This window comes from Corylus avellana, chromosome 9 (assembly GCF_965113065.1).
Source record: "Corylus avellana chromosome 9, dhCorAvel1.hap1.2, whole genome shotgun sequence".
Lineage (NCBI taxonomy): Eukaryota > Viridiplantae > Streptophyta > Magnoliopsida > Fagales > Betulaceae > Corylus > Corylus avellana.
The window spans coordinates 3,664,230-3,717,326 of record NC_142498.1 but is presented as its reverse complement, the minus strand read 5'-3'; the positions used below and the strand labels follow the sequence as shown (position 1 = coordinate 3,717,326).

Below are 53,097 nucleotides of genomic sequence, written 5' to 3'. Positions count from 1 at the left end.
TTTTTTTTGCTTTTTTTTTTTTTAAAAAAAGAAAATTATGGGTATTTTAGTTTTTTAAGGGTTTGTAGTTAAAAGTTAACTGTTAAATTGGAGGGGTCCAAATTGAGAGTAATTGAAAGTTTAAGGGACTAAATTAAGAGATTTTGAAGTTTAAGAAGAATATTTTAAAACGGGTGGAAGTTCGGGAATTTTTAGTAAAGTTTTAAAAAAAAAATAATAATAATAATAATAATGGTTTTCTTTTGCTTCTGCTCGAGATTACAAAGAGTTTTAATTTGGTAGTGGCAGTTGGATTTGGACGGCATCTATTGTTGCAAGTTAGGATGCAAAATTTTAAAATATTAATTGAACTCGAGAGTTTTCTTCATGAAGAGTGCTTGCTGGCTAGAAGAAGATTGTCTTCTCGTATTTTCCTTTGATTGAGAAGCAGAAATTTTTTTGTAAGCTCTTTTGAAACCCATTGATGAAAACTAGTCTATTTATTTCGGCGTAAAATTTTTTTTCTTAATTTTTGTATGTTTGGTGCGGCGTAAAAATATTAGTAAACTTGAAAAATATTTTCGGTTGACTAAGGAAAAATGTTGTATTCTCATTTGCGTAAACTATTTTTTATTGTTTTTCCACACCTCAGAGCTAGCTATTGTGAGAGGGACCTTTATGGAGCCGACCTGCTTGAATAGGTGAGCCTCACAAAGGCTCTCTTACAATTAATGGCCTTAATTGCAAGCAATATAAGTAGACAATTGCACTAGATCTCAATAAAACCTTCTATTTTGACACTCTTTTCTTCCACATCTCTTCTTTGTCGTTTCTTTTTCTTCCTTGCAACTCCTTAGAGTACACGAAAATATGAAAAAAATATTTGCTAATTTTTCGTACGACCCAAATGTTCAAAAATATTTGCAATTAACGAAAACGTGTTACATACACCGAAACAAACGAGAACTCAATTCTTCGGTTGTCATTTTATGCCAGAACAAACGCTACTAATTGGTTGCTTTTTTATTACTAATCCAATTGTTTTGTTTTCTTTTCCAAGACTTGGGAGTCATGTTTTAATGTAAAGAACAACCACTGCCTCCATCTCTTCCACTAACCCTCATAAATGGCCACCGAGCATGAATAAGGATTCTCTCTAGTTTATTTGAACTGGAGAATATTCAGTTAGTTATAATAGAAGGGTATTTTTGTCCCATCAAAAAGTAAAAAGATAAAAATATCCTTCCACTATAATTAACTGAATATTTTGAACGGGAGAAAATTCTGTTCCAAAAAGCAACCGATTCAACGCAAGGGGTCATGCAGGCAAACCTCAAATATTATATTAAGGTGTCTTTTTCCCCGAAATTATGTGTTAGAATGCTAAAAAAAAATACTTAAAAAATAGGACAAAAAATGACAACCCAAGAATTGACGACGGTTTTTCCAATGCTTTCGAACTTCGGAAGCATCTACATGCATATATGGTTGGTGTAATTAATGATATATCTGATCATCTGCATATTTGTGAAACCTCCATTAATCTTGCAAGTATACAACAATGTCAGAAGCTCAGCTTCGAGAAACCATTGTTGATTGTGTCTCTGAAGCTCTTTCAGACTCCCATGAATGCAGGCAGAAAGCGCTGCAAATGCTGGATTCCATCACCAAGGTTAGCCCTCAGAACAGAAACTTGCTTGCACAGACAGATGCTGCCATCCCTGTCCTTCTCAGCCTCTCCAAATCTTCCTCCTCCATCATTGAAACTCTCTCACTCTCCATCCTCTTCAACCTCTCTCTAAACCCTGATCTTAAGTGCTCTCTTGCAGATATGGAAACCATTTCCCACCTCAATTCCATGATATTCTCTTCCACTTCTCCAGAATCCATCAGATTGGCTTCCTCTTTGGTTTGCAGTTTGGCCATGTTCAATAAGAACAAGGCCAAGTTCGGTGTAGCAGGTACCGTAAAATCACTTCTTATTCCAAAAACTTAAATAATAAAAGAAAAAGATGAATTTAATCTTTTCATTTATCTATTCAAATTGAAATAGGTGATAAAATGCAGAGTGAGGGTTCTAGAGCTCTAGGTTTGATATTATGATAAACCACTATTTATCTCAAAAATTTGACTGAAATTCACGTCAGCGCCATAGATACCCGCCACGGAAATCGATCAATGTCAAACTTTTCGTCAAATTTTGGACGGAAGTTGGACGAACGTACCATCTTCATCTTTATGTATACCCGAGATAACTCCGGTAATAAAAACTAAACCCTAAGGGGCAAAAAAGAAAGTTGTTAAACCACAAGTAGGGGTGTCAAAAATAACCGGGAAACCGGAACCGGGACCGGAAAACCGGGAAACCGGGAAACCGGAAACCGGAAAACCGGGACCCGGTTCCGGTTCCGGTTCCAAAAAAAAAAAAAACCGGGATCCCGGTTTTTGGCACCCGGTCAAAACCGGGAAAACCGGAACCGGGTATTATTTTATTAAATTATATATATATTAATTCTTCTAGTCTTAGTATTACGCAATACTGCCAATGCGTCTTTTGAAGGTTTTCGCCTTTCGGTGGTTTTCACCTTTCGGTGTTTTAATATATATATATATATATATATATATATATATATATATTATTATTTGAATTCTTTTATTTTTTTGAGTTTTGAATTGTTGTAGTAAGGGGTATTTATTTCTTGTGCATGTTGGTTTGTTTACATACTTGTTTTTACTTTTTATTGTTTTAATGTTTTCTTTATGTATCTAATTTAAAATTATGTTTAGGGTATTTTAAAAAATTTGAATTTTTATTTCTAAGGCTCATATAGGCAAAAACATTGATTATTTAGGATTTTTATGCTTTTTTAGGTTTATTTTTTAATTATTTGAAACAATCACAATCAAGTCTCTTTAATTTAGACAAAAAGATTAATAGTTTTTTTTTTTTTTTTTTTAATTTAATTTAATTTAGGCCCAATACCTAAAATAAGCTCCAAACACTAATTATTTTCAAAAACCGGGTACCGGACCGGGTAAAACCGGAACCGGCCGGGAACCGGGACCCCGGTTAACCGGGGTCCCGGTTCCGGTTCCGGTTTCCCAAAACCAAGAACCGGGGTACCCCGGTTCCGGTTCCGGTTTTGGCCAAAAACCGGGAAACCGAACCGGGTTGACACCCCTAACCACAAGGGATAAAAAAGTATTTAACCATTTATAAAATAACTCATTCATCTTATGTGTGGTGAGTCCCAACATAAAGAAATGTCTCGAACTCAAGACTTTGCTCGATCTGATACACTTTGATACCATGTTATGTGATTACCAGTTATTGTAAAAACTTAAACGAATAGAAACTTGTAAATTTAATCATTTAGTTTATATTTTCTACCAGGTACCATCCAGTTGCTGGTGAAGGCGATTGCTGGATCCCGTGGCCCGGCCACCCATCACCTCCTAAGTTCTTTGGTGGAGCTTGTCCAGTTCCAAGGGAACTGCACCGTAGCTGTGCGTTCAGGAGCTGTTCAGGTACTCATCCAAATAGTAGAGAGCACTGACGGCGAGGATCTCGCCGGAACTTCTCTCGCCGTTCTTTGTCTCCTTGCAAGATTCGACGAGGGGCTGAATGCTTTGAGAAAAACGGAGCAGGTGGTGAGTGTGATAGTGAACGTGTTGAAAAGAAGGTGCATGCTGAGCAAGGAGGGTGCGGCGGAAATCCTCCTCCGCCTTTTTGATGAAAGCGAGGGATGCGTGAGAGATGCTCTGAGAATGCCGGATTTCTCGTCTGTGCTGGCGGATCTTTCTGTGAGAGGATCTGCAAAAGCTCGAGAGAAGGCTGCTTTGCTAATGAGAAAAATCATGATGGAGGCAAGCTTGGATTCTTATTCGTTTCAGTGAATGTTTCCCATGCATGCAACTGCAGGGGATCAGTGTTAAAAACTCTATTATGGTAATATTATTGAGTCTTTAATTTATAGTGATTTTTTTTTTTAATATATATAGAAACAATTATATGCATGAATTTGGGCTCCTAGCTCCAAAGATGTTTAAGAAACTGAACTCCTTTATGATCAACAATGAATAATGGATTTTCTCATTAGCATTGGGCATATATATTTAAGGGACGGAGGGAGGGGGGATTGGTATTGGCATGCCCCTTCCAATTCCTAACAACAACAAAATTTTAAGGCAAAAGATATATATATTATAAGGTAGAAAAAAAAAAAAAACAAACAAACAAAATTCAGCCAACCTGCCCCTAACAATAAATTTTTTTTCACTCCTTACCCCTACCCATAATAGTTTCGGGCTCCATCCCTATATACACAAATGAGATCAGACGTGTCTCTATCATTTGCTTCCCCATAATTCTTCCAAGGCATCTTCCTAAAATGGATCATCCATCCTCCTCCATTCGAGTCATAAAGCTACGAATCCTTCTTTTTTTTTGTTTTTTTTGAAGAAATATTGAAATGTTATTCATTCGTCAAAGAATTAACAACACCAAGAGCTTAAAAGCTCTTAAGAGTAAAGAGCCAATTTCTCTAAAAGTACAACATCTTGGATAACGTTTGGGATTTCCTCCATCCAGATTCTATCCCACCCTTCATTAACTGCCGCCTTAGCAAGTCCATGGGTTGCACCGTTCGCATCACATCTGATAAAGCTAGCCTCCCACTTTCTAAAGGACCGAAGCACCACTTTAATTCCTCCATGATTTGCCCATAACTACAAAACTCAGAACTCATAGAATTTATCCCTTGAATTACCAGCTTCAAATCCCCTTCTAAATATAGCTCTTGGATTCCAAGGTCTTTGCTAAATTTTACCTCACACAGAACCCCCATTGCTTCAGCAGTCGTGGGTTCTTGGGTAGCCACTAATACTCTGCTAAGAGTTGCAATGACAGCTCCCGTGGCATCTCTTATTATCACACAGATCCCACCCTTCTCAAAGAGGGATCCATAGCAATGTCCTAGTTTGTCTTAAAACCACTAATACTTTGCCCGTATAGCTACAAATCTTAAACCATATACTATCGTCATATAACTATTTCATACAATTTTAAAAAAAATAATAATTGTAGATTTTTAAATTACGTGAATTTATGTAATTTCTTGCATCGAATGGCTTAAAGAATGCTACATATTAAAAATGTGCATGTTACAAATAAAAACTAAGTATATTTTTATCAAGTTCTTGCTTTTAATGTTTTAGAAAAAATTTGAGCTAAAAGCTGTCTTTTGGTTTTCTAAAGAATAAGCGTATCTTTAAAAGTGAAGATAAAGCATTTTAGGAATAAATTTTTTTTTGTTGTCTCCCTAACATGCCACTCTTTTTTAATAGGTGACATTTTTTAAACCGTTCAAAACAAAAAATTGTCATGAATTCACGTAATTTTAAAATTTTAATTTTAATTTTTTTTTTTTTTTAAAAAAAAATATAAGGAATCTAATCCACTATCGTCCTTTAGATTTTGGTGAGACAGAAATATTCCATTGCGATCGTTGAACTTGAACGAGTTTGTTTTCATTACTCATTGACTTCGCCGTAAAGGGTGCCACATCGGCCCCCACACAACGTTGTGGGCTCGAGGTGTCATCTTGCATGCCTCCATATACAACCATAAAAAAAAAAATAATAATAATAATAAAGATTACGTGGATAGGATTTAGGGTATGCCACTTAGAATTTGTTTAGGATTGTGTTTTTAATAAGTGCAATTTTAAAAATTATATTTTTGAAATCGTTACTTTTTAAAATCGCAAAGGCGTTTGGTAAAACATGTTAACAAATATTTTTTTTATCAAATATTTGTTATACGAAATCGTGATTTTAGTTTAAATTCTCACATTTTCAAATAAGCACCCCTAGCCTCCTTTTTTAAATTGCATTTTTTTTTTCCTATTTTAAATAAGCGCTTTTTAAATTGCAATGTCAAACGCCTTACGTTTTGCAATATCTTTTAAAAACACGGATTATTCTTACGAAATCGCAATCCCAAACGTACCTTTAGACTTACAAATTAATGTGACAGTTTACAAAAAATGATCATATTAGGACAATTAAATTTAATTGTTTGGTGACTAATATGATAAGAATAAACCATCTCATCAATTTGTAAAAAATTTATAGAGGAAACTTCATAAAACTCCATAAACTTTTATACGTTTTGAAATTACCCCATGAAGTTCAAAAACTCTCAATTTATTGTATAAAACTTTCAATTTTTTTGCAATTTCCTTCTCGGTTAGGATTTCCCGTTAAATATTTTCAAAATTCCCACAATACCCATTTTTCATAAAATAAATAAATAAATAAAAAATTGCAAAGATTTAGGTGTAAGTATTATTGCAAATTCCATTTGCAAATTTTTTTTTAAATGGGTATTTTGAGAATTCTAAAAATTATTAATGGAAAATTCTAATGGGGGATACATTGCAAAAAATTAAAAGTTCGATATCATACATTAAAAGTTTTGAAAGCAAAAAATTAAAAAAGTAATTTTAAAATGCGTAAAAGTTCAGAATAATTTTATAAAATTCTCTCAAAAATTTATATTAAAAGATGTGGTGTGGATTCAATTATAGCATTATTCATATATAGATTAAACTGATCGATGATTAATTTTGCACGTGATAGATGCATGCATGTGAGGACTGGGCATCTCCACATGAGCTGTATGATTCTGTCAAAATACTAATAATTCTCTCAAGGCATTTGTCTCTCCCCTCCCTCCTCTCCCCTCCCTTTCATCTCAATTCTCATATTATGATTCCATCTTTCACTATTGACTAAATTGTCATGCTTTTGAAATTATACCATTCTTTTCTTCTTCTTTTTAATTGGTCACCACCTACATTTTCGATTCCTTCTTGTTTTTTTAAATCATTTAAAAACAGACAAGACTTTGAAAGATACATCTTTGTGTCATTCAATCAGAATATATTCATATGTGTGGGGGTCGGACTAATCGAGGCAATCTTCATTATGCCACCTTGATGGATGAATCTTCATCAAACTTCGAAAAAGTTCTAATTAAATTTACTAAAACCCTATTTATCATTCTCCCATACATTCTTAATAGGGAACACTTCACAAAATCTCATAAAATTTTACACGTTTTGAATGTATTTTTTTAAGTTAAAAACTGTCAATTAAGGATATCGAACTTTCATTTTCTTTTAATTACTCTATTTTGTTAAAATTTTTCATTAAATCTTGTCAAAATTCTCAAAATATCAACGTTTTTTTATAAGAAAAATAAAATAAAAATTGTAAAGATTTAAGTGTTTATTTTTTTACTAAAAAAAATAGGGGTATTTCGAGAATTTTGACAAAATTTAACGGAATGGGATAATTGAAAGAAATTGAAAATTTGATACCCTTAATTGAAAGTTTTTAAATTTTAGAGATAGAGTCCAAACGAGTGAAAATTCATGGGAGTTTTGTGACGTTTTCCCTTTTTAGTATGATGAATATGTGAGGGTCACATGATCTAAAAGACAAATATTGTCAAGTTTTGTGTCCGACCCAATTTAAAAGAAAATTTTATCCTTATCTATACAACATCAATTTAAAAATATATGTTTGGTTGGTGTATTTTTTGTGCCAAGAATCAAAATAATAAAACATCAATTAAATTTGGTTTTATCAAGATTACTACATAAGCTAAAAAGTGAAGAGGCAAAATCGATTGGGGACATTGACTTTAGGAGGGTGGATTTGGATTTAGGCCCCCCCTTTGGATCCACAAGTAAAGGAATGGGATTTTAATTTGGGAAAAAATCCAGTCCAGATTTGAAAAGCCCAAAATCTCTAGTGATATCAAACCTAATCATAGTGTTTGCAGAACATGTTGTGGACTTTGTTTCAAGAATTTAGATATTATCATCATTTTGTCTCCCTCTCTCTTCCTTGGCTTGATACAAAGCAAATGCTACAATGGAGAAGAGACAAAAATCACTACATCTTGTTAATATCTCATTTGGGAAGAGTCTCTATCACTTCACATCCAACAATTCAAATTACCTAAAATGTTAATTTGACTACCCATATAATAAAAAAGTGGGATAAAAAGGTATTTGGATTATCTCCAGTTGATTTCAACTAAAAAGGAGTCGGTCATCTTTAGGTAGAGGGTAAAATTGTCAAAAACATGTAAAAAGACAATTTTACCCTCTACCTAAAGAGAACCGACTCCTTTCTAATTCAAATAAATTCGAGAGAATCCATTTATGATATAATACTCAACAAAGGAAAAAAAAAAAAAAAAAACTCATTCTCTCTCCTCTCAAATGAATTTAAAGTGGTTTTTGTAAAGAAATAATAAAATAAGAAAGAGGAAGAATATTTAAATAATAATAAAAAATAAAATAAAATAAAGAATGGAATGTGGGGGATGTTTTTGAAAAATGGGTAAATAAAAAAAAAAAAAAAAAAAAAGATTGTTTTAATTAAAATTAAGAGAGTGGGACGCATGTGGAATGTCGCAATAATTAAAAATTCCTACAAATAATGTGGAGCCTTTTTGCTAATCTTCATTCTGAGCCATTAGCTTTGGCCAAAAAATACCTAATTTCTTAATGATGTTGGACTCTTAGACCAAATTAGTGGCATCAGCATATGTTGTTGGTGAATAAAATAGAGACAGAAAAGTCTGTTTTAATTAGTTAATCTCATGATTATTCCAAACGCAAAGACTATAAATGATTTTGTTATTAAGTTTATGTGATTCTCCTTCCACTACTTGTGGGGAATGGAAAGAGTTGACAACTTAAAAGGGTAATCTTTAACTCTTAAGTTACGAGAAATTTTAGACGTTCATTTTGTGTTCCTTCAAAAATAATGTGACTTTTAAAATTATCATTAAGCTTATGATTGATTATTATTAAATTTTGATCAAATGGTAACTGTAAAAATTACCTCATTTTTTAAGAGATACAAGGGATTCTTATAGAATTACTCTTAAATTATATATTTTTCTAACCTTAATTATATGCATGCCCTATGTCTCTATATTATTATTATTGTATGAAGTAATTTTTTTTTGGAACTAGGTTTATTAGTTGTTACTAATAAGGAAGAATTTATGTATGAAAAATGTTTAGAGTACTACAATTTTTATTATAATTTTCTTGTAAAACTCTTAATGTAACACTTATCACATCAACTAAGTGTCACTTACCAAAAACTAGCGTGACTAATGTAATAAGTGTCATGTTAACGAGTAATCGACGTGATAAGTACCGCGTGCACTTACCAAAAGTGGGTCTTTATTTTTTCGTCCAAACATAACTCTCTTTGAACTTTTCAAACTCCCTTTCTAAGTTTATACCAAATATGATACCTAATAAATTTCTAGTAATTTCCTCTAATTAAGTTCAAAGAAATTTCATTTATATATATATATATAAAACATTAAGAAATTAAGGAAGCCTTAATTGTTAAATATATTTTGCCAAGTTATAGTGGAGAAATTGCTGTGCAATGCCGAGTGGAGTGGGGTTCCTTGTGTGAAGTGGTTGTCAGATAGATGCGCGTTAATGCGTCAATAGCATCCAGTTGTGACGTATGAGCTTCGACGCCACTCGTTGGGGTCCCACGAAAACACACCTTTACAGTTCATAATAATGCATCGAAGGAATGAAACATCCGTTTGAAAGAGACAGCCTCAATGCCTCGTGACATATTTGATGATTCTCCAAACTGTGAATGCCTCACTCGACACCACCACAACAACACTCATCACCATTTTTCTTTTCTCAATTATGGGTCCCTTTGATAACTAAGGAAAATCTTAGTTTTTTTTTTTTTTTTTTTTTTTTTTTTTTTTTTTTAATAAAATTAGGTGGGAAAAATAGGGGTTAGTTTCTTTTTAATTTTTTTTTACAATAATATTCACTTAAGACGGAGAAAACACTAGAAAAACACATAACATTTTTCATGTGATGATGTTTTTTTAGAGGGTATTTATTGATTGTTTGAAAAAAATGTTATGACAAAGTAATAGTATTTTGTATTTGTCTTCAAGAGTTAGTTCAATCAGTTAGAACTATGCCTAATAAAGCGGATGTCACTGGCCCTCTCATTTTTTGTGTGGACATGTTAAAAAAAAAAAAAAATAGTATTTTTATGTTTTGAATTGTCTATTAACATATTTATTTTGAAAAGGGAATTATTATCAAACAAATAACCATCTTTAGATATTGATTTAAACTTTTGTCTATTAAGCTTATATTTATCTTTTAGAACAATTGATTATCATTTTCACTTGAATTTCTAGGAGCATATGTCAATTTAATTGTTTAAATAAAATAATTTTTTTCAGCTGAATTTAGAACAAAACTTTTGTGTTTTCAAGATATGCTTCCTTTATTTATGTGTTTTTTTTTTTTTTTACTTTTATTATAAAAGAATTATTAAAAAAAAAAAGGGTTTTAGATTGAAGCTCGCTTGCCCTAGTGGAAGGTTTAAGATTGGTGCCCCTATTCACTTTAGGTGAGAAAAAGGTAGCAAATGTGAACGTACCTGAAGGGCAGTTTAGTCATGTGAATAGCATTTCGAATAAAATTGAAGGGCAGTTTAAGAAAATGACCAGTTTTTGGACTTTCTGGCTTCTGTGTGTGTAATGTGTTTGCAGGGTTTATGTCTGAACTGTGAAGTATGAACAAAGAAAAGAAAAGGAGGTGAGAGAAAGTTTGTGTGAAGCAAAGAAAGGCAAATCAAAGAGGAAAAGGAAAAGCCCATATGCTTTTGGGTTTGTTCCACACCAGGTTGGTGCAAAAAGCTTAAACCCCACTTTACCTTTTAACCTCTATATTCAATAGTATTTCCTTTTTTTTTTTTTTTTTTTTTTTTAAATCAGATCTTTTATACGCTAGCAAGTTCGCCACTTTCATTGCCTCATTGACCCTGTGGATATTTGAATTTCTGGCTTTGTGAGTCAATGGTTATCTGCCATTCATAAAAAAGAAAGAAAGTATATAATAAATTTAAATGCTTTGTGTGTTTGAGCTGTGGGAGCCTGGGAGGGGATAAATTTTTTTATTTTTTTAAAATTTTTTTTAATATGGGGTTAATAGTCTTGGGTTGCTGTAGTTGAAGTGCTTTACTTTACAAACTGTCCACAACGATAGATTCCCTTACTGTTTGCATTGCAAACTGAAAACTCTGTAAGCTCATTTTATGCATTGATGTGCTTTGATATGTTTGTGGATTCTTTTATCATAAAGAGTTCCTGCTTTTTTGCCCCCATTCTTTTTATCTCTTTTCTTTTTCTGGGTGCCTTTCACTTTCTGAGTTTATATTTTTTTAATGAATTTTCAGACTCTGTAACTGGTGTAAGCCGGAATAGCTGATGCAAATTCATGGGTTTTATTTCCCTTTTCACCCTCCCATATGGCTATAAGTAGAGTTGGTCAATGCTGATTTTCTTCATTGCAGGAGCTCAACTTAACCATTGCAACAAGTGGCCTGTACTGCAGCAAACATTTGGCTGAGAAAGAATGAGCTACGGCAGCTCCAATATAGGTTCTGGTTAGTTTTTATCCCTGCCAATGTCTCTGTCAGCTGTGTATGTATAAAAGCTCATATGTTTGTTAGTAAAGACTAATGCTGTTGCTTCTAGCCATATAATTCATCTTTATGCCTTCGGGGTCTTGTGGTTTTAACTTTGTTGCTCCAATGTTTCAGGCAGTGGAACTGCTACAAGGACATTTGAGTTCGGGAGGACTCATGTGGTGAGGCCCAAAGGGCGGCACCAAGCCACTATAGTTTGGCTACATGGCCTTGGTGATAAGGGCTCAAGGTATTAATGCTAGTTCTTTACTGAATCTACCCTTGCTGACGGTGGCAATTCTGCTATAATTGTTTCAAGATGGTTCTTCTCTTTACTGCTCTCCATTTTATTTATTTATTTATTTTGTATAGGAAATACTATAGTGTTTTATAAGTTGGTTAGTAAGTGGATTTGGAAATTGTACATGTACTTGAGTTATAGCTTGTCATCTCAACATTATGATGTGGTATAACTATCAAGCTTTTGCTCAATAATGGTTATGTCAACGTGCATGGATCAATGATTATGAAATTGAAGATTTTGAGATTTAATAAACATCCAAATAAACCTATTCCATACTTTTTTAGCAGAATATGGGTTGAGTCGTCCCTTTCTCTTTTCCTTGAGCATATGCCTTCTTTGTTAGTGGTGAGCTTCTTTTGTATCCAAAAAAATCAAAAGGGAGTAAGAAAATGTCAATGTCTTGTCTTGTTCTGCTGAAGAAGTTTGTTGTTTATTTAAGTTCTTGACCTCTATATCCCTTTCTAGAAGATTCTTATTCTGATTGATTTGATGGGGAAGGGCAATGGTGAAGTCAACTAAAAAACAAATTTCTATTTGTCATATTCTTCCGTCCTCTCTTCTTGATTCTAAGCTATGCTGGGAAGCCTTGAATCCAAAAACTTCATATGCCAATGCCTAGAAATGGGGGACCACTTTTTCACTAGCTTGGTCTTCCTTTAAACTTGGCAAACTGAAATATATTATTCATTAATGGCATATATAATACTAATGCTTAAGTAATTAATTATCATTTTTTTTTTTAAATATGACAATACCATATTGAGTTGAGACATTTATAGCGGCATAACATTTTTGTTAAGGCTTGTTCTCAACTTTGCAAGTGGTCCCAAGTTTAGATAGTTAATATTTTTACCTTCAGTGTTTATTAAATGGTTGTATGGCTTCCAAGCTTCTGCAGCAATTCAATTCTATCATTTGTTTATACTAGCAAGTGTGGTTCTCAGTTGAAATGAAGGTAGCCAATAGTGACTAAGGTGAAATCTTACATTTATCCTTTGTTTTGCAGCTGGTCACAGCTCTTGGAAACCCTTCCTCTACCAAATGTAAGAATAAGCATGCCTTTTTTCAAGATTCTTAATAGCTTCTCAAAGTATGTACATATAACATGCATCACAGCAGCCCTAATTCTTTGGATATCTAGTAGAGTGTATTTATCATCTGTTTCTACTGAAATTAATATTTCAGATCAAATGGATTTGCCCCACTGCTCCCACTCGGCCAGTGAAACTATTTGGTGGATTTCCCTGCACTGCTTGTAAGATTTGCTGCTTTAAAAATTCTTCCTTTTTTCTATTCTCGTCAAAGACCATTAAATCTTGCTGACTGTAAGTTTTGATATTCCGGCAGTGCATGCTCAAAATATATCCAGTAATTTACTGTAGGTTCTATCGCATGAGTTTAATCACTGTTTCATTTACTTTTTCTGCTTGGAACTCTGAATAACATAGTTTAAATTGCTTTGGTGATTTATATCAGGGTTTGACGTTGGAGATTTTTCAGAAGATGCACCTGATGACTTGGAGGGATTAGATTCTTCAGCAGCACATGTTGCTAACCTACTGTCGACAGAACCTGCTAACAGTATGTTCTCCTTTGAATCCTTGATAGCTTTGAACACTTTTTTTTAGTTATATGCAATAGACATATCAGTTTTGAAGTTTAAGGTAAAGGGGACATATATACTTGTATAGGGTTAGATTCAAGCTACGCTTGGTGCAACTTTAACAAAAAATTTAACATTAAATGACTTTTTATTACAAGAATATTTTGTCCCGCCATTAGGTTAAATGTCTTTCCTATAACTGTCATGCTTATATCAAGGTGATTGACCATTAAAACCATCTTATCTATTAAGTCTTAAAATTTATAGTTTTTTGTATTCTTAAATATACTAAACAAATAAGTTTCAAAGTTTGATAGTAAATGATGTTGAATTATTGTGAAATTTGGTGTGCATAATAAGCCTACAGGGAAACATGTTCTAATTGTAGTTTCAGCAGAATATTGATTTAATAGAAAATTGTTGAGTAATGTGGCTTAACTTGAACCCAACTCATTTATATATATATTAAGTAAATTGAGAAGCCAAGAGAGTTTTGAAATTTTGGGAAAACTATGGGAAAGAGTTGTTAAAGAACCAAGGTCGAATTATATTATCTCTTTATCACTTCATCCTGTTGTCCATCAGTTTATGAATTTTTTTTGGCTTTTTGTCCATTAGTTCATGCATGATTCCCCCCTCCTTTCAGGTTTTAATCTTGGTAGTCCCATTGATTAGTTCATGCCTTTTTAGAGTGGCTTTTAACATAAGTTTGCTAACATGGATGAGTCTTTTTGTACCTCGGGGCACTCTTGTTTTTTGTTTCTTGTAAACAACCATGGATGGAGCGTTGGGAGTTATATGACACCCACCCCCTGCGGCCCCCTTGATGATATCTTTGTATGATTTTTTTTTTTTTTTTTTTGCAGTTGGTATTTATTAAGCTTTCCTTGGAATCTTTCTGTGACTTGATCCATCATTTACTAAACTCGTTTTGACAAAATAATACTAATGCTCCTTACGATTTTAATGCTATTTCGATTACTTATAAAAAAATAATAATTTAGAAACTTATGGATTTGGTGATTGAGGAAAAGAAACTCAGAAATTCCTTGTTTGTGAATCATGTGTAATGTACTGCTTCAAATATACTCTTGTCTTTTCCCCCCAAATGGTTTTCTCTTCCAAAATTTATAACTGGCCCAAAATTAGGTTTTAGCGAATACAAGATACTTCTCCACCTGTATCCCTATTTTTTTTTTTCCTTAGTTCTTCAATGTTTTTGTATTCTAACCTAATCCTCTGTGATTTCCAAGAGTCTCATGAAAATGTCACTTACCTTGTTGTCTATTGAGGTTGTTCAGATTAGCTGAAAGCTGCAGGATCACTGCTGTATCCTTTAATCTGTTAATTTTAATAAAATAATTAAGCTAGGAGCAAAATAGTTGTTTAATTAAAGGGTAACTTCACTTTACACTCCTGAATTACCACGCGATTAGAGAAACCCCACAAACTTCAAAACCTCTCAATTTGGATCCTTTAACTTTCAATTGCAATAAATTTGAACCCCTCTGTTAGGTTTTAAACGTTAAAAGTATTTATCAAAAAGATTTTAAACATTAAAAGTGAGATAATGACGTTTATAGTCCTGATTTTTTTTATAAATTCCAAATTTACCCTTAATTCCAAATAAAAAAATAAAGTTAAAAAAAAAATTAGGGATATTTTGGTCTTTTTAGGGGTAAATCAGGGAAGTTAATGGCTAAATATGACGGAGGGGTTCAAATTGACTGCAATTGAAAGTTCATGAGTCCAAATTGAGAGGTTTTAAAGTTTGGTGGGCTTCTCAAATCGCTTGGTAATTCAGGGGTCTAAAGTGAAGTTACCCTTTCCCAGTCTTGGGAGTTTAATCTTTTGCAGCAACTTTCATGTGGGTAGGAGGATGGAAGAACAGAAACATGGGGCGGGGGGTTTAGTTTGTTTGTACTCTTCCGAGAAGCATTTACAGTGCATCTGAGTATTGTCATTTAATCCTTGTGAGCATATAAATATGTGAAAGTGCTATATATCCAAGGCACATATTATATTATGTTTTATGGAGCATTACCACTACTGCATAGCTTATGTAATTTTAATTTTACCATTACTGTGCAGTCAAACTTGGTATTGGGGGCTTCAGTATGGGTGCTGCAACCGCGCTCTACTCTGCCATGTGCCTTGTTTCAGGAAACTATGGGAATGGCAACCTTTACCGAGTCAACTTAAGCGCAATTGTTGGTCTTAGTGGCTGGCTTCCGTGTTCAAGGTTTGACTTCTATCATATATATGTATACATAAAAATGCGTAATACACCAATAAGCCACCTTGTAATCAATAATCCGCATACTCTTTGTCATTAAGCAACATGTTCAGCATATCAGCTAATGTTTATAGGACCTTGAGGAATCGAGTGGAAGGGTCGCATGAGGCAGCAAGACGTGCAGCATTATTACCCATTTTTCTCTGCCATGGTCTAGGTATCCATATTCATCTATCAGTTTTTATGATGTGGTTTCAGTTAATTTTTAACTGGATTTTTCCCCCTATTTTTGTTAATTTATGCTAATGGGAGCATTTCAAGTCATCTCTCTTTACTGTTTAAGTCATATCAGGAAGCCACCAAGCTGCTGAAACACTTCTAGTGATATGAAGTTGAATATAACATGTCCTTTTTAATTTTTTTAAAGTTCTACTTTGTCAACATGCTTAAGGTCAATCTCAGATTCAAAATAGTGAAAAATTGCTTTTAACGATAAGTATTTCTAGATCTTCCATAATCTGCTTATCATAATAGAACTGTTTCTGTAGGAGGAAAACCATGCTTTCGTGCTTTCTACTTCTCTCGCACAAGTACTCACACAGACTATATATATCCTTGTTGGAGCTTTCATTGGAAACTCATATGTTGTCACTACCAGTGTTCTCATTGCTAGTTTTGTCACTGAGTTACCATCTCAACATTTCCATCTAGCTAGGTTTCTTGATATATCTTGATTGTGTAAAATTGTGTTCCGTGTGTTTTAGTTTTCATCTAAGTTTCGTGATATAGCTTGATTGTCCAGTTCAAACATCTGTTTTGTGTACCATTGTGTTTTCCTCTTCAAAGCATGTAAAGAGACGAATCCAAAAAAAAAGTCCTAATCACAGTGCTTTCATCTATTTAAGTCTACCCAGTATGAAATAGCAAATTATTACTTGCATATACATGAAAACTCAGTTACCTTGGCTTTACTGCTCCCATACATTTAGAGCACGTGCGTGCATAGACAAATGTAGCATTTTCACTCTAGAGAGTTTCTGCAGTACTGCTTTTCTTACACAACCTGTGGGGTTTAAATAGATTGTCTAGGTTATTTGGTAAAGACAAGTCTTTTTAGTAGACGTCTAATTCTCTTTATCTTCTGCACCATGATTGAATAAGTTGATTGATACAAGATGCTTATGTATTCTATGAACCATGATTGGATAAGTTGATTGGTTCAAGATGCTTGTTGGGTTGAACAATGTTTCAAAGTATTAAATCACTGTTTATCTCAAAAGATTCGAACTTAAGACCTTTGCTTTGATATATGTTCAATCACCAGTTATCTTAAAAGGTTAAGCTGGATAGAAAAATGATAAATTTGATCATTTAATTAATATTATAACACAAAGGACTCTTGACAATAAAAATTATGATAGGATTCAAGCAAAGATCCCTGTTGGAGAAAGAACCCACGAAAATAAAAAAACGCTCTCTATAATGGAGATATAATTCAATTTCATGTTGCAGGTGACGATGTGGTTGCATATGAACACGGAAAGAGATCAGCGCAGACCTTAAGCTCTGCTGGATTTCGAAATCTTACATTTAGATCTTATAATGGGTATTTAACTACCTTCACTAAGGACTCTGATATGCTTCTTCTTCTTCTCAATAGTTAGTCTGTAAGGTGCAATGTTGTTATGATGCAGGTTAGGTCACTATACAATCCCGGAGGAGACGGATGAAGTTTGTAATTGGCTGACTGCAACTTTGGAGCTGGAGGGATCCTGATCATACTAGTGGGTCATATTGGAAGTTAAGCATATAAAATAAGGGTTCCAAGGGGCACTCTAGAGTAGAAGATGGAGTTGGTTATATGGTTTAGCTGCATGGTTCAGTTCCTATTCACCTATCATCTCTCTTTTCCTAAATAAACTTGTTAACCGAGGCTCTCTTGTATTTGGCGTTTGCTGCTCACTAAGGGATTTGTGTTTTTCTTTTTCTTTTTTTTTTTTTTTTGTTGAGGGTGGGGGTTCACTAGTAGGAAACAAGGAGAAGAAGAAAAAAGGGGGTGAATTTTTCAGAAATGGAAATTTTGTTTTTATCTTTTTTTCTTTTGTGATACTGATGAAACTCATAATATCTTTGAGACATCGGAGGTATTTGAAATGCGGAATAAATGCTTGAAATTATGGGAATGCTGAACTTCTTGTTGATCTTGCTCAAGCTCAGTTTGATTGTTTATTGGCTATGTCAACTGTTACGGCTGTTTATCAGGGATTTATAGTAAAAGTTGTATCCCGAGCATCACTCTTTTTTATAACTATTTCTGTATTTATTTATTTTTAGCTTAAATTTGCTCAAGCTTAAAGTAAAGGTGAATGAGATAAACACTTTCCTTGTGTGTACAAGATATTCGCCAAACAACTTAGGGATTGAGAAAGGATTCACACTGCATCTAGCTATCTTTTATCTTCTTGATTATTGTTAGTGATAGGGTTGTAATTATGCTGAGCCGAGTCGAGTTTTAAGATTTTAAGACTGGCTCGTTTACAAAAATGCTTATTCAAGCTGAGTTATAAAATGTGTGTTCAAGACTAGCTCATTGGAAGATTGGGCGAGCTCGAGCTTGGCAATTAAATATTAACTAGATAAGTAACCTGTATAACATATATTACTTAATTACTAGTATGCATATTTAAATTTATATAACTAATTTTTAGTAATATATATCTTGTATATATATAAAAAGATATATGAACGAGTTAACGAGACAAACAAATGATCTAGTCCAGTTTTAAACGAGTTGAGCTCACGAGTCTCTTTCGAGTTTTCTTGAAAAAGTCAAGTATGTATCATTTACTAATTGAATAAGTTTCTACAGTAATAAATGGATTTGTATAGTATTGAGCTCGAGTTCAAGTTGAGTTAAACCAAGCGAATATCGAACGAATTATCAAACAAACTAGTTTATTTGTAACCCTAATTAATGAGAAGTGTTACACATTCTCTCCTCATTATTCCTCAATTCTCCCACTTTTCAAAATTACCATTAAATTTGTAGTCTTGATCCAATGGTGATTTAAAAAGTGAAGATAAAAAAACCAAAAGAAGAAAAGAAACATTTTCCATTGTTAGTGTATTGTTTCACTTCTAGCCGTAGTAAAACCCATATACCTGTATTTACTCAAGGACCGTTGACATCTACCAAGCATAGCACTTTCACAAGAGACCATTTGAAAAGAAGGGAAAGTGCAAATATACTACATCAAAACATAAAATGGAAAAACATCCAAACACACTGATTCAACTGTGTTCAGAAAATGGAAAAATAAAATTTATTTTTGCCGAGTTGAATTGGGACACCTACTTTAGTTCTTACTCAAAGATTCAAACCCATTTGAACAATAATTTCAAACATTCGATTGAACAAAGAAAAGCTACAAATTAGGAACATGATAACTACGACAAGATAAAGAAGACTAGAGATGAGAGTGCAGCCGGCAGTGATCCTTAAAATTTTGTGCATTAGTTCTCGAAACATGAGGCCAGTGGCCCACTTGTAGACCTGTTTAGTGCAGTAGTAAATGACTGAGCCAATTATAAATTGATATGTTAGAAAATATTTAGGGCTCAGGAGGCGTTTCCACATGGTAAGGTCTGCTGTTTTCCAACCCATGGGACTTTCTGCAATGTTCTTCTGTGATCATGTAAAAAGCCCAACAGCATATGCCCTTTTGGAGTGTGCTGAAGCAAGAAAGAGATAAAGATTAGCGTACAGATCAGTAATACAGCTCAAAAACCATATTAGAAATGGCAGGTGGAAAATGATGACTCACCAAAATCTCCAGACATGTCCCTCATTTGCTGCTACTATCATCTTGAATGTTGTTAGCTTTCGAATTTGTACCGCCTTTGGAATCAATGCAAGGGGTAAGAGGTGGGAAAGAGGGGACAGCCTTCAATATGAACTTGCGGCCACTTCTCAACCCCCCTGAAGAGTTTGACCCAAGCTCATGCAAATGGCTCTTGGGAGGAGAAACTCGCTTCTGATTTGGGGAACTTACTTTAACAGACTTAATTGGTGTAGCACTATCCTTCAATATCTCAGGAGTTTCATCTTCCAGAATGTCACAAAGCCCACCGTCAGGGTCAAGCCCCTGGACTGATTTCATCCCATCCAACCGAGCCATCGGAGTAATTGGTGAACTGCGCCAACGAAGGGGACCGCTTGATGATAGATAGCAAGTTCCAGGAGGGGGTTGAACTTGTGAAATGTTTGTCCAGTCTGTTGTTTTGGATGAACTTGAAGAAGACATGGTCATCAAGGGTGGATCTGATACCGGAGTTTGATGGCACATATTTGCAACTACATTATTACTTGGTGATAACTGATCCATCATTTCCATGTTTTTGTAATCCACTTGCCAATCAAAACAACCAACATTTGGTAATTCGTTATTTGCTTGCAGAAGCATGTCACTGCTACCCAAAGTTCTTGAAGATTTCCTAGGATCCACATAGGATGACAAGATAGCAAGATCAGATTCAGGTGACTGGAGGCATCTTCTTGAAAAAGATTGTGATTTTCGATCAGGCCTTCCATGACTAGCTTGGTTAGGGTTGGGAAAAAATAGCAATTAGCAAATAAGTAGTTAAAATTATGATCTAGCTTAGTTTCAGAATATACTGTGACATCTTTTTTGTATCTTTTTGCTGAGAAAAAATGAGATGTCAATATGAAAGGGATCTTACTCTGAGCACATGAATGTCGGTGTCTGAGGAGTGAGGCTGTGCAGATCATACAACTCAGGACGTAAGAAATCTTTCTTGGTTGCCACCATTTCCAGCCTCTCGTCAAGTGTGCCTTCAAATCTTCTCTCACCAGCTCTGTCACTAATCATCTCTTTATTCACAACATGCTCAGTAGCAACATATTCTGAAAAGCCGGCAACATAAATTTATCGTTAGACACTACTGCAATTGATTTCAGACCATTTTCTTTGGCATGCAAACATGTTACCTGTCATGCTCCTCTTCATATATAAGGTAATGGAACTTGTGGTTAGTTATCATGATTTTTGAAAACAAACATCGGTGGTTATTTATCATGATTTTCTTGTTTTCTTTGCCCTTACTAGTTATATGGCTTCTCTTGTATACTTCCTATGTACATAAGGGTGCCTTACACTTTTAATGATATCTCGATTAATGATCAAAAAATAAGAAAACAAATAGACATTGAAGCCTAAACCTTTATCTTTATTTGCTACCTCATAATACACTTCAACTAAAAGGGGTTTGACGTATGGATGGAATACTCCTCTTTTTTCCTTTTCTTACACAACTATTCATAACAATGCAAACTTGATCATTTTAATGACAATACTACTAAGGATTATTTAGTGATCATATTAAGAAACATCAGTTCTTAACGAATGTTCCTACCTTCCTTCCGGCCATAAACATTTTTGCATCCATCGCACCGGCATCCACTAGAGCATCCTACATTAGCCTTTTGAAAATGAAGCCAATGAAAGTTCAATTAGAGTGATTGGAACACAAAAAAATTGGCAAGCATGATGGCATATTATGCAGTAAAAAAATTCAAACCTGATAGCATTCGCAATATTTCTTGAGACACATTGACTTTTTGCAATTGCAGCCTCTTTTATGCCTCCCCGAGGATGGAGTTGCTCTATTTCCATCTTCCTATGCAGGGAAAATCCAATAATCAAGTTGCTAAATAAGTATGCAAATAAAATTGAACTGAAAGGATTTCATACCCTATTATTGAACTCAGGTACAGGCCGTACAATCTTGGGAGCAAATGCAAGTGGATTACGGGACTCAATTTGTTGTCGGATTTCAAGAACTGTATCTTCATATTCAGGTCTGTTATAGCACTCTTGGCAAGCACAAGGTTCCGCACAGTAGATTCCAGCAGCAAAGCAATCACAATAACTGAAAAGGGAAATAGATTCTATAATATGACCAAACTTATAAACAAGTGTAAACTTTAAAACATGGATTTACTTACAGTTTCAAGCATTTGGTCTTCTTACAGTTGCAACGCTTGCAACCATCATTATCAATGGGGCTCGAAGTTTTCTTCCTGTGGAAGCATACAAAATTTAGTGGTTAACCGAACAATTACATAGGAGAGATGGACTATCATAATAAAAACAAAGAAAACTAGGAACTCACCTTTTCTTTTTGGAACTCAGTTGGCAGTACTCATAACTTTCAACGTATTCAGAGTAAAATTTCCTCTTATCATGCGGAGTTGCATGAAACTCTACAGGCAACAAATTCAAAGGTTCTTTAGAGTTGGGAGACTCAGAAGGGGCAGAACTTGCAGCAACTGAAGACATACTATTGTCCTTCCCATCTTCAGCAACAAATGAAATTGGGCAACTTCTTGTATTCTCGAGTGAATGACAGCTGATGACAGCTGATGACATATGCCGCTCTGCTGGTTTCAAGTCTGCAATGGCACCATGCCCTAATGGCACCGCACTGACAATGCTATTCAAGTGCAGGCCGATACCTGATGGCTTGGGAGCTGTTAAGGGAGAATTTCCTCTATACTGAGGAAGCAAAATTGTCCTGGATTGGGACAATGTAAACGTTTCACCCCTACTAGAAGCTGCATTTATATCTAGAGATTCCAAACCCTCCAATTCTACAGTGGTGGCAGGTGGCCTTGAATTGGTCACTTTATCAGTAATATCCAAGGAACTGGCACTGTTTCCAACAAAATTCGGTGGAGCCTCTTCAAACTGAAGGCAACGTCTACGTATGACACGTTGGTTTTCACTGGCCTACAGTAACTGTTATTGTTAGTCTACTGCAAAAAGAAAGTCCTAGTAGGCTTCAATAACACAAAAATAAAAATAAAAAAACCCAAACATTTGCTTGTGTTAATTCTTTGTATCAAAATGCAAAAAACGTCATAATTTACCAAGTCTCCCACAAGACAATGCTTGCATTACGTTTAACAAATTATATCTGCAGCAAGCACTTTAATTAATGGCACACAAAAACAAAAACAAAAGGAATGAACTTGTGGTGGTATAATATAGAGGCAACATATGTCTCCAAGAAAAGCCAATTTATACTTGAGCCTTAATTTCCCTATGAAATGTCCCAATTAAACTTCAGAAACGCTTTTCTGGAAACCACAAGCATGCGGGGCTAATCCATGACAAAGATCCCCCATGAGTAGTTATACGACATCCAAGGACCAGCACCTTCTGCCACAAGCTATACCTCTTTTCCCTGTATCTTCTACAATGTTTCCATAGGGAATTGAAGTTCAAAACCTCTAAATTTAATCAATGATTTACCTCTCTCCTTGTCTAGTAAGCATCGCTTATTCCAATTTCGAAAGATACAAATTGAACTCACAACACTCACCATCATTTTTTTTTTTATAAGTAATGTTGTATATATTAAAAAGCGTAAAAGGAGGCACAACTCTTGTACTTAGGAAGTATATAAGTGGACGCCTAAGTAGAAGGACAAAAGAGAACAAGAAAGTCAATAAAGCTAATCACTAAGGGAGCTAAACATGCAGCTGTCGAAGAAAAGAGAGAAAAAAAGAAAAATGACTTGAGCTCCTCCAAAGTCCTCATTGGTTTTCGAAATTTCTATCATTTCTTTCCCTCCACATGCTCTACATAAGGCAAAGAAGAACCATCTTTCATAGGAGTGGGTATCGGTTATAATGGTACCAGTAACCGTATTTTCGATAATTAACCAAAATTATCAATTAATTTGGTTAATTAACCGATAACATTTCGATAAGAAATCATTTCGAAAATTTCGGTTAAAAACGGTTTGGATAATCGGTTAATGTCAGACCAACAACACGCAACCCACAAGGCTTTGACGTTGCACCACCGACAATTGGAGTCGAACCACACCGTCACGGACTCACGACAGAAGAGGAACACGACGACGATAGAGCCAGAGAGAGACGACCAGGAGCTGAGAGTGACGAGAGGAGCGTCTTGCGAGAGAGCTGAGACTAAGATTGAGAGGGGCGTGCGAAAGTCAAAGAGTTGAGAGTGAGAGCAATGTGAGAGTCGAGAGAGCAGACGGGGACGGCAAAGGATTTGATTTAGGGTTAGGGGAAAGAAAGAAAGAGATGTATATATAGCATCCCAAAACTACGTAGTTTTGATTTCAATAAATTGTATATTATGAAAAATTAAAAACGAAACGTCGTTTTATACCCCCACTATCGGTTCCTTATCGGTTTGGTTTGGAAACCGATAAGAAAAATGTTTTACCGATTACAGAACTAAATCGAAAATCGGTATAAAAATCTTAACCGATTACCGATTGACTTTTATTAGTTGACGATTAATGTCAGTTCGGTCACAGTCGGTAGACAGTCGATAATCGGTTAATCTGCCCACCCCAATCTTCCACAGCACCCAAGAGCAACCACCCGTCTACCAATAGGCAAACAAATCCATCACATGATTAGACATAACTCAAGACAATCCAAAGCGACTGAAGATGGCATTCCATAAGGCATTGGCGACCTCACAATGGAGGAGAAGATGATTAATGGACTCCCCATTAAGTTTGCACAAGTAACACCTATTAATCACAATGAGAAGTCTCTTCTTAAGGTTGTCCATGGTAAGAATCATCCCTAGAGCCGCCGACCTGGTGAAAAAGCCACTTTTAAGGGAGCCCTAGTCCGCCAAATACTCTTCCAAAAGAAAGGAAGATTGTCTTTACAAGCAAGGATCTTGTAAAAGGATCTAACATCAAACTTCCCTTTGCGAGATGAAGCCCACCAAAGCTTGTCCCCCCTTCCCTTCTCGCTCTATGGGAATACAACAAGGTAAAGAAGGAAGCCAGAACATCCACTTCCCAATCATGAGCCAAACGAATAAAGCTAACATTCCATTGAAAGGAACCATTCAAACAATCCATATTAATTGCAACAAGCGCATCCTTCACACAAGCAAAGTTATATAAAACTAGAAACGCTTCCTTAAGACTTGACTCTCCACACCACACATCATCGATATTGGACCCCATCTCCCAGTTCAAATATGGTATGGCTAGAAAACAACCTCCACCCCCTTCTAATATACTTCCAAAGCCCCACCCCAAGCGACCTTGGGGGATCAATAAAGCACCACCTGCCTCAAACACAACCAAATTTAGCGTCCAAAACAACTTTCCACCAAGCCCCTTTCTCATGCACATAACGTCACAACCACTTCCCTAAAAGGGCTCTGTTGAACAATCTCAAGTTCCAAATCCCTAAGCCTCCCTCAAAAATAAGAGAGCAAACTTTGGGCTAAATGACCAAGTGATATTTAAATTCTTCACCTATCCCACCCCGTAAAAAATCTTGTTGAAGCTTCTCTATACGATTTGCCACAATAGTAAGAATGAGAAAGAGACACAAAATATGTAGGTAAGTTGGAGAGAGTGCTCGTTATGAGGGTAACTCTACTACCCTTGGATAAATGCATAATTTTCTAACTAGCCAACCAACGCTCAATCTTTTCCACTAGGCCATCCCATAAAGACTTGGCCTTAAAGCAAGGCCCTAGAGGAAGACCAAGAGGAGATCAGCTAAAGAAAAAAGTCTAGGGTCCTTTGGCCAAAAGAAGGTGACAAGTGCAAGAGATCATCAGCTAGAGACAAAATAGATTTAAAGGAGATCAGCTGAATACTTTTGTCACCCTCACCTTCTTATTTGAAGTTCCTTTAAATCCTTTTTTTTTTTTTTTTTGATGTGCAAGTTCCTTTAAATCTTTTATGATATTGAGTAAAGTTTTAGCTCATGATGTTTAGATTCAATTATCTAATTCCCAACCTAGGTAGCCTTCGAAGGTGGTTCCGCCCTTAATGTAGGATAGCTAGAGTCACCATACAACAATGTTAGCATTATATCCATTTTACGAACCACAAAGCCATACCATTTTGAAGCACAAGATTATATGCTTCAAGAACAGAAAAGAGGTTCTAAATGTAGAACATGTTAGCATCAATGTCTAGGATAAAATGCATAAGATTCAAGATTTGAACGAATACTCATCTAAGATGACAACTCCTAATCTAATAGAGACTACAACTATACTTGTTAATATATTATGGTAAGTGTTTTTACTTATCAAAAAAAAATTATGGTAAGTGTTTTTGTTTTTGGTTTTGACATAAAGGTGATAAGTGGTTTTAGAAGTATTTTCTAGTGGGGTCCACATTTGAGAAAATGTTTTGATAGGGTACACCTGCTTGTTTAAAGAAAATTTAAACAACTATAGAACTGATTCCTCACTCAGGAAAAAAAAAAGAAAAAGAAAGAAAGAGTGATTGTGTGGCCACCCTCAATGGAGGAGAGGGGTGGCTATGCAACAACTACGATTTGGTTGGGATGGCCACACAGCCATCCTTGGCCGGGTAGCTGTGGACACCCTTGACTAAGACCATGCGACAACTTCTATCTGGTCAAGATGGCAGCCCAGCCACTCCTAGCCTATTGTAATTTGTAGTGGCAGTGTAGTCACCCGTCTCCACTAAAGATGGCATATACATATATAATAAGTTAGCTCCTACCCCTACAAAAGTTAACTACTTGTTTTGTCAAAAAAAAAATTTTAGGAGTATTACTTTATTAGAAGAAAAGGCAAAGCCCTCGTGCACGAAAAGTATACTACAGAGGCAACACCCTAATGATGTTTGAAATCTAAAAAGTTAACAAGATCTACAAGATTTTGAGGAGGGGAAATTAATAACATAAGCTACAACCCAATCTAAGAGAGCTGTGAAAAGTTCTATATGTTTTGAGTTGTTTGTTAACGTATTTGAGAAAAGTGTGTTTCTCAAACAAAAAACACTTAGAGAATAGGATAACAAACATAGCCTATAATATTTTAAGAGCAATAGATGTACGCAGATGAAAGTTGGCAAATGAAAAGAAGATGAGCTAAATTATACTTCAGGCTCATGCAGGGTAATGTTCCCAACAGGTTTATGCAAGATTGCTGCCACATTCTCACCATGATCTTCATATGGCTGAGCAATTTGTAATGTTTCAAACAGTGGTTGAGGAGCACAATTGCAATCATCCTTTCCCCAATAAATATAGAATGCAGAATTCTGTGTTACCTGGGTGCATGAATCTTCACATCGTTGTCCTTTAAAATTATGGTCTACAGACATATCCGACTCCATGGTTAGCAATTCATTCATTGGTTGTTGACCTTTCCTTTGTTCCTCCTCATTTTTGGCTGGCTTAACATAATCTATTAGCTTTCCTTGAAGGTCCTCTGCAGCTTTCTCTGACATAACCAGAGGTGGCTCCACTTCGGTCCCTTCATATTTTTCCATGTCATTTTCATGGTCAAATTTTATGGTTTTCTTTGAGTCGGTTAAGTCACTTAGTGATGATTCAGCCACATCAATAGATTGTTTATGAGATGGATTGGCTGAATCTCCAGAACTCACACTGTCCACGGCTACATGATCAGCCAAATACTCAGTAACACATACAGAGGAACTGCAGGGTTGGGCTGGAGCGTACTTGTTAATATCACAGTCTTTATGAGCATAAGTGATCAATTGCCTGCATGATTGGGTAACTTGTTTTTCAGATTCACAAGGACCATCAGCAGATTTCTTGTCTCTGCCATCATTATGAGATAGTTCTGCACTGGACAATTGAGGGTACTGAGGCCTGTTAAGCATATAACTGTCGTGTAATCAATGTTGATGCCAAAAATAATTAACGTCCATCAATCTTTAAATAAGAGAATACAATATTTATAATTTTTTTTAGAGAGAGAGAGAGAGGTAAAAGAGAGAAGAAGAAAAAAAAAAAAAAATTTCAGACCTTTTCAGAAAACTTGTTTCGTGGTGTGAACTTATACGTGGTGATGTGAATACAAGAGGAGGAGAATTAAGTCCAGAAAACCCTTGAGCTACATGTGCGCCCTTGACAAGCTTAATTGGCGATAAGTTGTTTATATAACTGGTTAAAGGGGAATCCTGAAATCAAAGAAAACAATTATAAGGAAGACATTTGTTGTTACATCATATTGTAAATGAAACCCCATTCATAGGCAGGAGCAGTAACTCCACAATGTAAGGACATGTTCTTCCCAAACCAGAAAATTAGTTCCATGTACGCACCAGTCTTATACATTCCTATTATTTTGTTTTGAAGTAAAAAACGAATCTCATGTTGATTGGTAAATGTACCATTGGTCTGATTTAGTTGACTTGCTGTTTCATTTGCTTATGTAGTAAACAGAATCATAATCAGTTTTCTTGAGAAAACAAGCAAGGAATGAACCAAAAACGGCTCCTTATGATAAACCCTAAGGAACAAAGAACAAACGAAGCCCCTTGCAGAAGATATATCTGCAAAGAAACTAGTTGAAAGTCTAAGCACTGGTAACATACACAGACAGACAACTGATGCAGAACTACCAATTCTCAGACATCCTTCAAAAACCATGACATCAGTTAAAAATCCTCACCGTGTTTACTTCAAATCAAACCAAACAGAGAAAAAACCATAAGGAAATCCATTTCTAATAAAGCAAAATTTTTTACCCATAGAACTCACTGCATTCAAGATTGATCACCGATTGCTTGACAAAAAGCCCAAATTGCCTTGCCCCAATCCAATCCCACCAACAAAACTTAATTGATGAAAAATGCTGATGAACCCTATGATCAAAGATCCCCCAAAGCCTACCACACCGACTAAAAAAAAACTTCCTCGCTCAAAATCACAAGCAAATACAAAACGTAACATAACCACAAAATTAAAGTGAGATCTAAAACACAGTTACGAACGGAACACATCAAGAAATCAAGTCCAAGAAAATCATGAAAGAGAGAGCGAAACAATAGGAACCGGAGAGACTGTATTTACTTGGACTGGAGAGGATTCTGATGAAGTGGATGTGGCGGTGCTGATACTAGGGGGTTCAGGAGAACCCATGACCTGGAAACCTAACCCTAACCCTAGAAAACTCACTCCGCATCTTTCTGTCTTTCTCTCTACGTCTCCCTATCTCTCTCTATCTCTGAGAGTGATAGTCTCTGATTATAGATAATGAGAGAAAATGTGGAAATTTCGTTTGGCTTTTATTATTTTTGATTTATTTCTCAAAGAAAAAGATAAAAGGAGTGGTTTTGAGAGAGAGAAAGAGAGACGTATCAATGCACAAAAACGGCGGGCATTTGAAAAATGAAGCGGGAATTCCACACCAGTAGTGCCTTGTGGATATCTGGGCCAAGCCCAAACTTGCAAATCCGATCTCAGCCGGATTTACAATATAACGGTTTTTTATTTTATTTTTATTTTTATAATTATGTTTTTAAAATAATAAATATTCCAAAATTATTAAAAATAATAGAATATTTCATTCAAATTAATTTCCTTTGAGAGGCAGATGCTAGAATTTTCAAAACCAACGGTAGTGATTTTGTCGATAGGTATTTTGTTATGAAGTGTTTACTTTTTATTGGATGGTGCAAAATACCCGATTTATACCAAAGACTTTATTAAAATTGAATAAATATTTGAATATTCTTAAAATAAAAAATCATTTGGTAAATTTTTATTATTATTATTTAAATTATTTAGGAAAAAAAAAAGGGTTTGAATCTTTAGATTAATCAATATACTCAGAAAAAAAATCTAAAATATAATCCAATCGATAAAAGATCTAAAATATAATCCAATAGATATTATAGATGTATCTAAACCGATTATAGATGTATCTAAACCGATTGGGAGACGCATCCATATTAGCTTCGTATCTAGATATGAAAAAATTTAAAAATTAAATTTCAATTGTTTACCTATAATCATATACATATGATTTACCTATAATTTTGATTGTTTTGTCATTGGGCTTCAACTATGCTTTGGCTAGTTAACACAAAGCCCAAGATTCATCACATTTCTCATTGTGACTTTACAACTACTAGGCCTCGTTTGGTTCGCGGAATGTCTAGTCCATTGAAAAATGATTAGCTACTACTGGGAATAGAAGAGTGTGTAATAGATTAGTTATTCATATTCCTTTGTTTGGTTGTAACGCTGGAATAGACTAGCTAATTATATTCATTCATTTGGTACAATGCAATATGTTGGTGAATTGAATCATATTGTGATCAAATTTCCTAAAATACCCTTATAATACAAATACAATTTATATTATTAAGGACTTTCATTTTTTTTTTTAAAAAAAAAAAAGCATAAACAACTTTACTATAATTTATTTTTCTTTTTTGTTTTTAATTATGTCAGGTATGTGGCCTTTTTTTTTTTTTTTTTTTTTTGGCAATTATGCAACAAAATTATTTATATAAAAAAAAATATATAGTTAGAGAATGTACAGAGAATAAAAACAGATTATATATTTATATTTTATAAAAACCTTGCAGATTCTGTTTCTCGAAAAAAAAAATGAGAAAAAAGAGATACAGAGAAACAGAATAAAAATAAATAAATAAAAGGTACATAAATAAAAAAAAAAAACAGAGAAACGGAGAGAAGAAAATCAGAGAGAAGCGGTATAGAGAATCAAAAGAAATCAAAAATAAAAAAAAATAAATAAATAAACAAAAAAAAATAAAAACTGAGAAACGGTACAGAGAAGGGAGACGACATAGAGAAAAAAAAAATTCCGTTTGCACTTACAGAAAAACTGTACCAGAAGAATCAGAGAGAAAATAGAAAAAGAGAGAACGAAATATAGAGACAGAGAAAAGAGAAATATATATATATATATATATATATATATATATATATATATATATATATATATATATATAGAGAGAGAGAGAGAGAGAGAGAGAGAGAGAGAGAAATATAGAAGAATCAGAAAGAGAGAATGAAATATAATCCCACACGGGTTTTTTTGGTGGCAATTTACACAATTAATTTAATCTCACAAGAAAGGATTAGCTAAGCCACTCATTTTTTAGTAGCTTAGCTAACCCTGTGTGTATAGGATTAGTAGTCCCATGGGAATAAGCTATTCCCAGGAATAGAGTGTTACGAAACAAAGGACTAGTTATATCTAGTGTTAACTAGTCCAATCCAAAGGTCTATTCCGCAAACCAAACGGGGCCCTAGTGTCACGACTGATATGACATCTTGATCTACATGTGAGCAATGCTATATATATATATTACTCTACCTCTATTTCATTGTATTAATGTGACAATATTTATCAACTAAGGACATGAACATTGTTACTTCAGCCGAGTGGGATGAGGGTGGAATGAGAGTATAGTATATCAAATTTTTTGATCTGTATATGTTGTTGTTGGCCATATCAATCTATCAAACAATGAGGATCCAATGCAATATGCAATGGACAACCCCATGTAAGGGGCTTTTTGGGCTCCACCTGTTGGGACAATTGCCCATTTGGAACTTGCTATGGTAAAGCTATTGGGGATTGAAATTTAGTGCAACCTTATGTGAGAGAGGTTGCTCAAGCTCCACTTTTTCGGACAACGAGACAAATGTTTGAATAATTCGAGCTTAGGCTAAACGTCCAAGCAGCGAATAGTCTTTCACATGAAGTTGCATTCCAATCTCAATAGATGTACCAAGTTCCAAATTTCAAGTACTTAAATCAGTCATAGCAAACCCAAAAGTTGCTTGAGTTGTGCATTATGCTTGATACCTGCAGTATGACTATGCCTTTTCAGAACTTCCAAATCCTAAAATGAACCTCTATTGTAATCCGAACAGTGTCATAGCCCTTGAGAGCCCAGCATTGCCCAACCTACTGAGCTAGCTTGTGCTAGGAAGTTGGTTGGCTGGACAATTTGCACTGGTTAGAAATATGAAAACGGTCAAATAATGCTATAAGGAGGACTTTTATCCTTCTTTTATTCTACATTTTTGGGATCAAAATCCTATGTCTAGAATTATTCTGCACAGTATATATATGCTACTCGCTTTGGAGTGAAAGTGTTCTTACTTGTTAATAAATAATATTAGCTTTGTTAGTTAACATATTTTGAGAAGTGTTTTTTGTTTTTAGTTTAAAGGGGAAAATACACTTTACCAGCTCCCTAAAGTATCAACGTATTTGCATTTTGGCACCCAATGTTTAAAAAGTGACGAAAGACCCCCACAATATATCTGACATTGGCAAAAAAACCATTTGTCTATTTGGACGGAAACCAAGTCACGTGCGTGGCACGTGGCATTTTTTAACCAAAACTTTTGAAAATGACCTCTAGGGGTAGGTGTAAACATAAATGACTTTGAGGGTAAATTGTAAACAAAATAATAATAATAATAATAACAAAGCTTATGTAAAATTAAAAAAAAAAAAAAAAAAAAAAAAACAAAACAAAAAGAAAAAGAAAAAGAAAAAGTGGGGGATGGCCTTTGGCCAAGCCACCCCCAGACCAACCAAATGAGGACGGCTCAATCACCCCCAAACCCATTTGGAAGAAAATCACCCCCATTCGGGCATATGAAGTGGTCGGACCACTACCCACATAGGACACATGCATGTAGCGTGAAACACATTAGCGACAAATGGGGGTAGGATCATGTTCACAAGTGGTGAACATTTATAGTCTTTGTCGCCGTTATTGAGTGATTATTAGTAGCGACCCGAACAAGTCGCCACTATTGATCATTAGCGTGAATGCTATTTATCAATAGCAGCGACAAAGTGCTCATTAGCGGCGACAAGATGTCACCGCTAATGAGTCAGATGCTTGTAGTGATGGGTGGTTCGGTACCCCATATCGGCTGAATGGGGGTAACCAAGCCACTCCCTTGGCCAAATCGAGGGGGCTGAGCCACCCCCAAATGGCTCGGCCACCCCCTACTTTTTCTTCTTCTTCTTCTTCCTTTTTATTTTTTTTATTTTTTATTTTTTATATAAACTTTTTGTTTTAAGTTTTAGTTTAGTTTAGTTTAGGTTTAGTTTTTAGTTTTTTCTGTTAATTTATTTTTTATTTTGAATATAAACTTTTTGTTTTAAGTTTTAGGTTTAGTGTTTTTATTTTTTTTATATGTTTATGTTTACACTTTACCCTAGAAGTCATTTATGTTTATAATTTACTCCGATGGCATTTTCGAAAGTTTCAGTTGAAAAATGTCATGGTTTTCGTCCAAATAAATGGATTTGATGGATGGAGGGGTTTTTTTGCCAATGTCAGATATATTGTGGGGGCCTTTCATCCCTTTTTAAACATTGGACGCTAAGACGTAAATGTGTGGATAGTTCAGGGGATAAAATATATTTTCCTCTAGTTTAAAAGTGTTATGATGTGGAAATATATATATATATATATATATATATATATATATATATATATATATATATTAATGTTTTTTAGTAGTATTTTGTATTTGAAATTTTGTTAATATATTTTGTTTTGAGAAAAGAAAAAGAAAAAAATATATATGTAACTTCGTGCATTTCTTTTACTATTTATAAAAATATAATTACTAAACAGAATATATACTTCCATTATGGTGTTGTTTTATAATCCTAGGATTATATAAGCTACAATGAAGGGATAACGATGACTGAGGAAAAACATAGAGTTTTTATTATTATTATTATTTTATAATAATAATAATAATAATAATAATAATAATAATTTGAAAAGGAAAAAACATAGGTTAAGGCTGTAGACTTATAACTCATAATGACAACTTGTGTTTCAATCTTTGTCGTGAGATCAGTGGGGGAGCCAGGGTTTAGGGACAGGGGTCACAACATTTTTTTTTTTTTTTTTGTTCTGTATAAAAAATAAAAATAAATCAAAGTTGAACAAAATTAATTAAAAATATTAAAAATACAATTAAAGGAAAAATTAAGTAATCTAGAAAAATTAAATTATATTTTAAAACATAAAAATGTAACAAAATTAGATTGTTTATTTCGAATTTGATTGGAGCTCAATGGAATCGTTGTTGTTATCTATAATCTCTAATAACTATAATTATAAATTTCATACAATTAAAATATGTACAAAAATCATATATATATATATATATATATATATATATATATATATATAAACAACTAATTTAAAAGAGCAATTTAAATATAAAATAAAGAAACATTTTTATTATTTAATAATAAATTAAAAAATATATATTAATGTAAACATTTGATTACTTGAAATTTTTCAAGAAAGATCAATTAAAAAAAAAAAAAAAAAAAAACCGATTTTTTCCTCAATTGTATGCATCCCTTCCTTTTCAATGCATTTAAATTGTTGATTTAAGAAGAAAAATTTTATCAATTGCATAGAAAGGAATTCAGCAAATTGATCCCCGTTCAATTTTCAAAGGAATTAGCAAATTGATATATATATATATATATATATAATTTATTTTTTTCTAATCATAATTTTTTTTTAAATTTTTTATTAGGGTATCCTAGTTTTACGTATTTATCAAGATTAGATGCCTCAGACAGGATCCACCAGACTAAGGGCCTGTTTGAAATTGCGTTTGAGGGGCTTAAAAGTATTTTTAGCACTAAAAAAATCCGTTTAAAGAAAAAAGTATTCGTTTGGTAAAAAAATTAAAAGCGCTTTTAATGGTCTAAAAAGCCTAAAAATAATCAATAATCAAAAACGCATTTTTAGCAAACACTTATAAATGAAGCTTTTGCTCAAAGGCTCTTTTTGACTTAAAAGATATATTTTTCAAATGCGTAATCTCTTATCTTAATACCTCCTAGAGAGATATTAAGCATTGAGACAAGGGATTTGCCCAGATGGAGTAGCCTCAAAGGACATGGACTAGAACTTGAGACCTTGAGGGAGCACACCCCAAGATCCTAAGCTCTTCACCAACTGAGCTAACCCCTTGGAGTTTAATCACAATATTTAAATGGTTCTCACATTACAAGCCAAAAAGCCTAAAAAATTAAAAAGCTCAAAAACTAATTTTGTTGCCCATCAACGTTAATAATGCTTCACCTTTTTTTTTTTTCTTTTTTTTTTAATTAGAAAAAAAATGCTTATTTTTCCCTTTTTTTAATGCTTAATTTTTTGTCAAGTGATGTTTTGTCTAATATGCACTTTACTTCAAACTTACTGCTACGGTGTCAACCTGCCAAGTGTCAAGTGGATATGCTTTTTATAGAAGAGATGAAGCACAGAGATTTTAGGTGGTTTGACTTAAGGCCTACATTCACACATCAAAGCCTTTTTTTTGGCTACATCCTTTCTTTTCACTTAATTATTTGATTATATACAAGATTTTATTTATAGAGAAATAACATAAATGTTACATGTCTATTTTACTTATACATTAACAACCATAATTGTAACTCTTGTCACTTGAGTTCTTGTAATTCCTGTCTCTTGAGCTCTTGTAACTCTTGTTTATTGAGCTCTTGTAACTCTTGTCTCTTGTCTTTTCAGCTCTTATAACTCTTGTCTTAATAAGACCCCGCAAACCCAATAGTAGAACACTTACGTTGAGGTTTGATCTTGAAGCTCAAATGGTAGAGAAATTATTTATATGGCCTGAATTGGAACATCGGCTGTTATGACTGAGATTTGGACTTCGGCGACTCTGGCCGGCATCGGCTACTATGACTAGAATTGGGCCAACTATGGGCCTCGTATGTAGTGGCGAGGCCAAAATTTTGGTTTAGAGGGGTAAAATAAAAAAAAAAAAATTTAAATAATTCAACAAAATTAAATAATTGTTTAAAATATATAAATGTTACTTACAATTTATTTTGTCAAGCCTATAGTTAATTTATTCAATTGTTTTCGGATTTGGTCTCTATCACTAGGATAGTAATTAATGAGCAATTTTTTTTTATGCAATGATCATCTACTAGCATATTTGTTAAATATATCGACATGAGCTCGTTTAGAATTTGATTGAAGCTCAATAAAATCATTGTTGTTCTCTGTAATTTAAGTAATTACACTTATATATTTCATACAGTTGTTCTCTTTAATTAAATACCTGATTTTTTTTTTTTTTTTTAAAGAGAAATTATCAAAAAGCAATTGATTTGTATTGCTGAACGACTTGAAGAAAAAAAAAATTAACATACTAAAAGAACGACTTCAGAGTTTCATAGAAGTCTAAGTCACAATTCACAATTTCCATTTTTACTGTCTATGCCATTTGTCTCTTGCTTGGCCTTTTTTTCTGGATCAAAACCTTATACACTTTAAGGCTTTGGTTTTCAAAAGTTGCCTTAATATATATTTTTTCTGCAAGTAACAGTGCCATAAGTTGATTTGGACTTTGGAAAGTCTTATGAAATTTGGTTTCTCAACCAAATATACAAAGAAAGAAAATAGTGCGGGTTGCAGGCTTTAATTTTTCTTTTAAAAAGAGAAAGTGCAGCCCTACAAAACAATTAAAAAAGGTGGGTCCATAAAGACAGTAATTCTAGAGTTTTCAAAACCCACTAAGACGGTGATTCAGTGATTTTGTTAATGGGTATTTTGTTTATGAAGTGTTTACTTCTTATTGGAAGGTGTAAAATACTCAGTTTATACCAAGATATGATTAAAATTATTTTCTTATTGTTATTATGCTTTTAAACGAATAAATATAGAACATTCATAAAATAAAAAAATAATTTGGTATAAATTTCAATTTTTTATTATTATTTAGGAAAAAATGAAAAAAAGAAAAAATTGGTTTTGAATCTTTAGATTAATCCATATACTCAGCGATTGGGAGAGCCGAGAGGAATCCATATTAGCTTCGTATCTAGATAGGAAAAAAAATTTAAAATTAAATAACTAGAGAAGATATGATTTACCTATAATTTCAATTGTTTTGTCATTGGGCTTCAACTATGGCTTGGGCTAGTTAACACAAAGCCCAAGATTCATAACATTTCTCATTGAGATCATCTTCTAATGGGCAACTAGACTTCACAACTATTAGTGTCATGACTATATATATATATTTATGGCGCGAACCAGGATTTCTGGTGTGGGGGATAGACTTTTTTTTTTTTTGATAAGTTGTGAATATTGACTTATATAAATATAAAAGCACATAAACACATATAATTTCTCTATATGTGTGTTTGTGCGTGTTTATATAACATATAAAATAAAAATATAGAAGTATTAAATTTAATCTCATGGCATCACAAACACATGCACAATAGTATAAACAATTAACAAAATAAACTAAGACACGATCTATAGAGTTCAAGAAAAATGATACAAAAAATAAATATTGTAAACTCAAATGACTGCAGAATAACTAAAAAAATAAAATAAAAGCATATATTTTCATCATATTCCACATTCTTGTACCAAAAACACACCAAAAAACATAAATAAATGCAAGGAAAAACGAGATGTGAGGAAGATGGCTAAGAAAAAAAAAATACAAACGGAATAACGCATAATATATTAATTTTGGGGGGCCAAATATATCATTTTTGAGGGGACGCGCGAATTCATAAAATATGTATATTTTATAAAGAATTGTAAAAATTTTGGGGGGACGAATAGCACATGGATATATATATATATATATATATATATATATATATATATATATATATATATATACTACACAGTCTACACCTTCGTCGTACCTTTATTTCATTGTATTAGCGTGACAGTGTTTATCAACTAAGAATTGGTGGAAACTGCTACATCAGTCAATTGGAATGAGAGTATAGTATATAACTTTTTTTTTATCTACATATATTGCGGTTGGCTATACCAATTTACCAAACAATGGGGATCCAATGCAATATGCAATAGACAACCCCCATGTAAGAGGTCTTTTGGGCTTTAGCTGTTGGGACAATTGTCCGTTTGGAACTTGATATGGTAAAGCTATTGGGAATTGAGATTTAGTGCAACCATATGTGCGAGAGGTTGCTCAAGCTCGACCTTTTCGGATAGCGGGACATGTGTTTGAATAATTTGAGCTCAGGCTGTACATCCAAGCAGCGGATAGTCTTTCACATGACGTTGCATTCCAGTCTCAATAGATGTACCAAGTTCCAAATTTCAAGTACTTAAATCAATCATAGCAAACCCAAAAGTTGTTTGAGTTCATCACTTTTAGCCTTTTCTGCATTCTGCTTGACGCCTGCAGTATGACTATGCCTTTTCAGAGGTTCCAAATCCTAAAATGAACCTTCTATAGTAATCCGAATAGTGTCCTGGCCCTTGAGAGCCCAGCATTGCCCGACCCACAGATCTAGCTTGTGCCAGGAAGTTGGCTGGCTGTAAAATAATTCAAAGAAGAGAGAGTTGCACAAGGAATTTTCTCTTGTATTCGATAATCAAAAGTATTACAAGTTTTTGCTTTTGTAAGCTCTGTACATTGGTCTAATATGGGAATAATAATTACAATATAAAAATCCTAAAATGCAAAATCCTTGATATTCTAGAGTAGGTTTATTACAAAATATTATCTATGAAACTAGAATCAAGTCTTTCCTTATGTGTGAGTATCTTCACGTATGTCAACAGACGAGGATATTGCCTTTGCTGCACCTTTGAGAGAATCATGGGATGTTAATGCAAAATCTCTTGGAGCCTTAGTTGCCATGAGATTCCGTTCCTTGTGAAGCTCAGCTTGATGATTTGGTGATGCTGAGTTGGCTGCATGGTTGATGACAGTTAGTGCAAGAGGTGGCTGCATGTTTGGAGTTTGTGTTCTAACATCCCCCCGCAAGCTAATAGGTGGGGAACACACCCTTAGCTTGTCACGAAGTCAAAGAAAACGATTGGTGGTAAGTCCCTTGGTGAAGATATTTGCAAGTTGGTTATGAGTAGGGATGTAGCTAGTACTAACATCTTTGTTGACTACCTTCTCACAAATGAAATGGTAGTCAACTTCAATGTGTTTTAGTGCGCGCATGATAGACAGGATTAAATGCTAAGGCCAAGGCACCAAGGTTATCACACCAAAGGGTTGGGGAACAAGAAAGGACGAGATCAAGCTCTTGGAAAAGCATACGCAATCAACATAATTCAGCCGTGGCAAAAGCAAGGGATTTATATTAAGCTTCTGTACTGGATTTGGAGACTACTAGTTGCTTCTTAGCACACCAGCTAACCAAGCATGGTCCAAGAAAGAGGGCATATCTTGTTGTAGATCGTCTATCATTTGGACTTCCTGCCTAGTCAGAATCACTATAGGCATTGAGGTGAAGAGAACCCTTACCAAAATACAATCCATGATTGATGGAGCCTTTGAGATACCGAAGAACCCTCTTGGCTGCAGACTGCAGTCAAGTGACTGGTTGTAGGAGAGTGAAGAAACTGGCAGAGTTGATTAACAACAAAGAAATGTTTGGTCGTGTTAGAGTGCAATATTGCAAAGCTCCAACAAGGTTCCAGTATTCAGTAGGATTGTCAAGTGGATCCCCATCATGCTGAGAAAGTTGGGAGCCAACAGGAAGTGGAGTCTTGGCAAGCGTGGCTCCTATCATGTGCACACAGTCAAGGATGTCTGAGACATGGTTTGAGAAAGATGGAGGCCTCCAAACAAAGGCTGCACATGAATTCCAAGGAAGTAGTGCAGACTACCGAGGTCTTTCGTGGCAAAAGACTTATTCAAACAATTGACTAGGTTATGAATAACTGAGAGAGAGTTACCAGTGACAATGATATCATCAACATAAATCAAAATGAATAGATGCACATTAGAATTATGGAGAATAAACAGAGAGTAATCTACTTTGGATTCTGTGAAACCAATTCTAAGGAGAGTGATAACAAGTTTAGTGAACCATGCTCTTGGAGCCTGCTTGAGGCCATCAATGGATTTATGAAGCTTGCATACATGATGAGGAAACTGATTATTAACAAAACCTGGAGGTTGTTCCATAAAGACCTCTTCTTGTAGATTGCCATGGAGGAAGACATTGGTCACATCTAGCTGTCATGTACACCAATTGAAGTGAACAGCAATTGCCAGGATGGCCCGAATGGTGGAGGATTTGACTACAGGGCTAAATGTATCATGGCAGTCAATCCCATCTAGTTGTTGAAGTCCCTTGGCTACTAAGCGAGCTTTAAATCTATCAAGAGTGTCATCAGCTTTTTGTTTCACTTTAAAAACCCATTTATTGGTGATGATGTTTTTTTTAGAGGGCTGTGGACAGAGGGTCCAAGTGTTATTGGCTTGAAGGGCAGTAAATTCTTCCTGCATAGCTTACTGCCAGTGAGAGGATTTGGCTGCTTGAGAGAAATGAGTGGGAGTAGGAGGTAAGGCAGCAAGAGAGACTGTGGTGTGGAGGGCTAGAAGAGGATGCCTAGTGGAGTAGTAGAGCTTATAGTTGGGAAAGGTTTTAGACCTTCTAGTACCATTCTTAAGTCTGGTGGTCATTGTTGTGATGTTACAAATATTGGTTTTATTTACCTATTAATTTTTTGATCATTTAACATAAAATCTATTCATGAGTTTTTGACCGTTGGGCAATAAAACTTTTTACCATTTTTTTTTAACTGCTGGTTTTAATTCTTTTACCGTTGGTTTTCTTAAATTAAAAACCATTTGTCTTCAATATATAAGCTTTGTTGACCGTTTGTCTTAAATACATAGATTACATGACTGTTTATTTTTATATGTTGACCGTTGGTTTTAATACATTGATTTTATGACCGTTTGTTTTTTTTAATACATAGATTACATGATAATGAGTTTTAAAAGAAAAAAAATTCCCCCATGTCTATATAAGCAAGTGTTCAACTTTGACAAAAAATCATAAAAAAATATTACTTTTTAGTAAGATTTCATTTTCATGCTCTAGAATTTTTCTTTGTTACCAAAGAGAAAAAATAGAGTTATTTGCTACTCAATTTTTCATCATCTTCAATTTGAGAAAGGATTGTTTATTTGATCTTCGTTACTTGAAAGTGCGTTCTTAATGAAGGTAGACGGTATAGTCTAATTCTGGGAGGTTGCATGTCAAGAGATCCGATCGCATCGAGTTATACACTCCGGGAGGCACGAAATCAACCTTTAAGGACAACGCTCTTGCATGATTCTATAGCTTTGTGAGATTTTCCCTTGCTCCATTTTTTTATTATTGTATTCGATCTATTTATCTTATTGTTAATTGCTCGGATTAATATTATTTAGCATCAATAAGAATTTTTGCACCATCTATTTAATTTTACAACAATCTTAAAGGTTGATTTTGGATGCACAAATTCTTGCTGCTGCTAAAGTTCTTCCAGATGCTACAAAAATTGAACCTTTTGATGGAAATAATTTTAAACGTTGGCAACAAAAGGTACTTGCAGTTTTAGATTTTACAAAATTCTCTAGTGCTCTAACTGAGCCTAGACCAGATGAGGAATCTGAAGAGCAATCCAAAGAATTAAGAGATTGGGAGATGGCTAATACATTATGTGTGAATACTATATTGAATTCTTTATCTAATGAATTGTTTGATGTTTATTGCAATTTTACTATTGCTAGAGATTTATGGGATGAATTAGTTGGTAGATATGTGATTGAGGATGAGGGTACTAAGAAATTTGCTGCAAGCAATTTCTTACATTTTCAAACAACCGATGAAAAGAGTATTACTTCTCAAATTCACGAGTTTCATAACATAGTTGCTGAATTAGCCAAAGAGGGTGATGGTTTACCTGAAAGTTTTATGACCCAATATCTTGTTGAAAAATTACCCGACTCTTGAAAGGAGTATAAACTCCATTTCAAACAAAAGAAGATTTTCATGAGTCTTCAACAAACCATGGTGCATATTAAAATAGAAGAAAGGAATAGGTCTTTGGAAAAGGTTAACAAAGCTAAGGAAATTATTTTCAAAGCTAATTTAGTAGAAGAGAGATCTAGTATGCCCCCACAACACTACACGAAATTTGACCATAAGCCCAAAGGAAAATCTTAGAATAATAAGAAAAAACTCAACACATCTCATTCTCTAATACAAAAGAAAAGGGTAATTTGTTTTGTTTGTGAAAAAGCAGGTCATTATGCAGTGGTATGTAAGCAAAGGACTACCAACAACTACAGAGGATCAATATCAAAAAACAAGGCAAATGTGACGGAAGTGGAAGAGATCATTGCAGCTGTCGTATCCGAAGCTAACATGACTACAGAAGTAAAAGGATGGGTGATTGATTCCGCATCTACGAGGCACATTTATGGAAATAAAGAAGATTTATCGTCCTACACACCAATAAAGGAGAATACTGAGCGGGTAATTGTTGGAGACAATAGATCTGTACTTGTGGTAGGCAAAGGGAAAGCTCTCTTAAAGCTAACTTCAGGTAAAACCCTTTCACTCTCCGATGTTCTACATGTTCCTCATTTCCGACACAATCTTGTTTCGGTACACTTGTTTAGTAAGGCAGGACTTAAGGTTTTATTTGATGGTGGCATTGTTACCTTAACTAAGCATGATTTGTTTGTTGGTAAAGGCTATGAAGATCAAGGTCTTTTTGTATTAAATGTTGCTAATACTATTAATGAAAATTCATCTTCTTGTGCTTACTTGGTTGATTCTATTAATATTTGGCATGGTAGACTTGGGCATGTAAATCTTGGGTACATCAAGAAAATGAAAGAAACCGGAATTATTAATTCACTAAATGAAACCAACATGGATAAATGTGAAGTATGTGCTGAGACTAAATCACTAAAAAACCTTGTAAATCTATTACAAGAGAAATTGAACTTCTTGGCTTAATACATAGTGATTTGGGTGATTTAAAGCACACAATGACTAGAGGTGGTAAAAAATATTATGTGATATTTGTTGATAATTGCTCTAGATTTACTAAACTTTATTTATTAAGATCCAAAGATGAAGCCTTAGAAATGTTCATAAAATACAAAATTGAAATTGAAAATCAAAAGAGTAAAAGGATTAAATGACTAAGGACCGATAGAGGTGGTGAATATGAGTCTAATCCTTTTAAGGAATTTTGTGAACAAAATAGTATAATACATGAAGTTACACCTCCTTATTCATCGGAATCTAATGGAGTAGCCGAAAGAAAGAATAGAACTTTGAAAGAAATTATGAATGCTATGCTTGTTAGTTCCGGGCTACCCACTAACATGTGGGGGGAAGCCATTCTTTCGGCTTGTCACATTCAAAATAAAGTGCCTCATAAGAAAACCGGTAAAACTCCTTACGAACTTTGGGAAGGTCGTAAGCCTAGTTTGAAATACCTCAAAGTGTGGGGGTGTTTGGCAAAGGTTATGCTACCCGAGCCTAAAAAGAGGAAACTTGGCTCTAGAACTTGTGATTGTGTTTTTATTGGTTATGCTTGCAATAGTTCATGTTATAGATTTCTTGTTATTAAGAGTGATGTTTTACATTACAATACTATTATTGAATTTGAAAATTCTATTTTCTTTGAGAATGTGTTTCCTTTGAAAAATAAGGAAAAATTATTGCATGAACCTTCTTTTACTTCTAATGAAATTGTTGATGATGTGCAAGAATTGACAAGAAGCAAGCGAACTAGAACGGAAAGGAATTTCGGTAATGATTTTATTACTTATATTGTTGATGATGATTCGATATGTTATAATGAAGCAATCAAATCAATTGATGCATCTTTTTGGTTAGAAGCTATTAATAATGAATTAGATTCAATTATGTCTAACCATACATGGGAACTTGTTGAGTTATCTCCTAAGACCAAACCAATTGGTTGTAAGTGGGTGTTCAAGAAGAAACTTAAACCGGATGGTACACTAGATAAGTACAAGGCACGCTTGGTGGCTAAAGGCTACAAGCAAAAGCAAAATATTGATTATTTTGACACTTATTCCTCGGTTACTAGAATTGCATATATTAGAATATTGTTTGCTGTTGCTTCTATTTATAAACTTGTGGTACATCAAATGGATGTCAAGACTGCCTTTTTAAATGGTGATTTAGAAGAAAACATTTATATGGAGCAACTCGAGGGACTTGTAATCCCCGGTCAAGAACACTAAGTTTGTAAGTTGATGAAATCTTTGTATGGATTAGAACAAGCTCCTAAACAATGACATGAAAATTTCACAAAGTGATGTTGTCTAATGCTTATTCTGTTAATGGTGGAGATAAATGCATTTATAGCAAGTTTAGTAATAATGAAGGTGTCATTATTTGTTTATATGTTGATGATTTGCTTATTTTTGGAACCAACATGAATGTTGTGCATGAAGCTAAAAGATTTATTTCATCTAATTTTGATATGAAAGACATGGGTGAAGCTAATGTTATATTAGGCATTAAAGTTCTTAGAGATAATAATTGTATTACTTTATCTCAGTCACATTATGTTGAAAAGATGCTAAAAAGATTTGAGCACTTTGATTATTCACATATGTCTACACCATATGACTCTAAAATACATTTGGTTAAGAATCACGGTGATAATGTTTCACAAGAGAAATATGCACAAATCATTGGTAGTTTAATGTTCTTGACAAACTGTACACGCCCTGATATTGCGTATTCTGTCGGTAGATTGAGTAGATATACTCATAATCCTAGTGTTAAGCATTGGGATGCAATCTCTAGATTGTCGAGATATTTAAAGGGCACAATTAATTATGGTTTGTCATATTATGGTTTTCTTGCTATATTAGAAGAGTATTGTGATGCTAACTGGATTTCTGATTCAGATGAATTAAAGCCTACCAGTGGCTATGTATTCACATTAGTAGGAGGAGCTATATATTGGAAGTCCTCTAAACAAACTTGCATAGCAATATCCACAATGGAGGCATAGTTAGTTGCCTTGGAGAAGGCTAGAACTGAAGTTGAATGGCTAAGGAGCCTTTTGATTGATTTGCCTTTATATGCTAACCCAGTTCCACCTGTTTGTATTCATTGTGATTGCTAGGCTGCTATAGCCTGAGCCAAGAGCAAGATCTATAATGGGAAAAGTCGACATATCTGATTAAGGCACAATATTGTGAGGCAACTTATTGAGACCGGTGTAATATCCATGGATTTTGTGAGGTCAGAAAGGAATTTGGCAGATCCTTTGACCAAGCCACTAGCAAGAAGGCTGGTGAGTGAAATATCGAGGGGGATAGGACTGATACCCAAATGATGACACTGTGATGGATACCCAACCTCTGTGATTGGAGATCCCATGAATGAGGTTTAATGGGAAACGAAGTCACAAGTGATCATGGTGTGGTACTGTCATTCTATGTTATTTCACTATCTTGTTGAGAAGATTGTTGATGAGTCCATCCCAATGGTGTAAGACAGTACAAAGATGCAGGGTGATTAAGGATGAGTTTAAAACTCTTAATGGTTCCATAGTCCCTACCTATTGGGATGGGGTGTTACCTGAACACACTCTTGATGAATATCACCTATGTGAATGTGGAGGTGGTGCCGCTTCCTATGAGACTTGGGTAGGTCTCTAGAGCACTCATGAATCCCAGGAGCGCATGGCCTCTGTAAAGTGCCAACCCCCAGAACAACCCAATTTTTATTTTATTTTATTTTATTTTATTTTTTTTATTTTAATTCTTATTTATTTCTTAGTTTCTTTTGGAGAAAGTTATGTGGGTGATAAGTTTACTCACTTTATGAATTTGGTTAAAAGAGTCTAACTCTACCACAATTCATTAAGTTCCTACTTATTTATCCTAGTTATGGTTAAAACTTTCTGCTACTACATCGATGCATGCTTTCAATCTCCTTCTACTCTAATATTTGTAACATGTGGGGGATTGTTGTGATGTTACAAATATTGGTTTTATTTACCTATTAATTTTTTGACCATTTGACATAAAATCTATTCATGAGTTTTTGACCGTTGGGCAATAAAACTTTTTACTAGTTTTTTTTAACTGCTGGTTTTAATTCTTTTACTATTGGTTTTCTTAAATTAAAAACCATTTGTCTTCAATATATAAGCTTTGTTGACTGTTTGATGTTATTTGTTGACCGTTTGTCTTAAATTCATGGATTACATGACTGTTTATTTTTATATGTTGACCGTTGGTTTTAATACATTGATTTCATGACCGTTTGTTTTTTTTAATACATAGATTACATGATAATGAGTTTTAAAAGAAAAAAAATTCCCCCATGTCTATATAAGCAAGTGTTCAACTTTGACAAAAATTCATAAAAAAATATTACTTTTTAGTAAGATTTCATTTTCATGCTCTAGAATTTTTCTTTGTTACCAAAGAGAAAAAATAGAGTTATTTGCTACTCAATTTTTCATCCTCTTCAATTTGAAAAAGGGTTGTTCATTTGATCTTCGTTATTTGAAAGTGCGTTCTTAATGAAGGTAGACGATATAGTCTAATCCTAGGAGGTTGCGTGTCAAGAGATCCGATTGCACTAAGTTATACACTCCGGGAGGCACGAAATCAACCTTTAAGAATAACGCTCTTGCATGATTCTATAGCTTTGTGAGATTTTTCCTTGCTCCATTTTTTATTATTGTATTCTATTTATCTTATTGTTAATTGTTCGGATTAATATTATTTAGCATCAATAAGAATTTTTGCACCATCCATTTAATTTTACAATAGTCATAGGGTGAGTAGGCATGGCAGAAGGTTCAGGAGCAACTTGATTGGAGACATCATTTGCTGTAGGGGACAAAGAAGGAGACAAAGTAGGAGAATATAAGTGTGGTTCAGTAGCTAAGGGTAATGCTATAGGGGAACTTGGGGAGGGTGGTGATTCAGAGGAAGTCAGTGATGTAGCAGCTGGAGAAGTAGGTGGAGACTGTGGTGTAGTGTAGAAATGAGTAGCAGCAGGAGCTGGGGTAAAATGAGTAGGCATAATGGTACTAATAAGTGTTGGAGAAAAAGAACTTACCTTGGTGGGAGCAAAGTCATTTGCAGAGAGTTGTGAGGTGGAATGTATCCAATCTTGAGCTGGGAAGATGTGTTCATCAAAGATAACATGCCTGATGATGATTTTCTTCTTGGATATAGGTTCATAGCATTTGTAGCGTTGATAGTTAGAGTAATACTCTAAAAAGATGCACTTCTTAGACCTATACATCAATTTGTGATTGTTATAGGGTCTAAGCATTGGGTAACAAGCACAACCAAATATCCTAAGAAGAGAGTAGTTGGGCTTCTTGTGGAGAATTTTGGTATAGGGAGACTTATGGTGCAACACTGCTGTGGGGAGTCTATTGATGAGATATACAATTGTATTGAAAGCATCTACCCAATAGGTGAGAGGTAGTTTGGATTGAGCTAAGAGAGCCAAACCTATCTCAACAAGATGTTTGTGCTTCCTTTCAGCTAGTTCATTTTGTTGAGTAGTGTAAGGACAAGAGATCCTATGGAGTATACCATGAGTCCATGAGTGGTGAGAAACTTTTTGAATTGGTTTGAGGTGAATTCCCCTATGTAACGACCCTCGATGAGAAAATAAATTAACTGGTAACTGACCCCATAGTTCGTTTCTAAGTCCTATCCCTCACGGGACAAGACTCATTGATCATAACCTCTCCTATATGAGAGACTTCAACGGAAGATATTTAAACTATAGGGATAGAGAGCAGTAACTAAAATAACCGCACAATTATACACCAGAGTAAACATAATAACCTCATCATATAAATACATCACCAAATGTATTGGTCAACAGATCGTCATAACATATTACAAACTACAAGATAACTGTCTTACAAAAAGATAAAAAGATCAAATCCTAAGTTTGAGTAATGTCAAAGAGATGACAATCTTGATCATTGCCTTCTGTGTGGTTCCTCCATCATCCCATATGGATGTCAGCCAAACATGGTCCATGTCTTCAAAAACAACTCGGATCAGGTTTTGAGCAATCACCTAAGTCGGGTTCGTAGGCATCTTCTTCTAGGCTAGCTAAACTGTGCAATTATTTATAATGGAGGGGGAAAAGATAAAAATAAGGGGGTAAGTCCAAGGACTTAGTGAAGATCAATGCACATAATACCCATGCAATTTTAGTGATGAACTCTATTTGATAAAGAATGCAACAGTTTAGTTATGACAATTATTCATGGATGCGATATAGATATAATACATGCTTATAATCATGAGTAACAATGATAGTTCAACAATATGGTCTACCCGAGATATTATACCTTCTCAGCAGGGTTGACATTGTCCCGAGGGACTTGTAATATAATGTCGGTGCCCCGACCATGGTACGGTACTGTCCATAACACTAGCAGCCCGACTGAGTCCGACCTCGGGTGGCCCACGCTACTAATGATGTACGTCCTGTAGTGACTGTCCGTTAAGGCTGTGCCCGTCACAAAACAACCATTGGATCCAAAGCCCATATATCACACACATTTAACCATAAAGTTAACATATATAGTAAGCCCATGACCGTTATTTTACACGTACCGGTGTACCTTGTCAATTAATCTTGTCTGTATTTTACATGCATACTTTTACAAGTCTCAATGTCATTATCTTTGTTAAGTAGCATATTTTTACAAAAATCTAGAGTTCATGTGCAACAAAGTGTATATCGTGAGAGTTGTAAATATGCATGTTTTGGTACACAAAATAGTCGTGTAATGCGGGAAAATAAATGACAAGTATTATGTGAGTTAAAACTCACTTGTGTCAAATAGGTTCTCCAAGTATCCTTCCAGGAGTTCCGGGCTCTCCAAATATGTGGACAACCTCCCATTAGTCCTAAGTCCACTACAACAAACCCTAGACTCGAAAATAAGGGTCGTTGGGTGCTTGGCCAAAAAGGCCATTCCTTGAACGACCTTGGTCGAGTGCTCGACCTAGGGATGAGCATTCGTCCATTGAGGTTTAGGTAGAACTTCATTTGACTCACTTGCTTTCCGAGCCTCCCTTCGAATAGTTCTAAGGCCAAAAAGGTTAATAGCAATTCCTAAACAACATGATGCCTTCTAATAACATGATCATATATAATGGAAAGAACAACTAAACAAGTTTAAGCTTACAACTCCTAATTATTAGCACTAAGCTACTAAAGCAATAAGTAAGCTAACAACCTAACAAAACCTCAATGAAAGAAAGGTAGAGATTACCTAAATCAAGTTCCTCCAAGAAAATTCCTCCTTCTCCAGAAAACCTCACAAAACAGACCAGTAGGGCTTCCCAAGGTTTCCAAGGTTGAAAAATTCAAATGGGGTTGAGGGGTATTTATAGGGGAAGAGGCTGATGGCAAAATGTTAAACAACAAGAAAGGATCGAGCACTCGTGGTACTACAGGGGTGAGCGCTCGTGTACTGTAGCTCAGAGGGGTTAAAGTTGCAGGTGGCATATGCGGGTAAAAACCAGTGGTCAACAAAAAGTCAACGAGCGCTCGTCTTGGTCTCCACACGAGCACTCGTGTATGGGTGCCAGGCAAGCGCTTGTGTGTGGTCCCTCACACGAGCATTCGTCTACTGTAGTTCTGAAATTCAAAAATGACTCCAACTAACCCTCTAATTAAGCTGTCCTAAGCCTAATTAATTATTTTGGTCACTACACCCTCCCCCATCAGATTGAAAGGATTTGGTTTTCTTGGAGAGAAGATTTTCTACTAGGCTTTTGAATTTGACAAAGCATGTTAAAGTTTATGGTTTGTTATGCAAAGTATAAATCCAAAAGAATCTTGAGAAATTGTCAATGAAAATAACATAGTATCAACATCCATTAAGAAAAGGAATTGGAGAACTCCACAAGTTAGAATGTATTATTTCTAAAGGTTCAGCAGTTACATTATTGAAATCATAAAAGGGAAGACATTTAGACTTGACTACATGACAGGATTCTCAAAGTGATACATGAGAAGTAGAACCAACTACAAGAAGATGCGCTAACTGTTTTAGTTTATTAAGGATAGGAGGTGCTGGATGTTCTAGTCGACTATGCCAAATCACTACAAAAATTTTGATGTTTAATGACTACCCATTAGTGACGTTCTTTGGACAAAAAAACATTACTAATGGGGTAATGACGTGCTTGTAGTGACCTTTTTAAAACGGCTAAAGTCTAATAGACTAGAGATAGGGGTAATGACGTTTTTACTATTCACACGTCACCTTTGGAATGTGACATGTCACTGTTCACACGTCACCAAATTTGATGACATGTGAACAGTAAAAACGTCATTATTTTTTTTTTTTGTTTCGAAAATATTTTTTTTCATTTAATTTAATTTTTTGTTTTTTTTTTCATTTTAATAAAATATTTACTATTATTATTATTATTATTATTATTATTATTTTTTTTTTTCTTGATCAGATTCTTTCCCCTAGATATTTTTCTTCTCCTCATTCTTCTTCTTCTTCGACCAGGACGTCGTTCTCTCTCCACCAAGCCAGATGTAGAAAACCCAAGCCCCATCCCGTCTATTTCTCCCTTTTGAACATCACGTCAAGTAAGATGTAGCAAATCCCTTATGTTTCATTACTTCACCAGGTATGGTTGATAGAGAGAGCAGGTGAGAGGGTGAGAGAGGGATTGAGGTGAGAGAGAGAGAGAGAGAAGAAGAAGAAGTAGAAGAGAAAAAGAAGAAAGGGAAAAAGATCGAGCTCGAGGTTGGTTGCTGTGTAAAAAATTCTCATCCTCTTCTCCACATCTGTTCGAAGAATAAATGAAGAAGAAAGGGAAAAAAAAAATAAGAGAAAGAAGAAAGAGGAAAAAATAAAAGGAAAAAAGAATAAGAATAGGAGAAAAAGTATTTTTGCTGTGGAAAAATAAGAGAGGGAAAAAGTACTTGTGCATGAGAGTGGGTGAATAGGAAAAAGAAGAAAGGGAAAAAATACTGGTGCATGCGTGGGAGTGGGTGAATATATTCAAAATTTGATAGTCGGTTGTCAAAATTCGAAATTAATAGGGAGAGAGAGAATGCAGGGGTGATGTGTGAACAGTGTCACACGTCACCCTTGGGCGACGTGTCACTATTCAAACTACAGTAAGGGGTGTTGTTTTATCCAAAAACATCACCTTTTTGGTGACGTTTTTAAAAATCCTTACTGTAGACACTTCATAAAGTCCCTTTTTATTTATTTTTATTTTTTGTAGTGAATCTTGGATGAAGCTATGACTCTAAGGAAGGGTGCAAACTTTCTAACTTGGGTGGCTGGTCTAGTGAGGGAGATTGGATACAAACCATCTCTACTTGGCCCTTACAAAAGAATCTGCCTTGTGAGGTTGTCCTTCACAACAAAATGGGAATCAGTTAGAATAAACCAGGGTTTATTATCAACACAGAATTTATGAATTGAGAGTAAGTTGGTTGCTGCAGTGGGACAATGCAAGATGGTTTTCAATTTAAAAGGATGTTTGAAAGGGGTCTTGGAATTATAAAGAATAGAGAAACCTATGTGGGAGATAGGCAAACCAGTACCATTCCCAACAACAACCTCCTCATCACCTTTAAAGGGTTCTTATAGAGTCAGATTGTCCAAGGCACTTGTAATATAATTGTTGGCACCACTGTCTACATACCAGGGATCTTCATCATGTTGTGCAGTTGCCTCATGGTGTGTTCTAACCACCACGGCAGACAACTGGGAAGGTGGAGTCTTCCCTTGATAGGAAAAATTCATCTTGTGGAAGCAGTCCAAGACTTGATGTCCAGGTTTCCCACAAATCTAGCAGGGTGCTCTCATTGGTGCTATATGACTTGGTGTGCCAAGGATAGAGGGTTTGGAGAAGGAATTGCTTCCAAAGTGCCTAGGATTGGACGGCTGATAGGTGTTGCGTTGATAGCCTCCAGAGAAGTTGGATTGATTATTGGGATAGTTGCTTGAGAAGTGAGGCTGTGAGATGTTCTTGTGATAGCCTCCTGGTTTACCCTTGGAGTAGCTGCTGTTGAACGGCTTTCGTTTGTGGGAGTAGAGAGCAAAGTTTCCAGATTCAGAAGAGGGTGGTTGTTGTGACTTCTAATGATGACCAAGTAGGATTTCATGGTTCAGAAGTTCTGCTTGAAAATCTTCAAATGACGTGGAAGTTGTTCTGGTGGAGAAGTTGAAAAGAGTAATAAAGGTGATGTAGGCAGAGTTGAGGCCTCCAAGAACATAGGAGATGAGATCCTCTTCTTCTACGGGTTGACCTGCTGCAGCAAGCAAATTAGCACAGGATTTGGTTTCCCTAAGGAATTCTGAACAGGATTTGGAACCCTGATTGAGGGTTTGCAACTGGCGCTTCAAGTAGGTAATTCTAGCCTTTGATTGAGAGGCATATCTTATGGCTAGAGTGGTCCAAACCTGCTTGGTAGTGTTGAGTGAGAGAGGACAACATTCGATCTGACATGGTAGTATTGAACCAACTGAGCAGACATTGGTCCTTCTTTCGCCATAGTGAGTAATCTGGATTAACCAATGTGGTTGTTTTACCAGTTTCATCAATGAGAAATTTGGGAGGGCATGGCTCATTGCCATCAGTGAATCCTATGAGCTTATGAGCTTTGAGAATTGGTGTGAAGTGTGACACCCAATTCAGGTAATCTGCAGGTCCATCGAGTTTGGTGGGGATATGTTGAGATATGTTAGGTAAGGTGAAAGTGGAAGTGACCGGTGCAGAGGATGAAGAGGTGAGAGTAGGCATAAGAGGTATAGAGGATGAAGCTGGTGAACTAGCCAATATTGTTGCAGGATCGAAGGAGTTTTCATTTTAGTGCTCTGATACCATAAAATAATTCAAAGAAGAGAGAGTTGCACAAGGAATTTTCTCTTATATTCGATAATCAAAAGTATTACAAGTTTTTGCTTTCGTAAGCTCTGTACATTGGTCTAATATGGAGAGAATAATTACAATATAAAAATCCTAAAATGCAAAATCCTTGACATTCTAGAGTAGGTTTATTACAAGATATTCTCTATAAAACTATAATCAAGTCTTTCTTTGTGTGTGAGAATCTTCACGTCTGTCAACAGACGAGGATATTGCCTTTGCTGCACCTTTGAGAGAATCATGGGATTTTAATGCAGAATCTCTTGAAGCCTTAGCTGCCACGAGATTCTGTTCCTTGTGAAGCTCAGCTTGATGATCTAGTGATGCTAAGTTGGCTGCATGGTTGATGATAGAGAGTGGAAGAGGTGGCTGCATATGTTTGGAGCTTGTGTTCTAACAGGCAGGACATTTTGCACCGGTTAGAAATATGAAAACGGTCAAGATGACTTTTATCCCTCTAGAATTATTCCGCTCCAGTACTATAGACTTTATATATATATATATATATATATATATATATATATATATATATATATATATACTCAGCTTTGGAGTTAATTTGAGGAGTTTTTTATTTTTATTTTATTTTATTTATTATGATTATTATTTAATTAGTTTAAAAGTGTTATGATGTGAAAAAAACATGTTTTTATGTTTTTTAGTAGTGTTTTGTATTTGAATTTTTTTTTTAATATTTTTTTTGTTTTGAGAAAAGACAAGAAAAAAAACAAAATAAAAAATTTTAAACAAACTTACATTTCATTATCTTGGCGCGCAGCTTAAAGATATGTAATTAA

The 53,097-nt window shown here is 34.7% G+C and overlaps 3 protein-coding genes across 4 annotated transcripts; 2 read left to right on the top strand and 1 right to left on the bottom strand.

Annotated features, from left to right (window-relative positions):
- The first annotated feature begins 1,837 nt into the window (after positions 1-1,837).
- On the top strand, positions 1,838-3,876 carry LOC132190727 (U-box domain-containing protein 1-like). The gene is made up of 2 exons (XM_059605779.2): positions 1,838-1,940; positions 3,374-3,876. The coding sequence occupies exons 1-2, from the start codon at positions 1,838-1,840 to the stop codon at positions 3,874-3,876; spliced, it is 606 nt and encodes a 201-aa protein (XP_059461762.2).
- A 6,714-nt stretch (positions 3,877-10,590) lies between these two features.
- LOC132189384 (uncharacterized) lies at positions 10,591-17,882 on the top strand. Its single transcript, XM_059604113.2, has 10 exons — positions 10,591-10,754; positions 11,425-11,517; positions 11,674-11,788; positions 12,849-12,885; positions 13,028-13,097; positions 13,319-13,423; positions 15,537-15,687; positions 15,816-15,898; positions 17,194-17,287; positions 17,376-17,882. The coding sequence occupies exons 2-10, from the start codon at positions 11,487-11,489 to the stop codon at positions 17,455-17,457; spliced, it is 768 nt and encodes a 255-aa protein (XP_059460096.1). The 5' UTR covers positions 10,591-10,754; positions 11,425-11,486; the 3' UTR covers positions 17,458-17,882.
- Positions 17,883-19,149: 1,267 nt separating this feature from the next.
- Positions 19,150-28,840, bottom strand: LOC132190710 (CRC domain-containing protein TSO1). 2 transcript variants are annotated; one of them, XM_059605756.2, is made up of 11 exons: positions 28,586-28,840; positions 27,536-27,690; positions 26,812-27,379; positions 21,874-22,490; positions 21,707-21,781; positions 21,453-21,630; positions 21,280-21,378; positions 21,115-21,181; positions 20,422-20,605; positions 19,506-20,274; positions 19,150-19,413 (listed from the first exon to the last, which is right to left on the bottom strand). In XM_059605756.2, exons 1-10 carry the CDS (start codon positions 28,652-28,654, stop codon positions 19,527-19,529), a joined length of 2,760 nt encoding a protein of 919 aa, XP_059461739.2. In that variant the 5' UTR covers positions 28,655-28,840; the 3' UTR covers positions 19,150-19,413; positions 19,506-19,526. The 2 variants fall into 2 exon arrangements, with proteins under 2 accessions (XP_059461739.2, XP_059461740.2); XM_059605757.2 differs by having other exon boundaries at positions 19,506-20,175.
- Positions 28,841-53,097: the final 24,257 nt, after the last annotated feature.

Coding starts and splice junctions, on each gene's coding strand:
- LOC132189384 (XM_059604113.2), top strand. CDS start 11,487: ATGAGCTACGGCAGCTCCAATATAGGTTCTG. Junction 15,688..15,815: donor GGCTGGCTTCCGTGTTCAAG/GTTTGACTTCTA, acceptor TAATGTTTATAG/GACCTTGAGGAATCGAGTGG. Junction 15,899..17,193: donor TTTTCTCTGCCATGGTCTAG/GTATCCATATTC, acceptor TTCATGTTGCAG/GTGACGATGTGGTTGCATAT.
- LOC132190727 (XM_059605779.2), top strand. CDS start 1,838: ATGATATTCTCTTCCACTTCTCCAGAATCCATCAGATTGGCTTCCTCT. Junction 1,941..3,373: donor GGCCAAGTTCGGTGTAGCAG/GTACCGTAAAAT, acceptor ATTTTCTACCAG/GTACCATCCAGTTGCTGGTG.
- LOC132190710 (XM_059605756.2), bottom strand. CDS start 28,654: ATGGGTTCTCCTGAACCCCCTAGTATCAGCACCGCCACATCCACTTCA. Junction 27,380..27,535: donor GAAACAAGTTTTCTGAAAAG/GTCTGAAATTTT, acceptor TATGCTTAACAG/GCCTCAGTACCCTCAATTGT. Junction 21,182..21,279: donor AATATTGCGAATGCTATCAG/GTTTGAATTTTT, acceptor CATTTTCAAAAG/GCTAATGTAGGATGCTCTAG.